The sequence below is a fragment of the Alnus glutinosa genome, chromosome 5, assembly GCF_958979055.1.
Source record: "Alnus glutinosa chromosome 5, dhAlnGlut1.1, whole genome shotgun sequence".
Taxonomy (NCBI): domain Eukaryota; kingdom Viridiplantae; phylum Streptophyta; class Magnoliopsida; order Fagales; family Betulaceae; genus Alnus; species Alnus glutinosa.
This window is the reverse complement of record NC_084890.1, coordinates 28238881-28310969: the sequence shown is the minus strand read 5'-3', so window position 1 is coordinate 28310969 and position 72089 is coordinate 28238881. Positions and strand designations below refer to the sequence as shown.

The following is a 72089-nucleotide window of genomic DNA, read 5'->3' as shown; positions in this document are numbered from 1 at the left end:
ACCTAGCATCATTTTATGCATTCATGAGACATATAATGATAATTCAAGTAGGTAGAATTTTCATTCTCCTAATAGGAAAATACTGCAATAAAGCACTCTTAAAAATAAAATAAACTGATAATGGTTTAATTAAAATTTGAATATGATAACATGACACAATAAATTAAGCATATATTATTAATTCGGATCATATCAAATCAAATAGAATAAGCATTTGATATAAGCGAAAATAATAACAAATCGAAATAAACTTGCTATCATGAAACTTATTTCAAATTAAAAATATCCCTGACATTCAACTATTAAACTATGAAGAATAAAAATGGCCTCATGAATACATAATACGAATACTATGCTTCACCTCTAGCCTGGCTAGAGGTTTAGCCACTCATATTTATGAAAATAAATTTCATAATCAAAGTACTAAACATAAAATAAATTGAGAACAAAAAAAAAAAAAAAAAAAAAAGCTCCACTGCCTCCTTGCGCCGCTCTGCTTCCTTTTCTTACACAAAAGAAGATGGAATATTTATAGGCTACACATTGTAGGTAAATTTAGTCAAGCCCTTTAACTTATATATGTTAATTTCTTAACATTGTTATTTGTTTGATTTTGTGTTGTTTTATTGTTTACAGGTTTTAAATAAAGATGCAATTAATTCCATTTATTTTGGGCTTAAAGCACACTTTGAGAAGACCTAGAAGTTGTGGTTAAGTTTAATCAAATAAAAGGAAATGATTAAATCAAAAATTCTCCAATAAGAGTCAAAATCGGATTGGATTCAAATTTAGATTCTGCACACGTCTTAGTGTTTTGATCAAAACTTTCTACTCAGATGTTGGATTGCGATGAAATTTGTGGACTTGGAAAGCTAATAAAAAAAAGAAACAAATATGTCAGAAATAGCTTTTGCGTAATTCGGACGTTTACTATGTCAAAATCGCCCCGCAATAAAAGACCGTAAATATGAACGAATTTGGAATCATTTTCCTACTTGGATTGAATTTTCAATCTCCTACTTGAACTAAGAGAATAAGTTCAAATTTTTCTTGGATTCCTAGCACTTTTAGGCATTTTCTAGTCTCTATAAATAGACCCCTAAGCTTCAAGAGAAGGTGTGCTTAGCTTTAGACAAAAAATTCTTCTTGAAGGCTTGATAAGTTGAAGGGGAGAAGAACATGGCAGGAGGCCATCCCAGCACCACGATGAGCTGCTAAATTCATAATAGGGTGTTGATGTAGCCATTTCCAAGTAACAATGATTTGATTGTATTTTAGTTTGAGATTTTTTATATTCATGATGGTTGTATAACTGTGAGAATTGATCTTAATGTTTATATTCAATCATTGTGAATTTCTTATCTTGTCTTAGAAAGTCTTTTATATTGATTGAAATCAATCCTTCATATTTTCTATGATTATGTGAATGATTGTCATACAATGGTTTTAATTGACATATGATTAAGAGGGTTAGAAAGGCTATGCCTAGGAAAAACGGATTGTACTACACCCTAGTTTAGTGTAATTTAGGTAGACAGTTCGTACCAACCGAAGATGAGTTATACTATTCCATTGATTGTGTGTATCCTATTAAAGACGTAGCTAATCCATACCTAGGGAAGACGGGTCGTAACGCATCTTAGTGGTTAAGTGGACGGTTCATGCCAACTGAAGATAGATTATACTTATTCTTTAGAAGTAATTTCTTGACTACTCGAGGGAGACGAGCCTTATATCATGCATAGTATGATTTTTCCTTGTTAATTTATGATTGACCATTGTTATGCGGTGAGTGGTGAAATCAATTCTCTATTCTTTCTCTCATCACTATAATCTTTATTCTTATGTCTTTAGTTTTATGCATTTAACTTAGTTATAAACAAAGTCAAATCAATCTTCTTTCAATTAAGTTATATTTAATCTTGAAAAACTTGATAGCAACACCTACGTAGTCCTTGAGGTTCGACACTCTCAATATAGCCCTATCCTATAAGGATTCGTACTATTGCGAGTGATAATTTTATTATTGATATTTTTGTACATAAAACGACCACATCAGAACCCACTAGGGAATCTCAAAATAATATCTCATTCAACATTTGAGAAGAACAATAATGAAGATCAAGATGTAAAAATAGTAAACGATTGGAGGAACAAGTTTGTTGGAACGACACAAGATGAAGAAGATCGATGTTTTCATGCATTATTATTGCCATAAATGTGTAACTTAAATATCAATTCTAGTATATATGTACAGGTGTGCACCATTCTTTTGTAGTTATAATCTAGAATTTGATGAGTTCGACTCATTTAATTAAACGGATCAGATTAGGGTTGACCAATATATATATAGTCTTACTCATGTATCGAGCGAACCTGACAGTTTCAAATTTTCTATCATAAAACCTACATGAATTATCACCCCTAGTATTCATGCTTCTATTAGATTTTATTCAAAAGTTTCTTTCACAAAACCTTGTATTATAAACTATTAATGACATTCTCCAAAATGATAACCAATATCGCTACAAAAAAAAAAGACTTTTTGAGTTGTTTTTGTTGGAGCTATTTTGTTAAAACGGCTCAAATTAATTTTGAGCCATTTTAGTAAAAGCGGTTCGAAATGGAGCCGTTTTGATCAAAATGGCTCTAATTGCAGCCGTTTAAACAAAAAAAAAAGGTCTCAAATTAAAGCCGTTTAAAAAAAAAAAAAAAAAAAAAAAGGTCTCACATAGATCGTACCACGATCGATCACATAGATCGTACCACTATCGAACACATGATTGTACCACGATCAATCACACAGATCGTACCACGTTCATCACATAGATCGTACTATGATTGATAACAAAGATCGTACCACGATCGACCAACATAATTTTAGACAAAAAATAAAAAATTAATGAAATACGAACTAGTTCAAAAGAAGTTGAACTAATTTCTTACTTAAAGATAAACAGTTTTTTTCTAAAAATAATTTTATTGCAACAAAGTACGTTAACAAGCTCTAGGAGACTGCCCCATGTGCCTCTAAGCACTTAAGAAATAAACATGTAAGAAGAGAAGAGAATAAACTCCAACCACTTAATGATGTGTTTGGATTCAGAATAGAATCTTTATTTTATTTAGGTTTTTTCTAAAACTAGCTCATTGGTAAAAAAATTTGAATTTCACCCAAATCTTGTCTCAATTCAAGACTGATATTTTGATGAGTCTGATTTGATGACCAGGACCCACGCGCAGAGTAAGTTATCTCAAAAAACGCATGAGTCCCACAATTAATGAAAAATTAAATCAACAAATAAAAATTAAAAAAAGCAGAGGGATTGGCAGCCACCCCTTTGGAGGTGGCCGGGGGTGGCTGCGCGGCAACCCCCTACCCTTCGGGGTGGCCGTGCACCACCCCCAGAGGTTGCCGGGGGTGGCCGCACGCCACCCCCGACCCTTGGAGGTGGTTGCGCAGCCACCCCCAACCCTTGGGGGTTGCTGTGCAGCCTCCCCCGACCACAAGGGGTGGCCGCGCAGCCACCCCTTCACTTTTTATTTTATTTTATTTTTTTATTTTTAATTTTAATTTTAATTATTCTTTTTTTTTAAAAAAAAATATTTATTTATTTTTAATTAAACAATCAATATATAATAAATCATTATTATTTAAATTATTGTTCCACACAACTTTTCACAATACTAATTATTATACATAACTTTTCAAACCTCCAATCATTTTCTATTATTAAAAAATAATATTTTTCAATCTAAAAATTCAACACTGAAACACATTTTTTTGCCTTGAAATTTTTGCAAAGAGAATAAAAATTCAATTCTGATCTGAAAAATTCAATACCCAAACACACCATTAAAGTCTCAAAAGGGTAAAATAGAATAAAAAAAAATTAAAAAAATAAAATAAAATTCTCATAAGGATAATAGGAAATTAATGAAACTAGACTCACCACTAGTCAGTAAATACATTGGAATTTATTGGTAGCTCGAATCTAATACTGAAGATTTTCGTTTACCAGATTCCGGCTCCAGCGCTGTCTGGCCACCGTCCCCGTATTCCGGCACCAATCAGAATCCAACCAATCCTGATTCCAACCAATCTGACCAGTACGACCGAAATTCAGCACTAATGGCAAGATTCCTATCACATTCGCTAGAATCCAATACTAATGGCTAGATTCCAGCCACATTCATCAAAATCCGGCCAACCAAGATTCTGGCGAATCTGGCCGGAATCCAACACTAATGGCCAGATTTCGGCCGCATTTGCCGGAATCCTGCCAACCCAAATTCCGACCACATTCGCCGGAATCCAGTTATACTGTGACAGAATCCAGCCAAACTGGCTGTTGGTATTTTTTGCCATTGTGTTTTTTTCGTACAAGCCAAACACCAAAAAATATTTTCAATTTCAAGAAAATCATTTTTTTCTGAAAAAGAATTTTGTCAAAAATATTTTAGAACGGAAAACATTTTACGGATCATAAGAAAAAGTAAGCCAAGTGATTCCTGAAATGAAGGAGTAGAGTTAGTTGACAATGTCAAAAGACCATGAGAGCCAATGAGATTCAAATCATTCCTTAAATAGGGATAGCTTGTTTCCATATAAAGGGTAATGGGAATGAGAGAATCAGACAGAGAACCAGCTTTGAGGATTGAAGAAGAAGAAGAAGATGGAAATAAGTCGTCAAAAGATATTGCTTGTGGTGGCCCTGGTGCTTGTAGTCGCGACTTTTCCTGCCGAGGCCAGTAACGGCGCCGCAACAACAAATGGGCAGCATGAGAAAGAAGTTTCCTTCCACCCCAAGCCTGATCTGAACGTAAAAGAACAGGACGTGCATTATGGGATGCTAAGAGAGTCTTCCAATCCACCACCTGCTCCTGAACGCAACAGACCATGATCCTCCTCCTCGTCTCTATCTCTTGAGAATTTCTCTCATTCACCATCTGACAAGAACAATAATGAAGAAATTTCTTCAGGTTGCAAATAAATAATAAACCATTGGAGAAGATGTTTTCTTTTTTGTATTATTATTGCTGTAAGAGTCTGGAACCTATGTATCAATTATACTCTCTACAAGTGTACCATTCTCTTATAATAATGTGGTAATTGATTAAGCTTTCTCTTTATATTTGTTGTATTTAGTATGGATCGGATGACAATTTTTTGCACATTTCGCGAGCCCGACATGAATCCCAACACAAAAGAGTAATGTTATACATTACCTCTATTATTTTCCTCCCATACCCAGTCCTGATATGGCGTGGTCTCCATGGCATTTGGTGTATGGAAATTGTTTTTTTTTTTTGTTCGAGGAGACCACGTCACATCAGCTTTGGGAGGTGATGAATAGAATTACTCATAATCTTATACCTATGTTTCGATACTACTCGAACCAGACACACTACATGAATTGTCGCAAAAAAAAAAATTAAAAATCTAAAAAAAATAATTAATTTTTACCCATATTTTTTTAAAAATTTATAGTTTTGGCCCCCCAAATTAAATAAAGATGTAATTAATTCCATTTATTTTGGGGTTAAAGCACACTTTGAGAATACCTAGAAGACGTGGTTAAGTTTAATCAAATAAAAGGAAATGATTAAATCGAAATTTCTCCAATAATAGTCAAAATTGGATTTGATTCAAATTTGGATTCTGCGCATGTCTAAATGTTTTGATCATAACTTTCTACTCACATATTGGATTGCAATGAAATTTGTGGAGTTGGAAAGCTAATAAAAAAAATGCAACAAATATGTCAGAAATAGCTTTTGCGTAATTCGGACGTTTACTATGTTAAAATCACCCCGCAATAAAAGACCGCAAATCTGAACGAATTTAGAATCTTTTTCCTACTTGAATTGAATTTTCAATCTCCTACTTGAACTAAGAGAATAAGCTTAGATTTTTCTTGGATTCCTATGGCTTTTAGACCTCTTCTAGTCTTAATAAATATACCCATAAGCTTCAAGAGAAGGTGTGCTTTGCTTTAGACAAAGAATTCTTCTTAGAGACTTGATAAGTTGAAAAGGAGAAGAACATGGCAAGAGGCTATCTCAGCATCACAATGAGCGATTAAGTTCATAATAGGGTGTTGATGTGGCCCCTTCCAAGTAATAATGGTTTGATTGTATTTTAGTTTGAGATTTTCTATATGCATGATGGTTGTATAATTGTGAGAATTGATCTTAATGTTTATATTTAATCATTATGAATTTCTTATCTTGTCTTAGAAAGTCCTTTATATTGATTGAAATCAATCCTTCATATTTTTTATGATTATGTGAATGATTGTTATACAACAGTTTTAATTGACATATGATCAAGAGGGTTAGATAGGCCATGCTTAGGGAAAACGGATTGTACTACACCTTAGTTTAGTGTAATTTAGGTAGATAGTTCGTACCAACCGAAGATGAGTTATACTATTCCATTGATTGTGTGTGTCCTATTAAAGACGTAGCTAATCCATACCTAGGGAAGACGGGTCGTAACGCATCTTAGTGGTTAGGTGGACGGTCCGTGCCAACCGATGATGAATTATACTTATTCTTTAGAGATAATTTCTTGACTACTCGAGTGAGACGAACCCTATATCATGCATAGTATGAATTTCCCTTGTTAATTTATGATTAACCATTGTTATGCGGTGAGTGGTAAAATCAATCCTCTATTCTTTCTCTCATCACTACAATCTTTATTTTTATGTCTTTAGTTTTATGCATTTAACTTAGTTATAAACAAAATCAAATCAATATCTTTAATTAAGTTATATTTAATCTTGAAAAACTTGATAGTAACACCTACACAGTCCTTGAGGTTCGACACCCTCAATATAGCCCTATCCTACAAGGATTCGTACTATTACGAGTGATAATTTTATTATTGATATTTTTGTACACAAAACGACCACGTCAGAACCCACTAGGGAATCTCAAAATAATATCTCAGTCAACATTTGAGAAGAACAATAATGAAGAAAAAGATATAAATATAGTAAACGATTGGAGGAAAAAGTTTGTTTGGACGACACAAGATGAAGAAGATCGATGTTTTCATGCATAGTTATTGCAATAAATGTGTAACCTAAATATCAATTCTAGTATATATGTACACAGGTGTGCACCATTCTTTTGTAATTATAATCTTGTAATTGATGAGTTTGACTCATTTAATTAAATGGATCAGATTATGGTTGACCAATATATATATAGTCATAAACTCATGTATCGATCAGAACCTGACAATTTCAAATTTTCTATCATAAACCCTACATGAATTATCACCCCTAGTATTCATGCTTCTGTTAGATTTTATTCAAAATTTTCTTTCATAAAACCTTGTATTATAAACTATTAATGACATTCTCCAAAATGATAACCAATATCACTACAAAAAAAAAAAAAAAAAAGGCTTTTTGAGCTGTTTTTGTTGGAGCTGTTTTAACAAAACAGCTATAATTTGAGCCGTTTTAATTAAAAGGGTTCGAAATGGAGCCGTTTTGATCAAAACGGCTCTAATTGCAGTCGTTTAAACCAAAAAAGAAAAAAAAAAGGTCTTAAATTAGAGCCGTTTAAACAAAAAAAAAAAAAAAAAGGTTTCACATAGATCGTACCATGATCGATCACATTGATCGTACTACGATCCATCACAAGATCGTACCACGATCGATGAAAAAAAAATGAACTTATTTGATTTTGGAAAACCATGATTTTAGACAAAAAAAAAAAATAATAATAAATAAATAATCTTTATTATTTTAATGAAATACTTTCAAAAGAAGTTGAACTAATTTCTTACTTAAAGATAAACAGCTTTTTTCTAAAAATAATTTTATTGCAACAAAGAACGTTAACAAGCTCTAGGAGACTGCCCCATGTGCCTCTAAGCACTTAAGAAATAAACATGTAAGAAGAGAAGAGAAGAGAATCAACTCCAAGCACTCAAAGTCTCAAAAGGGTAAAATAGAATAAAAAATAAAAATAAAAAAAGTCTCATAAGGATAATACGAAATTGATGAAACTAGACTCACTACTAGTCAGTAAATATATTGGAGTTTGTTAGTAGCCCGAATCTAATGTTGAAGATTCTCGCTTACCGGATTCCGGCGCCAGCGATGTTTGGCCACCGTCGCCGTATTCCGGCACCAGCCCGAATCCGGCCAATCTGGCCATTACGATCGGAATCCGACACTAATAGGCCAGATTCCTGTCATATTCGCCTAAATCCGGCCAACCCAGATTCAGTGAATTTGGTCAGAATCCGGTACTAATGGCCAGATTCCGGCCACATTTGCTGGAATCCGGCCAACCAAGATTCTGGCAAATCTGGCCAGGTGGCCAGATTCTAGCCACATTCGCCGGAATTCTACCAACCTAGATTCCAACCACATTCGCCGGAATCCAGTTGTATTGTAACAGAATCCGGCCAAACTGGTCGTTGGTATTTTTTGCCGTTGTGTTTTTTTCGTACGAGCTAAACACCGGAAAATATTTTCAATTTCAAAAAAATCATTTTTTCCAAAAAATAATTTTGTCAAAAATATTTTACAATAAAAAACATTTTACGTCGAAAGAAACATAGCATAAGAAAAGGAAAGCCAAGTGATTCCTGAAATGAAGGAGAAGAGTTAGATGACAATGTCAAAAGACCATGAGAGCCAATGAGATTCAAATCATTCCTTAAATAGGGATAGCTTTTTTCCATATAAAGGGTAATGGGAATGAGAGAATCAGACAGAGAACCAGCTTTGAGGATTGAAGAAGAAGAAGAAGATGGAAATAAGTCGTCAAAAGATATTGCTTGTGGTGGCCCTGGTGCTTGTAGTCGCGACTTTTCCTGCCGAGGCCAGTAACGGCGCCGCAACAACAAATGGGCAGCATGAGAAAGAAGTTTCCTTCCACCCCACGCCTGATCTGAACGTAAAAGAACAGGACGTGCATTATGGGATGCTAAGAGAGTCTTCCAATCCTCCACCTGCTCCTGAACGCAACAGACCATGATCCTCCTCCTCGTCTCTATCTCTTGAGAATTTCTCTCATTCACCATCGATCTGACAAGAACAATAATGAAGAAATTTCTTCAGATTGCAAATAAATAATAAACCATTGGAGAAGATGTTTTCTTTTTTCTTTTTTGTATTATTATTGCTGTAAGAGTCTGGAACCTATGTATCAATTCTACTCTCTACAAGTGTACCATTCTCTTATAATAATGTGGTAATTGATTAAGCTTTCTCTTTATATTTGTTGTATTTAGTATGGATCGGATGACAATTTTTTGCACATTTCGCGAGCCCGACATGAATCCTAACACAAAAGAGTAATGTTATACATCACCTCTATTATTTTCCTCCCATACCCAGTCCTGATATGGCGTGGTCTCCATGGCATTTGGTGTATGGAGATTGTTTTTTTTGTTCGAGAAGACCACGTCACATCAGCTTTGGGGGGTGATGAATAGAATTACTCATAATTTTATACCTATGTTTCGATACAACTCAAACCAGACACACTACATGAATTGTTGCAACAAAAAAAAAAAAATTAATTAATTAATTAATTTTTACCCATATTTTTTTAAAAATTTATAGTTTTAGTCCCCCCAAATTATTATTTTTTTCAATTTGGCCCCCCCAAAACCTAAAAGCTGGCTCCACCCCTGCCCCTAGTATCTATCTAGTACGAGCAGCATCAAAGCAAATTTGCAAGCAGTCTTTACATTCCAAATCAGCTTCTGCATTTGAGATTTTCCTATTCAAAAATAAACGGTAAAGATTACGTACATCTATTTAAAAAAAAAAAAAAAAAAAAAAAGCCTGAAATGAGTTAAAAGTGGGTGGACAACCTCTCACCGAAGAGCAAGGGTTTTGAAGCAAATTTTTTGGACAGTTCGGTCTAGAGTTTCTGGAATGAGCAAATTCTCAAAAACTATGAAGAATGTTATTCTTTGTCACAAATGGATCATTGATGCTTGTATTTTGAGTTAGTTGTTTCATTGTGGGCAGAGCTGTTTTTTATGGGTATTTTGGTTTAGGTCCTTGAGTATAGCGTGGATATTCTTAGAATGTTTTCTCTGATTGTTCTGTTTTCTGTTGTTTGGGTTGTAAGCCTTTTGTTGTACAGTTGATTCTTTCTGTCGATATATAGTTTTACTCATTCTTTCAAAAAAGAAAAAAGAAACAAAAAAAAAGAAAACTGAAACTATCTCCTATCTTGCAATATCAACGATTTAATTTATGCACAGAAGGATCTCCCGTAGATAATGAGGACTTTTATTTGAAATTAATTGTTTATCTATTTTATTTTTGAAATGAAAGTGATTCGTCACTAAGAGCTATTTATCAAAACTTCAAACCACATGGACCAAAAATACATTTATCCTATAATCTTAATGTCTCCACAGATACCATTAGTTATACTTTATCTAAAGCCTCAAACTTATGGCTTAAGCAGCAGTATTTTGAGGGTCTACAGGAGGAGCAACAAGCATCTGATATAATCTTGGACTCTAAGCATGGGGTTTCTTTTTTCAATATTTAAATCCTAAAATTAAGAGGTGAACAGACGACGGTAAATCCAGCTTCCATCTTCTCTTATATATATATATTAATTAAAAAAAAATGGGAGAAAGGAAAGAGGAATAAAGAAAAGAGAGAGGAAAAGAGAGGCATTCTCACTCCTCCCGAAAGTAACCCTAACCCTAAAGAGGATGGGGAGAGGCTATACGAAAGCGGTGGGATCGGATTATTTATTTTGTTTTGTTTTTCTATTCAAATATATATGGGGTTTGTTATTTGCACTTCAAGTGCACAACAGGGGCACAACACTCCCTCACATGGGGAGTGTTGTACCCCTGTTGTGCATGTACCTGAAGTGCAAATAGCATTTTCCAATATATATTCCATAATAAAAGTCCCTAATGTTCTCATGCTTTATTCGGTTATATCTTTTTCCTTTCAACTTTCAGGCAATTTTACATTTAGTGTTAGGAGGAAAAAAAAAAGGGGGGGGGGGGCGGGGGGAATCATATGTAGCTTTTAGATTTTTATCTGATTTGAATTTAGCCTTTGAGTTTCTAAATTTAAAAATATGGCCCTTAAATTTTGCTCAAATTTAAATATATAGGTCTCTCTATCACTTTTTTCTTCAAAATGAATGGTTTGTCATACATTACGTGTGTCTCAATTGACACGCTAGCATTCATATTAACACCTAATATCAATGTCATATCATTAAGCGCCAAATCGTCCGTTAAAAAAAAAAACAAGGACCCCAACTCCAAAATCAAAAATCTTTTTTATTTTTAATATTATAGATTTGTAGCTTTAAAGGAAAAATTATTAACTTTGACGTTGAGATAGACCTTGGCATGTCAAATGAGACACATGTGATGACAAAGAAAAAAAAAATTGTTAACTTTGACAGTAAAATGATAGAGAAACCAATTTGAAACTGGAGTAAAACTTAAGGACATTATTCTTAAAATTGAAAACCTAATAACTAAATTCAATAAGATGAAAACTTATGGGTTAAATATGATTTTTTTCTAAAATAATAATAATAATAATAATTTAGATTCATGATAGTCAGGATAAAATCTCCTATATCATTTTATTATGCACCTCTAATTAGTCCATGTCTAATGATGGTGATTATTTAAGTATTTAAGAAAAAATTAATTAATTGTATGATGTTTAAACAACTTTTTTTTTTTGGGGGGTGGGGTGGGGATGAATTGAGAATTTCATTAAACAACCAAACAAAACAAACACCCACTAGCTAAACAACTTATTTTAGGGTTGGAACACCGCCAACTTATTTTAGGGTTGGAACACGCCGAGACTTGCCAGTAATTCACCAGGCCACCACTAAGACCCACCAAGACTTCACTGGGACACCGTCCGGACCCGGTCGGGACGTCGTTGGAACTCATATTTTTAGGTTAATTTTGTTTAAATATTTTTATGTTGTGACAAAAAATTGATTTTTATAGGTTAACATGATTGAATGAAAATATATATATATATATATATATATATATATATATATATATATATTTTTTATTTATGATTTTCCTAAAATTATTTTTCAGCGAAAAATATTATACGTTGAAACAAATAAAGCCTTATATTTTTGTTAGCCTTGAGGAGGACATTGACATTGTTTTGGTAGTTTATAGGAGAGATTGATTCCTGAAATGAAGGAGTGGCTAGTTGACAATGTCAAAAGAACATGATCACCACCGATGAAATGCAAAGCATTCCTTAAATAGGAATAGCTGGTTTTGATATAAAGGGTTATGGGAATGAGGAAATCAGACAGAGAACCAGCTCTGAAGATTAAAGAAGAAGAAAAAATGGAAATAGGTCATCAAAAATTGCTTTGGGTGGCCCTGGTGCTTGTACTGGCGACTTTTCCTGCAGAGGCCAATATAAACCTTGCTGCAACAACATATGGGCATGGGGATGTGAACGTAAAACAAGAGGATGTGCATTATGGGATGCTAAGAGAGTCTTCCAGTCCTCCGCCTCCTCCTGTACGCAACCGTGTTCCCTCTCCTCCTCCTCCTCCTCCCCATCGTCATCGTCATCGTCATCTTCCTCCTCCTCCTCTCTCTTGAGAACCCACTGGCTAGGGAATCTCAAAATAATCTCTCATTCAACATTTGAGAAGAACAATAATGAAGATCAAGATGTAAAAATAGTAAATGATTAGAGGAACAAGTTTGTTGGAACGACACAAGATGAAGAAGATGATGTTTTCATGCATTATTATTGCAATAAATGTGTAACCTATATATCAATTCTAGTATATATGTACAGGTGTGCACCATTCTTTTGTAGTTATAATCTGGTAATTGATAAGTTCGACTCATTCAATTAAATAGATCATATTAGATTAGGGTTGACCTACCTCTATATATATATATATATATATATACTCCTATATCGATCCAAACCTGACAATGTCAAAATTTTCTTTCATAAAACCTTATATTATAAACTATTAATGACATTCTCCAAAATGATAACCAATATACTAGAAAATGAACTTATTTTATTTTGGAAAACCATGATTTTAGGAAAAAAAAAAATCTTTATCTTTTAATGAAATACGAACCAGTTCAAAAGAAGTTGAACTAATTTCTTACTTAAAGATAATCAGCTTTTTTTCAAGTAATTATAGAAGTCATTATTGTGTCCTTCTTTTGTCCCTCCAAGAATAATGTGGCGTTTAAAATCACCACTTAATCAAAATTCAATAACGATAAATCACAAGTTCAATGGTGATTTTAAAAATCACGTTATTTTTGTAGGGATAAAAGAGTGACTACTAGCATTACTCGTCCATCACATCACCTTATGCCTTTATTTAATAAAATAATATATTACATAAGATGGTGACACATAATTTTGAAATCAAATTTTTAAGAAAATTTTTGAGAAACCTAACATTTTTGTTTGATGATAAACTTCAGATTGTGAAAGAAAAATGAAGTTTATCAGGAAAGAAGAATTAAAGAAAATTTGGGCCCGATCATTAAAAAGGGCTCGGCCAATTTTTCCAATTTTTGGAGGGCCCAGAGGCCCAAAATAAAATAAAAGCGGATAAATGTACACTACATCCTAGAAATATAGGTTATATTCAATCAGCCAAGCCCTCAACCCCACAAGTGCGCCAAGTGGACTGATCTCAGCCATCGATTCCTAAGTCTCTCTCCTTGAAGATCTTGATCACAATGGCAATTATTATTGTAAAAAATGCAGTAATTAAGTCGGTTTTGAGGAAATTAGAAAGATTTTGGCCGAATTTTTTTTTTTTTTTTTTTGAATAGTAATAAAATGTGATTGATGCAATATAATAAAATATGATCCTTTCAAATTATTTGTTTGAATTTAAGAGAATTCGATCAGGTGATTGTAAGAGACCACTTATGGAACTCACCTAACCGGATAAGTGGTTGGGGCGTCAAATTTTTATTTGGTCAGGTGAGTCCCATAAGTGGTATTTCACAATCACATGTCGAAGTCTCTCGAATTCAAATAAATAATTTGAGAGGATCCTGATCCAGTAGAAAGGTTTAAAATTTTTTTATAGAAAAGTAAAAAAGTTTTGTTTTGTAGTGACTTCTTTACTTGAATAGTATTAAAAAAATATTAATGAGATATAAAAAGTTAAAAAATAATAATGCCTTTGCCTTTGCCTTTGTATATATATATATATATATATATATATATATATATAACACAACATTCTCTGGCACCAAATTAATGTGAATTTGAATTTCAACTATGGCGGGCGGCAGAGATCAAACTGCTTCCGCATACCCTAAAATCGCTATCCGCATTCACATATGTGGATAGTGATTTTTTGTTCGACAATGTACCTACGTTCACAAGAATACGGCTATATTCAATAATAATTTAGGGTTACAGCATAACATATTTATAACGAAACCCTACTGTACTGATAGATATGGAAAATGATACTCCGTCAACTGGCCACTATATTAGTACACTCGTATTACTCTCTATGCCCAAGAAAATAGAGTAATTCTACTCGTCCAACACAAGTCCGTCAAATGTCCATCTTTTGCTGACATGGCACCACGCCATCACGCCAAGTCAGCCCTTATTTAAAAAAGGTAAGTATAATGTGAATGGTAGGAGAGGATAAATAAATTAAAAAAGGATGGCCAGAGTAGAGCAGTTCCAAGAATAGAATAATTCTCCTCGTCCAATACAAGTCCATCAAATATCCATCTTTTGCTGACATGGCACCACGCCATCACGCCACGTCATCCCTTATTTAAAAAATGTAGGTATAATATGAATGGAAGGAGAGGATAAATAAATTAAAAAAGGATGGCCAGAGCAGTGCAGTTCCAAGAGTTCAAAATTAGAATTTTGTTATCAATTTATATATCAGAGTTGTTTGTAATTAATCCATTGAATCTTTTTTCTAGTTTAAATTTTGATGTACATGAGTTGTATTATATCTCAAACACTTCAGCTGTACAGATATACATGAGTATATGCTGATGCTTTGCTTTCTTATATTTTAGGAAACCCCAAGCACCAAAATGTAACATCCTATGCACGACCATTGATGAATACTTTTATTACAAACTGACATAGCAGTCGTTGCATGACCATTGAGAGAGATAATTTGACAGACTTGAATTTTTTTTCTTTTTTCTTTAGAAGTTTACTCCATACCCCATTGACAAAGAATACATGAAGACTAGTTTTAAAATACAATAACTTTTACTACAAGTCTTTTACAAACTAACGCGGTAGTTCATCTAACACTTATCACGTCGTACATTAAACAATTAAATTCACGTGATTGATCTTGATGCTTAATTTTTCACCATTAAGATGCTGTCATGTAAGTTTGAAAGAAAATTGTAGTAAATACTATAGAACCCCAATTATTTTTCAAACCTGTAATGTTTAACTAAGAGTAATGCCATATGCAAGACTTTTATTCCCTTAAATGTGATATAATTTTTAAAATTATCATTGAATCAAAGTTGAAAATGCAAGACTTTTATTCCCTTAGTTGGAAAGGTTCAAATTGTAAGAGAATGCACTCACTGGTTCTCTTCTTTTTTTTTTGAGATAGAAAAGGGGAAGGTAAGAGTTAGAGACTAGCTAGAATGAGTGGCAACATTAAGCCCAAAAATTTGTAAAAGTTCCATGAGCCAAAGAATTTTGAATCATACCTAGTTTGTGAATCATATATGGTAAGAGTGTACAAGCGGTTGTGGTTAGCGGTTATTGCCTCTAATCACCAACCGCAACCGTCTTAGGCGGTTATCAAATTTTTATAATTGCAACCGCTCCTCTTTATGCGATTAGCGATTTTATAAATAATTGACTGTTAGTTAATGGTTATTAAAACTTATAACAGCACGGTCCGCACCATATAACTTTTTAGAAATTGACCTTTTCGAACCTATTTTGGTATTTTGAATCTTCCTTCAGCATATTTCTATGGTCCATTTTAGATGGCTTTGAACTTTTTTAAATAATTACAAGGCTTAAAAATGTATTAAAGCTCAATGATAATAATAATTATTATTATTATATGAAAAAAGATCAGATCAATTAAACTCAATGAAACCATTTATTAGACACTCCAAAACGATGTTATTTTGTATATTATCATTATTATTTATATAGGGTATGAGATTAACGGTTATTAACCACCTATGCCTATCTCTAAAATCGCTAACCGGCCCACCGTAAACGATTAGCTATTTTTTCTAGCCGCCTACAAAAGCGGGTATACCTTCAGCAATTAATAATCGTCCGCTTGTATGCTAAAAGGATAAGGCCTTGAATCGGAGGGAGAAACGTTACAAGAAACGGGCAAACGGTTAGTAATCCATAGGGACAACAAAGTTAGCAAGGACTCTCCAACCAAACGGAAAACAAGTTTCAAGTACAACAAGAGAGACAAGAAAAAAACAGTGAAAGAGAGAATCGGCATAGTCCACTAACTCAAAATTAGCACACGTGTTCCTAGGTTAAACATAACAAGACATAAATATGTAGAATACAACCTCGGTGGCACAGGGCAGCAGCCAGTCAAGGTCTCTTCAGACCAATCAATGAAACGTGAGAGATTATTAGAGCGCAGAATGCCTATGAATGACCACTTTCACACTCACTACAAGACCCTGAAAAACCAGGAGGGGACTGAGATTAGTAGTTGTTTTGCCATATCTGTTGAGACTGCTTCGGTGGTTGGCCTTGAGATCCCCCAAGGGATCCATCCCTAGAATTTTGCTGCTGATGTTCAATTGATAACCCAGTTTGAGAATGATAGAAATTTGGGTAACCAAGAGCACCAAAATGCTGCGATTGCTGCTGACCCTGCCGATACCCGCTAGACTGTTGGTTCTGCCCCTGGAAGCTGTAATATGTGTTCGGAAGTGCAGAAACTGTTCGCGAACCAGCAGGCCCATGAACCCACATGGCTGGATTCTCATTCTGATCAAAAGACACGGGCAAAAGGCCAAATTCAGAAGACGAAACATTGAGAAAAGAAAATCATTGTAAGCCACAATTTAGTGGGCATTTCACGACATCATGCAAATGATCTCTCTCTAGATTGCTTCCCACGACTCTGAAAGCAATGCAGTTTTACTTGAATAAAGCAATGAAGTACCTTTGCTAGTTAATTTCAGTTGACTTTGCAAAATCATTTTAATGAGGTTTCATTTTCACATAAGGGAACCGAACCAGCGTGCTTGACAAAGAACTACGCTATTTCATTTTCATTATGTTTCCAGAGCCCAGTAGTAGAGAAATTACCTGCTGAAGCGAGATCATATGATTACTGTCCTTGTACTGAGAACTTATAAGATCATCATAGCCAACAGTTGTGCCTGTAGGTGCGGCGGGTGCATTCAGAGGAAAGTTTCCGCCAGGAATGCTGGTTGAACTCCCAAATGCATATCCAGAGGCAATAGCAGCAGATTGAGGCAAACTACTGACAGAAACACTGTTTTTATATTGTGGTAGCACAGCTGCCAGAGACTGATGGTATGTGCTGTTACCAGCAAATGCTTGCTGGAAAGCCGAGGGCATGTATGTGTAGCTCTGCGGCATATATGGATAGCCGATCATGTTGGCAAAATGTCCCAAAGGAAGAGTAGGTTGGGTATAAGGGTGCACAGCAAGGTGTTGCGGAATAGCAGGTCCTGTGGCAACGCTGGCACCAGGCAGGGTCTGTGGAGTAGGCTGAGGTGTAGAAATACTACCAGCGCCCAAAGACTGCATATAAACAAGATGATCAGAAGAAGAATTGCACCCCTAACATTTTGGGTTGTTTTTCTTCTACAAAGAAAAAACAAAAGGGAGAAGGAAAATGTGTTATCAAACAAAGCCACTATTTCCGAGCAAATATTAGCTTCTCAAAACATTCCAAGCAAAGTAATTATGATAATAGTCATGATTATCTGCCGTAACATTTTTTTTCGTTGACTCACTAATGGAGGATTCACATAATATCATTTCCAGATCACTTGGTGAAAATAATTTAACAAAATTTACTATTACTTATGAAAAATAAATAAAATAAAAATAAAATTGAATTTGATGTCTAGCTTTTCTACTAGAAGGCTTATGCACTATGTTTTGTGATGCATAGATCCGAAGCCAAAAATGCAGGGCCTAACACAAGAATGCAGATAACCAGTTTTATCCCTCTTCTCCTAAGACGTGGAGAGCAGGGGACAAGGTGAATCCTTTATAAATTGCCGGTGCTGAAAGGTTCTAATACAGCTTGAGTGCTTGAATTATTGATTTTCATCTTGGTGTAGAACCTGAATCAAAGCAAGAGAATGACACTAGTACTGATTGAGTTAAAGAAAGCAGACCAACAGCCATCTCTCGTATCACCAGTACTTTTTATACAGTGACAAAATGCACTGTAGCTTTACCTCGTCTGTACAGTGACATTTTTATCCCACATCAGTACACCACAATGAACATGAGCTTGCATAAGGAAAGCTTAAATCTATTATTCCTATTCTTTAAAGGTTATGGAAGCAGAGATCGTCATGGCAGATGGTTGAGATGAAAGTTGCACAATAAGAGACTTCTTCTGACAAGGAATCTTGAATGAGCATCATTTTCTAAATTTTCATTTTAGATGGTCAGTTAAATATAATCTTTAAAAATCTAATTTCTACTCCCTTAAAACATGGTCTTTGCTGTCAGAACTTTGGTAAGGATCTTTCAAAAAACTGGTTTTAGGATAAGACAAGATGCACCTTAATTAATTTTAACGAGAACTATCAGTAGAAAAGTGGAATGAGCAAAATATGAAGTCAAAGACGTACTCAAAGCTGATCAATTTTATTATCTTGATTGATCATCCATGATATTGCAGGAGTTGAAGATGATTTCCCCATCAAATTAGGTGAAATTTCACTCACAACTCTTTTACAAAGCTGAAAGATAAACCGCATGGTCCGAGGAAAAGGCATTTGGGAGAGAAGACTTAAGAGTCAGAAACAAATGTTTCCTTGGGAAGCAAAATAATACTTATAATAAAGTGGAAGTTGAGGAAATTTGTTTAAGACTTATCAACCATGGGCAGTAAAGACCAATGCTGTACCAGCAAATCACCATTTGGTTTAATGCAACATTAAGGCAAGGAAATTTTTTTTTTTTAAAAAAAAAAAAAAAAAAAAAGAACGAAAAAAAGAAAAGAAAATAAAAGAAAGAAAATAGACGGCCTTCATAAAACAGAAACATATTTTTTCTAGATGGCTAAGTTAGCTGTAGCTAAGTCGATGTGATTAGATTAGGATTTGTTTTAAGCAAACTTCTTTTTCTTTTCTTTTTTTCTTTGAAAAGTATTTTAAGCAAACTTCTTAGATGCAGCTGATGATCAAAGAAGCTCCAATACAAGTTGTAAAATATCTTTAAACAAATATTGGGTAACATAACTTTAAAAACTTAATGAGTTCAATAAGCTAGAGCAGAGGGGCACCTCTGGCATGGAAATGGTAGGACCACTGATAGAAGAAGCCACATTGCTGTATTTTGTGGGCATTGACTGTGTCACAGGAAAGGGTGAGTATGAAAGATCCTCCCTTGCATTCTGGACAGTTGAAGCCAACAAAGTGCTGGGTAACGAATTTGTATATGCCTGCTGTGGAAGCAATATGAAAAGTGAGCTCTTAACTGCAACAATTTCTAGTTCACCAAAGATTAATACAAACAATGAATAAATATTATAAATGTTATATATATATTAAGATCACAAAGCAACCATAGAAGGCACAGCAAGAGCAGCGTGAACAGCAACATCATAGAGGAACAACTGACAACACCAACTCCATAGGAAGATGGTGATAAAAGTTAAGCTTCATTGCATGCCCCTTCTATTCCCCTCATTATATTTTTCTGATACAGTCGTTATCTTGAGCACTTTAGCCTTCCAAGCCCCTAATAGAAATTGCTGTATACTCTCTTTCTATTACCAGATTCTCACCGTGACTCCATACCCTCTGATTTCCTATTTAATTTATTTTTGCAAGCATACACCTACATTTTCTGATTCCAACAATTGATTAACATATTTAATTAGAAAGATATCAGGCACTTAGTTAAGTTTCTCAGGAGTGATTTTATGATTATCACTACTACCTTCACCACTATGGCTCAAATAACACCACAGGTTCTGCATTAGCTTCATGTAGCAGGATTGCTTTATAACCAGAAGCAAGCACTTGCCAGCACCTGATTGACAGTACAGGTGCAAGAGCAATACTATGAGGAGATGATGCAGGGCCAACAAAAAAAGTGACTTACTCCTGTCCTTAGAGACTGAGTGACTCCCTGTCACAGTGACAGCTATTCCTTGCCGCCAAGCTTATCATTCTCGACAAGAAAATGCAAAGTTTGAACTAAGGAGATAAACTTACTTCGGACTGTCAGAATAGCAAATCTTGAGTGACCCCCATCCCAGCCACTATCATAACCAGGTCAACAATGTCATTGCATGAGGCCTAAATTTCATAATAGATTTCTATCAGGGACATGTTCCAATGCATCGAAAAGCCAAGCTGTGGCCATGTCTACCATGTCTATTGCAAACCCAGGATCTCTACGAAAGGGATTGTGATATAGGACACTCATTTATTAATTATTAAGTCACTCTTCATTCTCTCAAACACTATATGCAAGAACATCTCTAGCATGCCTGATTTTTTTTTTTTTGATAAGTAAGAAAACTTTATTAAAATAAGCGAAAAGCGCTCCTAAGTACACAGGAAGTATACACAGGAACACCCAGCTAGCCCACAGAAGAAAACCCACAAGAACCTACGCACACACAAATCCCGAAGGCCCCAAAAACCCAAAATTCAGAAGAAACTCCCATAAAGCCCAAACTACAAAATACATCCCAGAAGCTACCCCCACCCAATAGCAGGCCTGATTTTGCTGAGCAAACCACTCTAAAAGTAATTTTCTCCTCAAATATCAGTCAAGATACTCAAAAACAAATCTAATATCACCTGTAACTCAACACGAGCAATCCATCAAGAATACTCGCTATTTATCACAGACATGACTTATGACTCTAATGACCACACACATGACCATGTTCCAGCATCGAAGAGCAACCACTCATGTATCAAAGAGTGGCTCAAGCTGCTGTTCACAAGCCTCGGGTTTATTTCCTAAAATTTCATCCTCTTCACAGGAATTTCTTTGTAACATATAAAAAACTTAGTGCATTATAAGATCTGCTTGCATCTCGAATCTTCCCCAAATTTTTATGATTTCTGGAAATATTTATATCTCATGTCTTATCCCCTCAACAATATTATCTAGATATTATAGGATCTCCAAAAAATGTTTCTTCAGTATCAACTCAACAAGTACTTCAGAGAAAAAATTATACTATACCAACTACAAAGTTTATATTAAACCACCATCCCCCGAAACGATTAATATTGCATATCAAAGACAAAACTGAGTGTTTTATCACCGTACCATCACACTTGAGAAAGAAGCAAGATTCTGCATCTGTGAGCTTGTCTGTGGATGAGTAAATGCAGTATTGAATTGTTGGGTGCTTCCATATGCAAAATCAGGTGCAGATGAAGGGAATGCATATTGATTCCCATGAGCAACTTCAGGGGTTTCCTGCTTCAATGCCTCTGGTTGTGAAGCTGAAGGAGAATCATAATTTGCAGTGCTCCCAACAGTTCTATGAACTAGATTTCCATCTGTGGTACTTCCGAGATGCTCATCCCCATAATATTCAGGTTTTCTGCAAGATTTTTTTTAACACAATTAAGATAAACAACTGAGTAAATTTGCAGGTACTACAATAATGTAGGCATACCTAGAATCTGAGTGCCCAATTGATGAAACATCTGCTGCTGTAGATGTCTCCTCCAAGTCAGATTTCATGGGCCTATTAGCAAATGAACCAGACGCAGAAAAGGCAGCACCAGTGCCAGATCCAAAACTCCCAAAGCTCAAGTTCAAGCAGTCAGAGGTATGGAGTTGGAGGTGATTTGGAATTATTACAGGAGGGTTATCCTCTTCAGATGGTGCTGCCTGATCATCTTTCCGTAAATTCAGTTGCTGCAAATTTGCAGCCACTAATGAAAGACCATCTTCCGCTGATAGAAGAAAATTTGAAACAGGAAACTGTAAGCTGACATGAATTTCTTCAAAAAGGTAGAGTGTATTCAGGAATTTATAAAGACTAGTCTTGTTCACTTCAAAGGTAAAAAACATTTAACATTAAAGGATAAACAAGTTAGCCTTCCAATCAATTAATACTGTAGAATTACATGCATATCTTACGATTGAATTGATTCATCAAAAAATAATATATCTTATAATTGAACATACTATGAATAACAAACTTGGTATATTAGTACTACAAAAAAAATAAAAAATAAAAAATAAAAATGCGTCTGGTATGCAGATATTAAAGTTCATATTCACAAGTGGAGAATCTCCAAAAAAAGCTAGACTATAGTTTTCAAATTGAAATAATCATCCATATGCTTATGCAAAGAAATATGCGATATCATTTTAAATACTGCAAAAAAAATCTATGAGGAAAGTATATATCAATGAAAATATATTAGGGAAGATGAAGTGCAATCCAGAGCAATATTGATATTATTGTAGTCACCTTCATTATGCTCCAAATCATGATTGTGAGGTTGGTAGGAATCCATGTCCTCATATATGCTATTATCAAAGACAGATGCATCTCCAGAATTGTCCTCTAGCATATTTCTACTGGACACAGAAGTAGGTCCAACATGGTTTGCATTAAGCATCTCAACAGCCAAATCATCAGCTACCCGAACCTCATCTAATTGGGACTTTGTATGTTGATTACCTCTATCCGAGGATATGTTAGATGGATCTGCGTATGGCTCAGAATCTAAAGATTCCTCTACAACAGAGGACAGAATAGCAGCTGGTTGCTCAATTGCAGGCCAGTCATCATCGGAAGGAAGGTGCTGGCTTGTGGCAAATCCTGGCTCAGCATTTATGTCTGACACATTGGAAGCATGATCTTGCAATGGATGCAAATTATGATGTGTTGCTGCAGAAGTTGTCAAAACGTTTTGATGGCTGACACCGTAGATCGGTGGGTTTGGCACAGTGGAAGCATTGCCATGTGGCCTACCCATCTTAACAATGTCAGCCATTGATACATGACCAGGGACGCCCAGCCAGGCAGATGGAAATCCAGAAGGCTGTGTTGATGACGATATTCCATTACTTGTGCCCACTATCGACACTTTATTTTCCATGGCTACAGATTCACTGCAATAAAAAAAATTATACATGAGGAACAATGAACTCCACGTCACAAACATAAATATTTGGAGAACATATCATCCCCATGGAAGCAATAGATACCATCAAGGATAAAGACATTCCAGGTGTGGCACACTCAATTTAATTTCCACCATGTTTCATAAGAGTGCAGGAATAACTTTCCAGATAACTTTCTTGGAATAACTTATACTATAAGAACAACATATATGGTAGTAACACCACAAAACTTAAATATATAGCGTAGTGTGTGCGTGTGTGTGCGTGCACCAAAAAAGAACCACCATTTAAACACTATAAATGGAGTAAAGTGACAATATACAGAATTCCAACAAACTTAGAAGGAAGTTTGAAAATGTAGAACTGAAAAAACTTAAATCTATCAAGACGTCAATCATAATTGTCTTGAATAAGATGTGGGGATTTCTAATGGTAGTCTTAGAGTACAACTAACCCCTAGTAATTTTAGGGAACAAATTAGGAGAAGATTTGTTCCCCACTTCAGTTAGGTGGATTGGTTGTCTTAAACCAAGCTGTTTTAGGCGTTGGAGATATACCAGAATGAAGGATCTTCTCTAGTAAGTTTACTCTTCTTACTTATCAAAAAAAAAGGATCTTCTCTAGTAAGTTTAAAGGACAAAATAGGGTGATTGATGGGGTTCTACAGACAAGGGGCTTCCACATTGTTAGTTTACGAAAAACATTAGCAGAGGGAATAATATTCTATGGTAGAGTGAATCACATACGTTTTTAGCATGACATATGGGGTGGAGATATACCATTGAAGCTCTCGTTCACTAATGTTCAATATTGTACTAGACAAGGAAGCTATGGTGCCGGATTCCTTACATCGCAATAATGACACGCTTCACAGCATTACATGATTAGGATTTTTAACATATTTATTCTCAATAAGTTATATTTGATGGGTATGGATAGAATTGTATAGTCTCTTTGAAAGAATAAAAAATTTTAGGTGAAATCTTATGATAAAGTTTTACAAGGAGAGGCATAGGGGTTGAATTCCCTTGGAGATCAAATTGGGAGATGAAACATCCAACAAAGTATCCTTCTTTGTTTGCATGGCTAAACAAGGAAAATCTCAACAGTAGATAATGGTTGAAGGCATAATATGATAATACTTGACTGGTGTTGCATGTGCAAAGGAACCCTTTTGATTCTTTTCTAATGAAAACTTTAATCACTTATCTACAAAAGTCTGAACATTCCAACTTTTAGTATTTAGTTGCATTGACGCCCCTCAACTGTGAAAAGTAAAAGAGACACATCATCTTATGGTTTTAACGAGAAGAACCTGTATGATGGAGGTCGTCGACTCATGTTATTTCCTGCCATGCTGGATCCAGAAGATGAAGAGCCTGCATAAGCATGTGTTCCATTTTCCTTCTTGTAGGCAGGTTTACCATATAAACTACCAGACTCTGACAAAAAAAAATAGTAAGAGATGTTTAACAAGATTTCACACTAATTTCCAACAAATAAATACTGGAAGCTGCTCTACGACGTCCACATACCAGTAGAGGTAAACTGGTTTGATCCGCCACGTCCAACATAACGGTCTGCGCCACCCTTACCGCCACGGTTTGAAGCGTTATTAGCACCACGAGACCTGGAATCCGTTGTGTCCTTATTCTGAAGCAACAAGAGAAAGCCTAGTAAGGGAGAATAACAACAACCACGCAAACTATCATAGTGACAACTAAAGGAAAGATTAGAATTGCCTTAATCAGCCAAGGCAAGCTCCTAATCAGTGTATGAAAAAACAAGCTAATTGAGCATACGTTAAATCAAATATTGAAAGCTCAAGCAACACAAGCACAAACATTACTGCGCACAAAGTAATCTGAAAAGAAAAGGACATCACATATTTCAGAAATATGAATGCACGCACCTCTTTTTTCTTTTCTCGTTTGCTTTTCACCTCATGAAAGGGATCTACACAATTAATAAACTTAACATAAGCAATGAATATGATTATCGATAACAATAAGTGCAAATAATCCCCAAAATCTCCCCAATCCCATTGCATGATATAAGTTGGTGGGCCTGGCAGCCCCACTGGGCCTAACAACCAACATACCCAGCCCACTCAGCATAGGGCCCAAGTTTAAAGCCCATTTAATATAAAAGACCCACTAAAACAGCCCACTATATGGCAATAATCAAAGGGACTTAGGACAGTCAGGTGGCAAGCATCCAAGTGTCACTACAAAAGAGACACTCACCCAAACATAAAATACAGAGGCATTCCTCCCTCCCTCCCTCTCTCTCTCTCTCTCTGAAACTCTCCATTTGGTCTCTCTATCAAGCAAAAGACTATATTCACCATCAGAGTGTCCCTGGTCCCTTGAGGGACCGATGGACTTCGGAGACTTCTTTCTTTGTTCTGCAGGAGCTCCACTGCCAGTCCAGCCATCCGAAAACTGTTCTAACATAAGCCATTTCAAATCCAATGTCTATTATGGATGAGGATAAACCCTAATGGGAAACACATCAACATGATTCAAGAAAAGTTCAAAGTTAATTTAATATAGTGCTTTAAACCCTCCATTGTTGCAATAATAAATTTTACTGAGTACTTCGAAATTGAGTATAAAATTCAAATGTAATCTGGTAACCAAACAAGACCCTTGGAAAACAGAGCAGGATGAGTAATTATAGCCAACGAGTGCTTGGATAGCAGGATGAGATCGGGAATTCCTGGTGTTTTGTGCAAACTAGACCTAGAACAGGCTTATGACCATGTCAACTGGGATTTCCCCTCTTATCTATTGAGGCTTGGTGGGTTTGGTACTAAATGGAGGTAGTGGATTTCTGCTTGTATTTCCACAACCTGCTTTTGTGTCCTGTTCAACGGTAGCCCACGTGGCTTCTTGGGAAGTACTCGGGGCCTTTGCCAAGGGGACCCTCTCTCACCCCTTCTCTTTGTGATAGTCATGGATGCTCTCCGCAGGATGCTCTCTAAAGCGATGATTGGAGGTTTTTTTATCGGGATTCCGAGTAGACAGCCTCAAAAACAATACCCCTTTGGAAATATCTCATCTTCTGTTCACAAATGATACACTTATTATGTGTGATGCAAACAATGATCAAATTCTTAATTTGGATCACATGTTCCTGTGTTTTGAGGCCATTTCAGGATTGAAGATCAACTTCCAAAAATTTGAGTTAGCTGTCGTAGGGGAGGTTCTGCATACTGAGGAGCTGGCCAGTATTCTCTTTTGTAATATCTCTTCTCTCTCTAAGATACTTGGGTCTCTCTCTAGTTTCTCCTTTCAAATCTAGAGCCATTTGGGATCAGGTAGTCAAGAAAATGGAAGAAAAAAAAAGGTTGGTTAGTTGGAAGAAGATATACATGTCTAAGGGCCACGTCTTACTCCCATCAAGAGTACACTATCTAGTATTCCTACATACTTCTTAACCTTCTTCCCTTTACCAGTAGGCATAACTAAAAGATTGGAGCGCCTTCAGAGAGATTTTCTTTGGAATGGTCTAGGCGGGGAACCCAAAATGCACCTAGTGAATTGGAAGACTGCTTGTTCCCCAGTTGCTAGAGGGGCGTTGGGTATAAAAATATCATGTTGTTCAACAAAGCTCTCCTCAGTAAATGGCTTTGGAGATTCGGGCATGAGGAAAATTCATTATGGAGACAGGTTATTGTTATGAAGTATGGGATCCAAAAAGGGGGTTAGTGTTCAAAGGAAGTACGAGGACCTTACAGAATGAGTCTTTAGAGGAATATAAGAAATGGTTGGGGATTTTTTTCCAACTTTGTTTCCTACACTATTGGGTATGGTTCCTGCATTCGCTTCAAGCATGACACGTGGTGCGGAGACGAGGCTCTAAAGTATCCATTTTCACAATTCTATTCCATAGCCCGTAACAAGGAGGCCTTAGCGTCAGACTACTTGGAACTCTCCAATTTCCCAATCCTTTGGAATCCAAGCTTCATTAGGGCAGCCCATCATTTGGAACTGGAATCTCTTGACTACTTTCTCAATCTACTATACTCCTCGAAAACTCATCATGGAGAAGTGGATAGCATGTTGTGAACACCTTCTAGCAGCCACGGCTTTGCAGTGAAGAGCTATTATAATATGTTACAGTCAGCGAAGCATAGTTCATTCCCTTTGAAGAGTATGTGGTAGGTTAAGGCCCCTCCTTGCATTGCTTTCTTCTTATGGACAGCAGCATTGAGTAGAATCCTCACAGTGGATAACCTTCAAAGGTGGGGTTTCCATCTAGCTAACTGGTGTTGCCTTTGTAAAAAGAATGAGGAAATGAGGAAACTATTAAATCATCTTTTTGTGAGTATATTGCTGATCTCTGGCACTTAGTTCTTAACATTTTCGGGGTTTCTTGGGCCATGCCTAGTAACATCCTAGAGCTTCTTCATTGCTGGAAACTTCAAGGGTGAGGACACCCCCAAAGAGGCAATCTGGACAGTTATTACTTTCTTAATGTGGAGCATTTGGAGAGAAAGAAATCGGTGTGTTTTTAAGAAAGCAAATCCAATGTGCTTTTTCAAAAATCATCCTTTTTTAGATCTCTTTTGGATTCGGTTATTGTAAATATTCCTAATTTTGACTACAAGAATTTTGTAGATTTGATTTGTTTTTTAGATTGTAGTAGTCTTTAGGGTATTCAGCCTTATTGTATACTTTTCGTGTTCCAGGGCTTGGTACTTTTATTTCAATAAAATTATTATTATTCATTAATAAAAAAAGTACAATGTAGAAAAACCATAAGTTTACTCACAAACAAATGAGAAAAGAGATATAGACTTGAATAGTAGATGAAATTCCTTTGACCAAATTGAGAGAGGGTACTAATTTCTAATCAGGATATTTTTGACCCTCACTGACGCAACAGTTTGGCAACCATAACAGCATAAAACACAAAGCTGTCGTTTCCCTTCCCTTCCCTTCACTCGTTTTCCCAGCAATTAAACAAAAGCAAACAAAAAAAAAAATGACTACCCAGAGAAAATTAGAGGAAAAAAAAAACTGTTAAGCATAGAGGTAGATTAACCAAAAAATAAAAAATAAAGGACCTTGAGAGAGGAGGCGATTAACGGCCTCGTTGGGGTCCATGTTACAGTCCTTAAGAGCAGCATAGATCTCCTGCTCGGTGCAGTTATGCACAATCTCCTTCAAGCTCTGCACCATCTTCCTCGACGCCGCTGGGATTGCCGATATCCCATTACTTCCCTTCCCACTACTACCTCCTCCTCTCCCACTCATTCTCTCCCCCCCCTCTCTCTCTCTCTCTCTCTGTGGGAGACTCAGATCTGGGAAGGCTGATAGGGTTCGTCACTCGCTGGGGTTTCCTTTCGCCGATGGCAAGAAGAAGAAGAGCAAAGAAACAAAGATATCTAATAAAGCGTTCTCTATATCGCCGGCTCTCGCTCTCGCTTTGCACCGAAAACCCTTTCTCGCTCTAAACTCTCTCCCAGCCTATCTCTCTTGCTTTTCTCTCTCTCTCTCTCTCTCTCTCTGCGCAATTTTTTTTTCTTATTCTTTTGGGTGTTTTGGGAAGAAACGATTTCTTTTTTCTTTCTTTCTTGGACTCTTTAGCGTTATCCGCTTACTTTCTCTCTTTTAAAAATTTTTTTTTAAAAAATATGGACATCAATTTAATTTAATTCAGTTTATAAAATTAGAATGCGACTGCCTGTGATAATCATATATTTTTAAAATATATATATATTTTTAAAAAAATTCTATCCAGAAGCCAATGAGAACAAACTTTTTGAAGAAATTCAGTTCAATGTAGAAAAATTTATATAAATATTTTTTTTATTGATGAAAAATTTATAAAAATCAATTGCTAGCAATTAATACTTTCAAATCAATAATTATATTGGAACGACTGAGGTGAATTTTTTTTCATTTATTTTTCATGCATGCACCATGTTTAATACATGGTGCATACGCATGCTTGCAAAACATGGGGGATGTGTTTAAAATGTTAATGAGAAGAAAACAAAAAAATTAAAAAAAAGTTCAAGTAAATCCAAAACACCTTCCTCCTTTACCACTCAACAACCTCTCTCAGAGGAAAAAAGAATGTATATTTTATTATTTTATTTCTTTTTTTTTTAATATTTTAATGTATAATAATATATAATATAAATATCGTTTTAACAATTTAAAAAGAATTACAACAGAATTTTAAGGTATGCTTATTTTGGTGGAAAACTTCTTTTTAAAATAATTTTTTTCACATAAAGTTTTGTGTAACCAACAGGAAAAAAAAAAATTAGTTTTCCTCTAAATTAAATTGAAACCCAGTCTACGAAAATGTCGTGCGTCTTTTAAGCATGTAAAAAAACACGTATTTTTATAACAGTGACAAAATTGAAAGAAATTATATTAAAAAAACATATAAGAAGTATATGCTATTTAAAGGGTATGTGTTTCTCACACGCAAATGAACACATGATATTTTTAAAGGCCGTGTTGGAATAAGTTGTTTCAACTTAATTTGGACAAAATATTTATAAAAAATAAAAAATGCAAGTCAACAACAAGCAAGGACTCTTCTTTCTCTCATTATAACTCTAACTTGCCGTTCTCTTTAATTAATATTAGGATTATGCTGAATTCTCTGCTCGAATTTTAGAAAGTTTGAGTAGGAATGAGATAGGGGACCCGTGTCCCAAGTGCCTAGGTAGGTGGGCTCTGCCTCAAGGGCTACTCAATGACATACTTGATACCTCAGGACAAGGATAGAGGAATTCAGGTAGGGAATTCTAAGGGATTCTTGTGACACCTTATAAAGTTTACTCCTACATTGGGGGATAGATTGCTTACGCTTAGTTGATGGATTATAAAGGCATTCATGAGTATTAAGTCTCACATTAATTTTTGTGTATGTGTAATTAAGTTTTATAAGTGATTTTATGGAGCTCAAATTGTAACTTGACTAGTAATTTTGAAATCATATAGTATATATAAATGAGTAATGATTCACTACCACCTAAATATACAACTTTTCACCACCTTATCTATGTGGCGAGGTGGTCCCCTACCTTATTTTATTTTTAAAAAATAAAAAAAACTCAAAAAATAGTGGGGGACCACCTTGCCACATAGGCAAGGTGATGAAAAGTTGTATATTTAAGTGGCATTTAATCATTATTCATATATAAATAGTGTTGTCCTCCAGTCATTATAAATGCTATCAGAACAATCTAATGACACCATGTAGCATTGAGGCAGCATGACATAGACCTAATAAGGATATTAGGAATTTGAGTCGAGGAGATTATGACACTCAAAAAAGTTAGTCTCGCATTAAGAAGATTGATTGTTAAATGTATTCATAGGTGCATACGCATGCTTGCAAAACATGGGGGATGTGTTTAAAATGTTAATGAGAGGAAAACAAAAAAATTAAAAAAAAGTTCAAGTAAATCCAAAACACCTTCCTCCTTTACCACTCAACAACCTCTCTCAGAGGAAAAAAGAATGTATATTTTATTATTTTATTTCTTTTTTTTTTAATATTTTAATGTATAATAATATATAATATAAATATCGTTTTAACAATTTAAAAAGAATTACAACAGAATTTTAAGGTATGCTTATTTTGGTGGAAAACTTCTTTTTAAAATAATTTTTTTCACATAAAGTTTTGTGTAACCAACAGGAAAAAAAAAATTAGTTTTCCTCTAAATTAAATTGAAACCCAGTCTACGAAAATGTCGTGCGTCTTTTAAGCATGTAAAAAAACACGTATTTTTATAACAGTGACAAAATTGAAAGAAATTATATTAAAAAAACATATAAGAAGTATATCCTATTTAAAAGGTATGTGTTTCTCATACGTAAATGGACACATGATATTTTTAAAGACCGTGTTGGAATAAGTTCCTTCAACCCAATTTGGACAAAATATTTATAAAAAATAAAAAATGCTAGTCAACAACAAGCAAGGACTCTTCTTTCTCTCATTATAACTCTAACTTGCCGTTCTCTTTAATTAATATTAGGATTATGTTGAATTCTCTGCTCGAATTTTAGAAAGTTTGAGTAGCAATGAGATAGGGACCCGTGTCCCAAGTGCCTAGGTAGGTGAGCTGCATCAAGGGCTACTCAATGACATACTTGATACCTCAGCACTAGGGTAGAAGAATTCGAGTAGGAAATTCTAATGGTGTGTTTGGGTATTGAATTTTGAGAATTAGAATTGACTATTTACAAATATCGAGGTAAAAAATTGTGTTTGGGTGTTGAATTTGGAGATTGAAAAATATTATATTTTAATGGTAAGAAATGATTGGAAGTTTAAAAAGTTGTGTATAATGATTGGTATTTTGAAAAGTTGTGTGAAATAATAATTTATTATATATTGATTATTTAATTAAAAAAAATAAATATTTTTTTTAAAAAAAATAATTGAAATCAAAATTAAAAATTAAAAAAATAAAAATAAAAAATGAAGGAAGGGGGTGGCTGCCAACCTTTGGGGGTGGCCGCGCGCCACCCCCAGAGGAGGTCAGGGGTGGCTGCGCGGCCACCCCCAAGGGTCGGGGGAGGCTGCGCGGCCCGGCCTCCCCCAAGGGTCGGGGGTGGCCGCGCGGCCACCCCCAGTACTCGGGGGAGGCCGCTCGGCCTCCCCCAAGGGTTGGCAGTCACTCCTCTGTTTTTTTTTTTAATTTTTTTTTTATTTAAATTATTAATATTTTATTATTTAAATGTGGAACCCATGCATTTTTTTAGTCAACTTTTCCTGCGCCTGGGTCCCACCATTAATCTGAAAGACAGCCTTGAGTGGACTCAAAATTTGGGTTTTTATGCGAATGGGTGGGTTTTAGAAAAAACCCGAGTGGAATAATTATTCCACTCGGTTGCCAAACATACCATAAGGGATTCTTGTGACACCTTATAAAGTTTACTCCTACATTGGGGGGGATAGATTGCCTACGCTTAGTCGATGGATTATAAAGGCGTTTATGAGTATTAAGTCTCACATTAATTTTTGTGTCTGTAAAATTAAGTTTTATAAGTGATTTTATGGAGCTCAAATTGTAACTTGACTAGTAATTTTGAAATCATATAGTATATATAGATAGTGTTGTCATCGAGTCATTATAAATGCTACCAGAGCAATCTAGTGACACCATGTAGCGTGAGGCAGCCTGACATAAACCTAATAAGGATATTAGGAATTTGAGTGGGGGAGATTGTGATACTCTTAGTCACACATTAAGAATATTAATTATTAAAGTTATTCATAGGTGATAAGTCTCATATTACCAAATTTGTTACATACTAAGTGTGATTAAGCTTTTATAGTTCTTTTACCACTTCAGTCTCTTTTGGGTGGTTGTTGTTGATCCCAATTGGATGTATAGATAGACTTGTCTTATTCTGTACCTCTTTTTGCTTATGAAACCACCTTGTGAGGCCTCTTGAAATGACCATGTCATTTATTTGTCTCATTTCTTACTTTTTGTAAATATTTTAGCATTGTTTTTGTTTGTTCTATATTTACTATTGGGAGCCCACCCTTTTTTCTTTTATAGAATCAGCCACTACTTCTTCCTTTTGAATCAGGAGTAGTAAATATCCCCCCATATAACTATTTCCTTAAATCAATTAAAAAAAAAAGATCAAAAAAGTGTAATTAAGTTTTATAAGTGATTTTAAAGAACTCTAATTATAACTTTACTAATCATTTTGGAGTGATAAGACATATATAACTAGTGTTTTTCCTAAACCAAGAATCATAGTCCCTCCCATCAACACCCCATTCTTGTTGCCAACATCAATTTTTTCAAGAACAAATAGTAATATGATATTGGTACCATTTTCATCTACCTTTGCAGTTACATTACACTTTTAAGGTTCTCAAAATAATATATGTTAATGGTAACTTTTAAAGTTCTCAAAATGATATAGGTTGTTAATGGTGAGATTGAAGGTGCAAAATTGGGTTTGGAGAGGTGGCATAGAGAATTAAAGCATAGTTCCTCAAGGTTTTTACATATTTTCTTTGTGGGATACGACTATGGAGCTCTTAGAGAAATATCGGGTCTAAAAGGCTCGAATGTTTTTTTTTTTTTTTTTTTTTTTAAGGAAAGTTGAACTTTCATTAATACAAACAACATTACAACATTCGACCATTACAGCAATCAGCCACATTGAAGGTGAACATACAACTTGGTCAAAGACTCAAATAAATACAGACAGTAGCAACTAATAAAATCCAGCCAACAGCATGGTGTCTCTGCGATGACATACACCTTTACTTGATCAGGGAGTCGGTCATACACACTGGGCAAAAGCCAATGACTGAATTAATACACGCACATAGCACACTGTCAGATTAAATTCCAATCAAAACAAACAGGATAAGCACTTTGAAAATGGAGACTGTCTTCCGGGAGGGCCGCCATCAGTGACGGCGCGTGTGCTACACGCGCTGCCACAAAAAACCCTACACCACCAAACACCGTAAGACCTCCAAACACCATCAGCCCCACCAAACACGGCAGAAACAACCAGATTGTAGCCTTCACACGCTGCCCAAAACAGAAATAACGCACAGGCGCGTGAAGACCACGCTCCGACCACCGACAGACCACAAGGTCGAGAGGAGTGGCTGAAGCACCAGAAGCTGACGGAGAATGAGGCTAGAGGGCGCGTGTCTCACAGAAGACGGCAGAAACTCGTAGATCTAACCTCATAAAACTGACAGAAAGAAGCTCGGCCACAAATTCCACCGGCAACACGCCATGGACGACCAGACCCCTCCGACATCTCCACCAGAGAACACACTTGCCACCACAAACTAAACAAACTAAAAAAACCAACAACAAACTCCACCGGATCCACCGAGGAGACAAAACTACCACAACCCAAAGGGTTGGGAGACTAACCAACACCCAAACAACAAAAAACCCTGGGAGGAGGGAGGCACGAAGCCTCCCTCTCCCAAAACCAAAGCCAAACGACGACTCTCTCTCTCTAGAAACACCAGGAGCTTCTCTCTCTAGAAACATAGGGTCGTCCTTTCTCTCCAGCTATGATGTAATCCTCGAATGTTTTGATGGTGATTGTTGTCTATTAAAACAAAAAAAAAAAAAAAAAAAAAGAAAAAGAAAAAGAAGAAGCTTGAAATAGCTTTTTAGAGAAAGCCTTATTTTAAAGTTTCTCTTAAAACGCAATTTTTTGCATTTCTTTTTAGAACAAAGCAATAAAAAAATTGTGTTAGGGTTTATTTTTTTTTTGTTAGTTTTCAATTTTAGGTTGTCTTGGATACAGATTTGGTTTAAATGATGTATATATATATACAGCATATATGTTGTATTTTTTCAATGGTCCACATATAATTCTAAGTTTTACATGAAAAAGAGAGATAGTAAAATTAAATATTGACGTTTGAAAAAAATACAACATATATGCCTTATATATAAGTGATATGTAACAATTTGTGGTACAAGCCAAATAATTATTTTATCCATCTTTTTAGCATTTATAAACGGCGAAAATTTCATTATTCATTTAAAAATATTTTATATCAAACCAACTTAACCTTAATTTTTATGTTACAAATTGAAGATTTTTCAAACTCATGCCTTGATATATACATTTAACCATTAATTGAGGTTTAGTGAAAAAAATCGTTTAATTCCATTATTCATTTAAGTCAAAGGTTTTAAATGTAAAAAAAAAATTGTTTTATATCATTTAGGCCAACAATTTTTGAGATATCAGTCCATATTTTTCACTATAACACATATATTTTACTATTTCATTAATACAAGTTGATTGTTTTCAACATTTTGTACTTGCAATATATTGACTAATTAAAAAAGATAACCTTTAAATTAAATAGAATAAAGAGGGCGGTGGAGCATCTCAACAAACACCCCAAACTAGTCATTAGAGTACAAAATATTAAGACAAAGAAAATGGAAAAAGGATCTAAATAGATTTGGTCCCATAATTTCTTAACCAAAAGGCATAGAAGATGGTGTCCTTGAAGGTGGTTTGTGATCTTGTCTGATGATTAGACATTTGCAAAAATGGTGCATTGCTGATGGTTTTGATGAGGTGGTAGGTGAATTTAGATAAAGGAGCCAAAAAATTAAAAAAATTAAAAATGAGAAGACGAAAAAAAGAACAAGTCATGGTTTTATGGGATGTGTTATTCTTATATTACATTATCCTTCATCAATGCTACACAAAGATATATTGAGTGTGTGACTCATATATATGGAACCCACATGTATGGATCTCGCAATTTATGTGTTTTGGTGTAAGATTAATGTAGGATAATGTGATGTAGAAAAAAAATCATTTTTTCGATTTTATTAAAGAATGAGGTAGGTGGATTCTTAGAGGGAAGAGTTGGAACTAAACACTAGAGGGGTGGCCCATGGGCACCAAACGCCGATGGGGAGGTTGGCTAGCAATGACTTGTAGTGGATTTAAAGGCGGAGAAGAAGCCAATGAAAAGGTGTGTGCATGGTGGAGACAAAGAGGCAGCAGAAGATCTACATATAAAAGATGAAGACGGGGGGGGGGGGTAGATGGCGTTCGAGAGAAGGATTTTTACAAAGCCAGTCGAAGGCTTTGAGCGTTTAGCTGGTAAATCAAATATTCTAATTTCCCCTTAAACTCAATATGAAAGATTTTGAAAGCTTTAGTTTGAAAAATGGATAATTGCACCATTGGTTGGTGGAGTTGGCCTAAATTACAAATCTCCTTGTAGTTTAAAAAGTTTCGAGAGGGTATTTGTGGTAAACTATAATTACAAATCAATCATTGAACACGTTTTCCATCTACAAAGTTAACAAATTCTGTTAGTTAACCATATCACACCCAATAAAAAGTCGACACATGTTCATTACAATAAAAATATAAAAAAATAAAACAAAAATATTTGTGTTTTTTTTTTTAAAAAAAAAAAAAAAATTACTAAAGGGGTAGCTGTTTACCGGGTATGTATCACTAATTAATCGAGCGAGTTTTAACAGTAACAAGCGGGTTTGTATAGTGCCGAGCTTGAATTCAGATCGAGCTTAATTGAGCGGGACCTCGAGCCCGACAGGTTCGTTTATAGCCCTATTTGTATGACACTAATATAGAAATATAAGTTTTTATTTATTTATTTTTTAATTTTAAATATAAAATGCCATTCAAACCACCCTCGGCCTCACCACCACCAAACCAACCAGCGCCAAAGATGAGGGTCTTGGCCCTCTCAAACTCCTTACCCACACTCCCACCATCCCCATCCACATCCGAGACTCCAAAGCCTCCAATCCTCTGCAATTTCATCACCACCCACAACAATATCACCAATTGTGCTAAGAAATCCCTTAGTTTAGCTCTCTCGGGAGCTCTCTCCTTCGGCCTTCTCTTCTCGTCCCCCTGCTCCATTGCATTGGAGTCTCCAACAATTCAGTCACCTTCTTCTTCTTCTGAGCTCTGCCGCGAGGACGAGCGAATAGAGAAGGCTGAGACTCGCCCCAGAGTGGTGACGAACGAAGGGATAGTAGAGGAAGCTTGGGAAATCGTCAATGACAGCTTTCTCAACACCGGTCGCCATCGCTGGTCTCCCCAAACGTGGCAGGTAATACATGCATGCGTGTGCCAGTTATTAGAGACAAACAAGTAGATTTCTTGCTGTGATGAAAGTACCTAAAACGGGGCCGTTTGACGTATATAGCGCCTTTGAATGCTTTCAGAAAAAGAAGGAAGATATTCTGAACACTTCCATTCCGACGAGGTCAAAGGCTCATGATATCATCAGACGAATGTTGGCAAGCCTGGGTGATCCGTATACGCGTTTTCTTTCCCCCGAAGAGGTAATTTTTTATACATCTTGTATATAAGTTTGAAATGGTACCGGGAATTGGGACATCGATCAATGTGCATGAACGTAAAGTGAACATTAGAGAAATTCCCAACTGTTGCCTTTTCGTTTATGACAGTTTGACAATCTGTTCTCATAGACGCTAATATACTCGTGGGTATCAAGCACACCATAAGCGAGGAATGGTCCTTGTATTGGAAGTTAGAACAATACCGATACTCATTTTTGGTTTTTATTTAGGATTGCAATCTTTCTGCAATGCAAATGATATGTGGATAAGACCTTTTTGGGGAATTTGATAGAATGATTCGTTTGACTTCATAAAAAAAAATTGTTTAATGCGTATCAAAATTCCAAGCAGTTAATTATGTTACTTATTACATTTTAACAATAAGGTGGCTGGAGGGTTAGGTCCTTAGTGGGAGGGCATCCTGTCTTTTATTTTGAAGATGAGAAAGAAATTTCTTGGTTCTTGCCAAATCAAGTGACAAAAAGGTAGCTCTAGCTTTGGTGTGGGATTTGCAATGAGATCAGGTCATAGGGGGGAAGTGGGAATTATGGCTCTGTCTCTGGAATTTATATGCGCAGTTTCTCATTCTTTACATTCCCCCTTTTATTGCGCTGTATGCTCTCTCTCTCTCTCCTTCCTTACACGGTTGCTACATGACTTGCTATGACGTTACAATACTTGATGCTTATGTTTGATAATTGTTTTCGCTCGTGATGTGTACCTCTCCTTATGTACATAATGGTCTTTACATACAAAATTTTCAGTTTTCTTATTCCATGGCATATGCTGCTTTTGTCATTGTTGAAAGTTCTCCAAGATGGCAAGGTATGACATGAGTGGTATTGGACTAAACCTTAGGGAAGTTCTGGAAGATGATGGTGATTTAAAACTGAAGGTGATAGGACTCCTGTTGGATGGCCCTGCGCATTCTGTTGGTGTTAGACAGGTAGGTAAACCAAAATTGCAGATGCAATATGCGAATATTTGTTTTAGTATGTGCTGCTCTTTGTACTACAACTCTTGATTCAACGTTGATTCTTGAAGTTGATGCATTACTACAACTTTTTCTTTGTGCGACAATGCTTGTCAAGGTATGAGTTGAGTAATTCATTAAGTTGTGAACTGCTGAGTTCTCTCAAACAATTCTTTCGATCACCTGCTTTACATCTGTGTTTCTGTGCTCTCTGGTCTCAAGGTTTTGGTTTTTATTTTTTCAAAATTTATTTGTTGGAAGTGGTTCATGTAATGTTTCACCAACTGCTCGTCCTACTTATGTGTAGTTAGTGTATCTATCTCTTCCCAATGCATAATGTTGAATTATCCGCTTGAAGATGGAAGTACAGCTGGGAAAGGCAGAAATAAAGATGGTCCCCAAGATTGCTACTGAATAACAGTAGAAAGGAAATGATAAAAAAAGAAAAAGAAAAATTTATGGATTTTCTTTTTGGAAAAAAGTCCACTAGCTTTCTCACTGACCTAGAGACAAATGGAAGGGACAATGCTAGTGGTCAGGTCACAGATATTTAACTAGTGAGGATGGACTCTACTGCTATTTTCTCTTTTGAAACACAACTATTTGTTCAGCTAGTGTCTACTTCTTGTATGCATTTCAAGATGTAGTAGCACACTGAGTTACTTTTTTTTTGATAAGTAGGTTTTCTTTTTTCTTCTGTTTTGTTTAATTAGAAACAGAATATGGCCTTAGATAGGGATGGAAGGTGGAAAAGGATTTGTGTGTAGCTCTTATCAAAAAAAAAAAAAAAGGATTTGTGTAGCTAGCTCAACACAAATATGCTGAAGGTTCCAATATTTATCTGCATCTAACTTTCATGGGTGTTTGTCTCTACATACTTATATACTGTTTCCTTGGTTTTATTTAGTTATCTGGAATTTCTGATATTATATATTGTCGGGACTGATAGAGGTTTTACAAGTCTGCTAGTATCTAATAGGTTTCCTTACATTTATTTTCTTTGTTCCTTCTACTTTGTTAGGGGGATGAAGTGTTAGCTGTCAATGGAGTAGATGTGAAAGGCAAATCAGCCTTTGAAGTATCATCTTTGTTACAAGGCCCGAATGAAACATTTGTGACTATTAAGGTTGTGATTTTAATAGTCTATTATAAAGTAACACCGCGTTAATTCTTTTTGTTGTGTTGTCTTCTTAATGATTATTCAGATATGTGTTTTTAATTTTAGGTCAAGCATGGCAATTGTGGGCCTATTCAATCCATTGAAGTCCAGAGACAACTTGTTGCTCGAACCCCAGTGTCATATCGTTTGGAGCAAATTGACAATGGAACTACTTCTGTTGGCTACATGCGCTTAAAAGAGTTCAATGCATTGGCTAGAAAAGACTTGGTGATTGGTAGTTGTTCATCTAATCAAGCTATATTAATTCAACAACATATAACATGCTGCATAGACCTTCTGAGCCTCAAAAACAGGAAATTGCTAAGGAATTAGCTTTGGTCATTTTATCTCATGCTGCTATTTGCATATAGAAACTCAAGACAGAAGCCCAAAAATGAATAAAATCTAATTTGCTTTTCCTCTTTGAATGCACGCCTTTGTAATATACCATTAGGTACATTCTATTCTTTAAATTGTTGAGGCCGATATCATAGGCCTATTTGGCTATCTTGGATCCTTATCCTTTTGTGAAAAGCACTAGCGCCCCTATAGAGTAAGGCTCTTATGGCACTAGTTATGTCCACAGTAGGACCTTTTTTTTTTTTTTTTTTTTTTTGTGTACTTGAATTATATAGTTTCAGTTGATCTTATCATTAGACTAAATAAAATAAAGATTGTTGCAGCAATGAGGCGACTTCAGGATATGGGAGCCTCATATTTCATTCTCGATCTAAGAGACAACCTTGGTGGACTCGTACAGGTTTGTTTGCTAAATTGATCTTTATGTTTAAGTTAATCAATGAAAAACAAAAACAATATCAACTGTTCAAAATCACCTAAATAAAAGAACTAAAAGAGACACCTTTGATTATAAAACTGCTACAGTAACTTTAGTATTACTCATTTTACAGTGGCTTGGACTGTATCTGCTACATTATTATTTTTGGGAAATTTTGGGAAATCAGGTTAAGACCCCCTTTTGCTTTTTGCCATTTTGACTTTAAAACCCCAGTTTTCAATTTGATAGATTTGATACCTGAGTCTAGACCCATTCTAAATTCGATATCTTTGTCAGCCTTTCCGTCAAATAGGTAGCAAAAACGGAATGAAAATACAATTATATCCTCTAATAAAAATTTAAAAGACAAGAAAAAAAAAGAAAAAGAAGAACCAGCACCTAATTGAGGGGTGGCTTTCGGTCACTCCCCAGCTGAGGGGGTGGCCACTAGCCACCCCTGAGTTAAGGGTGGTTGTGAGCCACCGATTCTGAGGTAGGGCCCATGAGCCACTCCCTCGGAAGTGGTGGTCATGAGCCACCCTTCTAAGGTTGTGGCCGTCAGTCACCTCTCCTTTAGGCACTTTTTTTTTTTTTTCATATTTTTTTTTTAGAGTGACATAATTGTATTTCCACATATATTTTTGCTACCTATTTGATGAAAGGGTTGACAAATGTCTCAAATTTAGAATGTGCCTAAATTGGGTCTCAAATCTATCAAATTGAGAACTAGGGCAAGTCAAAATGACAAAAAATTCGGGGGTCCTGACCTGATCTTCTTTTTGTTTTTTTCCAGCTTGCTTGCTCTGTACCATTTTCTCTCTCCTATATTAGAATGTGTTCTGTGCATGTCTCTGATCATTTTTTACCAATGTTGTTTCATTTAATGTAAGGCACTAGCAAAATCATGTTTGTTGTTAATTCATGCACATTGTTGTGATGGGATTTTGTAACATTGTGAGCTTCATCCTATTCTTTTGCTTATTTCAGGCTGGAATTGAGATCGCCAAACTCTTTCTAAATGAGGGGAAGACGGTATAGCAATTTATTGAGATTACGTTCATGAACTACTATTTCTTTGTAACCAAGTGTATTTATATGTTTATGTTTTCCATTTCTCCTGTGCAGACTGTAATTTCTACAGTTATTTGCATCTTCCCTTCTTTCCCCTTATCATCTAGACTCATAAAAATAGTTAGCTACTTTGTTATTTGGTTATGATGGACAATGGAAACACTTATGATCAATAATGGTCCAAAATGTTCACAAACTTGTATTTTGATTTTTCAGAAGTTTATCAATGATTCGGGGTTGCTCTTGAAAATATATTCCTAAAACTAAAGGAAAAAGTTTCTTGTCATTGCAGATTAATTATTGATTCAAGTGGGTTTGTGTTTAATTTCTTTTTAGTAGATTTTGGCATCCATATTTATAATTGCCCTCATCATGGTTCAATATCTTCATTATTTGCTGGCTTAGTAGTTTTTTGCTTCTCAATGTCCTGTTTTTGGTAGTGTGTTTCCTAACTCTTTTTGTTTTGGATGAGCACAAAGGATCGAGATCCTCGAATCTTGATTTTGAAGTATCCTAGTTGGAAGGCTAGCATGAATAATTGCTCTTTTATTTTGGTAGATGGATATTTAGCTCAACTTAACGAGGGATACATGAATCTCTTAGGCATTCTATACTATCAAGATTAATATCTCACATCTGGTATTTGGCAACAATGTTTATTCTCACTGTCACCATATACCTATGTTAGGGCCTTCTTCATGTCCTTTTGGCACCTTCTACTTGAATCAAGTTGCTCCTCCATATTGCTGCACGAATAGGCTTTCTTGAACATGGCCAAACCATCTCAAATAATTTCTTTTCTATTATTCATCACACCCATATGCTGATAGAGCAGCCTCACTCACTCCAACTGAAATCAGGCAGTACAATCCATCAGTTTCAGGAATTCTAGCATTTAATCACAAATTTCTAGGATTAATGTTAATGGGATCAACAAAAGGTTTTATGCTGGCTATCTATTAAGCCCTGTGTCATCCAGGGTCAGGACTGGCCGAGTCTGTAGGCAAGGAATCTAGGATAAAAGAGGCAGAGTTGGTTGATGCATGTTGCTTTCAATAATGTTAAGAGAGTCAAAATAGCTAAAGCCTAAAGGTACTAGTGTTCTATGCTGTCAGGCAGAAGATATTATTTAACTGTAATGTGGAGAGCTTTGGCATTATGGTCCTTTTATATATGCCGTAGACAGAAATATCTCATCCGTGTTTTGTGCAGAGAATTTTTGTCCTCAATAGATATTTATTAAAATAAGAGCTTCATGTTATTGATGGATCTATTAATAATTAGTAATGCTTCTCTGTGTTGCTTTGGACCTTTCCCTCTCAAAAGTGATAGCAGTGCATTTTAAGCATTGCTTTATCACTTGGGCAATCTTTTCCTCATCACTAATACCTCTTTCTTTTTTTTTTCCTCCTTGAATGTGCAATAAAGTATCTGTGTTAGTACCTGTTAGCTCTGTTCAGTCCGCTCCACTGAGCTTATCAATGTGGCGTTTTCTTCTGATGCATTTATGTACAGGTGATATATACCGCTGGAAGGGATTCACAGTACCAAAACACCATTGTTGCAGATGCTGCACCATTGATTACAGCTCCTGTTATTGTATGCACTTTTACATTTGAGATTTTTACACCGAATATTCTGTATTTGTTCTCATTTATCACTTTTTTTTTTTTAATGGTTGAACGCTCTGAATCTATCTTAGTCTGAAAGAAAATGAAAATAAAACTAGATTTCTCATTTTAGTAGAGCTATTGTCAATTTTGAATCAACGTGTTGCCTGTGTAACAAGGGGTTGGACATGACAATTTTGACCGTGACATGAGCTACCATATTTGGGGACTAAAATATTACTGAGTCTATCATTCAGGAGCATTAGATTCATTTTTGAATCAATTTGTTGTCCATTCAATAAGGATCTGGACACTAATGACAATGCTTAACACAGACATGAGCTGGCAACAGCAACAAAAATAAATTGAATTGCATCATAAGTATGAACAAAGCATGTAGCCGTAGTTATTATTATTATTATTTGAGAGGTGCAAATTAGCTGTGCTGGGTAGAGAGCTGCTTGAGCTTTGAGCTGAATATGTGGGTTGTAAATCTATTCTTGTCAATTAGTAAACATTCTTGAACTTTATTACCTTGTTTGATTAGATAAGCATGGTTCTAGCCTTCTAGGTCAACTTGAGTCTAATTGATATTTTATTTTATTTTTTTATTTGTATTGATCAATTTTGATAACAAAAACACATAATTGATTGGAGTAGCTCAATAATAAGTTAAATGGGTGATGATGAATTAGTGTCCCAGTTGCTGTAAATCCAGTCATCACATCATAAATAGAATTGGTAACATACTTTTCTCCGACTCCTTGTAGTTATGCTTTTTAGTGTTCAGGGGCCTAACTGACCTGAGCTTGGCTCTTTGGAAAAACAAGCTTTAGATTGAAGTTTGATCTTCCCGTAGCTTGGTGGATTTGTTTGTACCCCCAAAATTAGATTCCAACCCAATTGAGTCTCTTTTATTATTTTATTTGTGATTTTAAAACATTGACTTGTATTATTATAGTATTTTTTGTTCTTGATTCGATCTTATAAGCTTATCTTCTTCATTACAAAGTTTTTGACTCTCATCTAATGCAGGTTTTGGTGAACAACAAAACTGCTAGTGCTAGTGAAATTGTAAGCGGCTCCATCAAATTATCTGAAGTTGCTTTTGATACTTCACATTTGTAGTATTGTAAAAGGTGGTCTCATTGCAGGTTGCTTCTTCGCTGCATGATAATTGTAGAGCTGTCCTTGTGGGGGAAAGGACTTATGGCAAGGTTCAGATATTCACTTAATAATTTTTAGTGATTCAGAATTGTCTTTATATGATCATGTACTGTAATAGACCTGAGTCCACCCAGAACCCACAGCTCGTTTTAAACTTCGATATGGTGGGTTTTGTTGTGGATTTTGGACAGTTGCTGAATATGCTTTTTCTTTTTGTGGCTGGGGATAAGAATCAAAATTTTATCTTTTTGTTAGTTTCATTCTATCTCTCGATCCAAATTATAGAGTGTAGTTTTTAAATTTTGGTATTTACTAATAGATATCTGATTGACATACCATAAACTATATATCTGATTGTCGAAAATTGTTTTAAAATGTGATTCGAAGGGCAATATATCTTGTCTATAATATTCCACATCTAAAGTAATTATCTATTTTGTAATTCTGATTCCAGTCAGCCCTATATGTTGAACAGGGTTTGATTCAATCTGTATTTGAACTTCGTGATGGATCTGGTGTGGTTGTTACTGTTGGGAAGTATGTAACTCCAAATCACAGGGACATAAATGGCAATGGAATAGAGCCCGATTATCGAAATTTCCCAGGTAGAACTCTTCATACTTCTATGATATAGTGATAGTAATACCCCAGTTAATCTTAACATAACCCTCTACATACAGCTTGGGGTGATGTCAAGCAGCATCTTATTAAGTGCGGTAAGCTTCAGCAAGGATGAAACAAAGGTTACAGTCTTCTTATTTAAGCTTCAGCAGCATCTCTTTCTAGATTTAGGTGGGTAATCTAACGTAAAGACATCTTCATGTGAACCCTGCCTTATTTTTCTTGAAATTTGTCTGTGAAAGTGTGATAGAATAAGTTGCTGACTTGCCATATGGCTCGTGCTTTTTGAGCATACGCATATGGTGCTCTATACTTCTGTTTGCTTTGCTATAAAGTGCACAAGTTCTGAGAGATGGCAAAAATTTTTTATGGATTAAGTGTTATTGTATTAGACACCAATTTTATTCTTATAGGTACACGTCTATAATGCGAAATCAGCACAGAAGAAACGACCCGATTACCATTTTGTATTGAAGAACTCCCTGGGTATGGGTTTTTAATGCAATTCATTACCGCGAGAAGATTTCTTGGTCATTGCATCGACACATGATTCACACTTGAATATTTGCTGGAAGACTTGTAACTTTGTCACTAATGGGCTAGGCCCCCATTGTTGTAAGAAACTCATGTTTCGTAGTAATAAGAAAAGCGAGATTCTTGTTGATGTTATCTTCATTATTACTGATTTTTTTTTTTTAATTTTTTTTAATTTTTAAACTATTTACTTCATCTACTTTATAGTTTAACAATGGTAATAGCTTGTACTGAGAGAGAGAGAGAGAGAGAGAGAGAGAGAGAGAGAGAGAGAGAGAGAGAGAGAGATTCCATAAAATTGGAAATGTGCAGTGAATGTTGAGAGTAATTAGCATGATGTAAAAATTTGTCATTGGTGAGTTGCAGCAAAAGTTTTCTGAATGTGTTGGGAATTGGGATACCTAATCAGCTTGGCAGCCCCAAGAAGAGAACTCAATGCTCAAAGCAGAACCTGTGGAAAATGGCGGTGAATTGGGAGGGTCAAGTAAAGCCTTGGTTTTGTGTCTGGCGCAAGGCGATCAATTTTCACATGGAGGCCAAATGAAAGTGGAAATGGGGATGCGTGAAAGAGAGGGGAGGGAGACGAAACTTTTTTATGGTTATGGTTATACCCAATGTTGGTAGCACCGTAGCTACCGAGGGTTTTAGGAAACATATAAGGAAACTGATGTGGGTGGCTTTTTATGACATTTTTTTTTTAAAATTTTTTTTCTTTATTTAGGAAAGGGAATGGACTATAGGATGTTTGCTGCTAGTGCTTTAAGGTACAATACGCGGATTGAGATCTCATGCAATACAATAACCAGGTGCAATTGCAATAGCTTTTTTGTGGATAGATCGTGAAATCAATGCAAAAAAAAAAAAAAAAAAAGAAAAAAAAAAAAGAAAAAAAAAGAAAACCTTTTTGGGTGACTGTTTGGTGGTGGGTGGTTTGGGGGTGGCTGCACTACCCCATAGCCTTAGAATTCTAGCTTCATAGTCAGTACCTTCAGAAAATCTTGAATGAGTAGCTCTTCACAAATTTTGGTTTTGGTCTTCTTCTTCTTCTTCCTTTTTTTTCTTATTATTATTATTTTTTTAATTTTAATTTTAATTTTAATTTATTATTATTTAAGTTGTCAATAATTCACAAGTCAAATTGTTAAGTGGGTGGAAAATTTTTTGACAGTTCTTATTGGAGTAATTCTAAGAGTAAATTAAGTGTCCATCAAGCGTCCATAAAAAAATGCGGTAGCTTTTAAAATCACTATTGGACGTGTGGTTGTTCAAATGGTGATTTTAAAAACCACTTCATTTGTTGATGGATACTTAATATACTCTTAGAATTACTCTTCTTATTGTGATTGTACAAGCTATAAGACTTGGCAGAGTTGTTTTGAACCCAAACCCAGACCCTAAGTGAACCTTTTTCTTATGGCCTCAATGGTGCATTTTTAGATTCCCGAAAGAATGGAACCAAAAAATAAATAAATAATGTTACATATTATACCCTATCTCATTAAGTTGATGTGACAATGGTCATTAATTTTTAGATCAGCTCTTATTAAAAAAAAATAAAAAAATAAAAGGCTAATAAACACTGTCACATCAGCCCAGTGAGATGAGATGAGATAAGATAAAGGTAGATTACTCAAAAAGAAAAAAGGATTCCATAAACAATCGAAATCACATAGAAGGCACCCCTCATTCTGTCCTTGCTCCAAATCCATGGGCAACAGAAGAAAGAAAGAATCAATATTGAGGCAAAAGATGGTAAGGGAGTTGGCAATGTGTACAGTTCTTCTCTAGCACGGCAAATTATATGAAAACCATTGGCTGTTCCTCAGAGAGTTTGCTTTTGGAGACACCTGAATAAACAAAGCAATCGAATGGGGAATGAAATTCTTGATTCAGTCGATGAGAAGTGTTAAAAAAAAAAAAAAAAAATACGATCTCCTTCTTTCTCTCACCACCTTTAGCTTCTGATTTGTACCATAAAAACAGTAGAAAGTGAACCAGAAAAGTACAAAAGGAAAATGCCACAAAATCACTGCGGCATCAATAAATCCCAAACATCAGATTTAAATTCCAACAGATCACTCTTTTGCCTTTTCCCTCTTCATAAACTTTTGTACTCTTTTTGCACCTTCTCTTGCTTGCAGTTTCCAACTACCCAATACCTCCATCCTTAAGTCTTCTTATATTCTTTCTTCTCTCTTTTTGTCTCTCTACCATCCAAGAAAGCTATGATTCTTCTAATTTTATATATATAATTAATGCTTTGAAAAAAAGATGAACTCTTCTTTGAATTAACACCATTGGTGCTTCTCTCTTCTTCTTTTTTTAAATATCTTAGCTTCTCTGTCATTGTTCCAAATCAAGAAGGACTCTCAGAACCATATTGTAGAAGCAGTTTGGGGAGATGGGTGCTATCAGTCTTTGGTGTTTCACATTCTTTTCCTTTAGTCTTTTCCTCACTTCAGGTGATTTGCACTGCCCTAGAGGATTTACTTCCCACCTTGTTATTTTGTTCTCTTGTTCTTTCTAATTGTTTGATTGATTGCTCATTTTCCATATTAATATTGCCTCCCTCCCTTGGCTCCTCCTCCTCTTTTCTTTTTCTTTTTCATTATTTATTTATTTATTTGCATAAGAAAACAAAAATGGAATTGTCTGTTTCAAGTGAATGGTAAGATCAGGCAACAACGTTGGTTAAGAGGAGTTTTTTTATTAAAATATTGCACAATTTGTTTGTATTTTGAAAAAAAAAAAATAAATAATAATAAGAATAAAAAATCTACTAATGAAAGTGTTATGAATGTCAATTTTTTTTCTTCTTCTTCTTCTTTTGAACTTTTTATGTCTTAAAGTTTATCTCTTTAGTCATTTTTCATTTTTCAATATTTTTAATACAAGGTTATTGATGCTTTGCAGTAGATGATAAGGTAGCTTTAGGTAGCTCTTGTTGATTTGAAGTTGAGCCTATAATCTTATATCAAATCGTATCTCTGCATTCATCCAAATAGAAAGCAATCTGTTTTTACTAAGAAAGTATCTCTACGGCCGATAATTTTTAACACGACCTGCAAGTTCGACACCAACCAACACAAAATTAGCAGATTAGAGTAGAGGGATCTAACATGTTTAATTAAATTGGTCGAATTATAATTAACCTATATAATCTTATACTCATGACTCGACAAACAAGTACAAATTGAAAACCCTAGTTATCTCTGCATTCAACCAGATCCTGCTCATCTCTGTTTTCTACCTATTTGTTCGCCAGAATATTACTTATTTTATGCTCTTGTTGCAAATCCAATTTCTCAAACAGCATGGTATTTGGCGTAGACTCAAAGTCAGCAGTTTTCTGTTTTTTTAATCATGTCACTGAAATGAAAAGGAAAAGAACTTAACCTGCCTTTGATTTCTTCAGGTTCAAGCGTTGCAGAGAAGCCTCCTTCAGAAGCAATCCAGCAAAACAAATTACTGCACAATCAAGAAAACCAGATGCTCTTCTCATCTTCTGTGTTCGCTACACAAGTTGATACGGTTCCCATTGTCAACCCTACAACTCCAGGCACAGCAAACCCAAGTCCTATAGTATATCCTCCATCCCCGCCAGCACCGACCGCGACACAGCCGACCATAACCCCTCCCTCCCCGACCTCAACAACTCCGACGGCCCCGACCACCACAACTCCGACGACCCCGACAACCACAACTCCGATGCCCCCAACCACCACAACTCCATCAACGTCAGGCGGCTCTTGGTGTATTGCAAACCCGACAGCTTCGGAAACAGCTTTACAGGTGGCTATTGACTATGCTTGTGGCTATGGAGGTGCTGACTGTTCTGCAATTCAACCAGGAGCAAGTTGTTACAACCCAACCACTCTGCGGGACCACGCTTCTTATGCCTTCAATGACTATTACCAGAAAAATCCAGCGCCTACTAGCTGTGTATTTGGAGGAACTGCACAACTCACCAACACTGACCCAAGTAAGACACCATATTTTCCAAATATCTGCTCAAAAGAGTCAAAAGACTTCAGCCATTGAAATTTATTCAAGCTTTCACACTAGTCTTGAGCAAGTTTTAAATGGCTACTTATGCCTTACCACATAAATAATTATCCCACATCCAAATTCTTTTCTGACTGCTGATAATTGGTCTGACCACAATCAGATTAATTCCCATGCTTTTAATTATCTTATATGATTTACATTAAACTTATACTGCTGTATCTGCATCATCACAGGTACTGGAAACTGTCACTTTGCATCATCCAAGACAACACCCAGGTAATCTTTCACAATCATCTCCAATTTCAGCTCTCCTGTCAAAGCTTAAGGCAAAGGAAATCAATCTTATCCATTTTTTTTTTCATCAACAGCACAACCTCGCCGGTTATCCCAACGCCGCCAAGCATGATGACCCCACCGACAACCACGATGACCCCAACCACACCGTCCATAACTATACCCAGTGGCGGATCAACGGTATTTGGTGCAGAACCAACAGGGAGCCCCAACTCAGCTATCTCAGTCTCCTACTCTCCGCTGATGCTCTTCACCACAACTGCTCTCTTGGGGGCACTTGCAACAAATTATCTTTAACTGAAGGAAATCAAGCTCAGTTATTCTCTCCAAGACAAGCTGGCAAATCACTCAGTCTGCCAGCGCACTTCATGAATTTCAAAGGAGGCACTTAGAATCGACATTGGGAAATTGTAGTATCTCAAAGCCTGGTTCTCAGCATTAAATTTAAGTTACCTATGTATACGTGATAGTGGAGGAAGAAGCACAGGAGAAAACGCAGAAGAGCAAAGAAGTCTATAGGTTCTAGTACTTGTAAGACTCATAGTTACTTTCTCTGCAGTGTTAGCATAATAAACTATTTAGACAAGCCCATCCAGCTTTAGGACTGCTTTTCCAGTGAAGAGACCTGTACTCGAAATCAGCTAGGGCATCAATTTAATTTATAGACCTACAAGAGTAATAAGAACTAGATTTCTTTTAGAATATCAAACATTTTTGGTCAGTATATTTACAATCTCAAATATAGTTGGTTTATCTGGTTATCTAATAAAAATCAGGGTATTTGAGTAGTTGGTGTTAGAATATTAATTAAATGATTAAATTCACAACTTCTTATCAATTTAAGCTTTTAAGATAAATAGTTATTTAACACGGTATCAGACAAACAAAATGAAACTAGCTATATCAGGCGGTGTCCGCAGGCAACAGAATGCTCATAGACTTCACCAATCCAAGACCTCCAAATGGCATTGCATTACAGACACAAAGGTGGTAACATTATTTTTATTCCAAGTAAATAAAAGTAGCTCATGGACACATACCATATCCTTACTAGATAATTTATAAGCTTTCATTTCATTGTTCAAACCTACCAGTAGTCCAATACAAAGTCTCTCCCTCAAACACCCTCCTTAAGAAAGGGATCAACTTGATTTCAACCTTAACAAGCGCGACAACAAGAAAACATCTATTCTAAGATCAAAGTGCTTGTTTGATTGGTAAACTGCTAAAAAACTCTTCTCAACCAAAAGAATTTTGAGTTGTGGTACCACCACTAAAACACTTTTCAAAACGAACTACAAAATTCTTCTCAAAACCAAAAACATTTTTCAAAAATATAAAACACAACATATATATATATTAAAAAAAAAAAGAAAAATAAAGGGTTGTGTGGTGGCCACCACACAGCAGCCACCGGATCACCACCATGTGCCACCATTGCGATGCAACAATTTTTGAATTATTCTGAATTTTGTTAATTTTTTTTTTTATTTTTTTTATAAAAATATTTCTCAATTTTTAATCTTCACAAAAGACTTCCAAAATTTTACCAAATCAATTTTTAACTTTTCTCAAATGTGACCCTACCGAATCAATTCTCAACTTTTTATCTTTTTCAAAACCGAAAAAACTTCTCAAAATTTTACCAAAGGGGCTCTTTGGCACTAAAGGCTTAATCTAAAGCATTTGATGATCCCCAGGTTATAAACCTACGGAAGTTTAAGAACATGTCTTAGTTTGAAATATCTCCGACACAATGGCTACCAGTTAGATGGTCAAATATGACAAATAAAGCTGAGCAAGTAACATCAATCATTTGAAGCCCTGATAGATGCCATCTCTTTCAACTGTTCTTTCAACTGTTGGAGGAAGCATGACAATAACCAGCACCCAAACTATCAACAAGATGAATAAATTTTTTGTCCAGGAACGGGGCAAAGTAGAGTATATCTTGAGAATTTACAATCAAATTTAGGACTAAAAATATAAAATGATCAGGTCTGACCAGAAAACAATCGATACCCCAATCCTTCCACCATGAAAATTAAGAAGTTGATTGCGAAATAAACCTCCAGAAATCTATCCCTAAGAGAGGTTTATAAAATACTAGCAAGGTTGCATCGACTTAGTACACTTCTTGCACATAATTTATACGTCAGAAGGGAAGCAATTTTCCCAACTTCTGGAAGAAATGGAAGGGCTGATTCGATCCAAACTGCATAACTAATCACCTACGAGAAAGAAAATCTTTGTATATTTTTTACAACGGTTTTCCATTCTCTAAGAAAACCATATGTTTTTGTAAATTACTCAAGAGCAGCTAAGATGAGAGAGAGAGACAGGGAGAGAGGTTTAGGAGTTTGTTCGTAGATAATAAATTAAGCTTGATATTGTATAGTGCAAGAAGTAATCCAGTACAGAGCAACTGGCTTATGAGAGAGAGCTTAGGAATTTGTCTACTGATAATAAACGAAGTTTGATACAGTATTGTGCAAGAAGTGATCTGGGCCAGACTAATATATAAGAAAACAAATAAAAAAAAATCAGAGGCAAGACCACACTATAAAACAATACTTTCATCACTCGAAGAATGCTAGTACACATTCAGCATATTTATTGTGCTTATTACAGATAAATATATATAATAAGAGAAAGAAAGGTCCTTCTGTTATTCTAAACACACATCCACCTCAAAAAAAAAAAAAAAAAAAAAAAGAAAAGAAAAAAGGTAAAAAATTTACAGATGATTAAAAGGCCACATCCATTTATGATTTCAAGCGAAATTCAAATCAGAAGTAAGCCTGATGCAGCAGTGATTAAAATGATGGCTAAGGTGGCAACAATTGAACCTTGGTCAAATGCTTTCTGCAAGCTGCCTGTTCGTGAGAAATGCTGGAAAGCCAAATATCCAGCAATCAACAAGGAAACAATAGCACCTGCCTGAGTTCCCCTGCCAATAAAATATACCACGAAACATAAAAACTATGGAAAAACAAATAATGATCTCATTTGGCCTCAAACATGCTTTTACTTACCGTAGGTTCATGACTTGATGAGGAGCTACAAGCACCAACAGTAATGCCACAAATGGCAACTCAAGTTCACCTAGAAACAAGGAAGACATTCATAAGACCGGTTGGAAATTTCTCTCTGATCAGTCAATAAAAGAGAGTAAAGCACAGTGCAAGACATTGAGAAGCGCAAACACAACCAAGCATTTCGTTTCTTTTCATTCTTTACTTTTATTCCTCACATTTTTTTCAGCAAGCACACTCCTCACTATTGAAAATATAGGTACCCGTTTTCTTTTCTTTTTCTTCAATAGAGGGATAAAACCTCAACTCTCTGCCCCATAATTTTTTGGGGGAGGGAGTGCCAGTTGGCCAAAGGACCACTGGCATTAGAAAATCAGGGACCTATCCTGAGGTTTCTGAAAAGAACTACTGATTTTTTTTATTAAGTTTCACTGATTTCATTCTTCCCTCCAGGCTCCAGTTATCCTATTGGCAGAGTCATCTACTTTTAATGCTCTTGAACCAAATGTTTTGGCCCAAAACCCAGATCACCAGTAAAAAAATTTGTAGGAGAAAAAGTATATATAAATGCTCTTATACATAACCCGAGGGAGGTCAATTGAGATCAAAACCACTAAAGAAAAGAGAATTAGTTAACATTCTCCATGCTTATATACAAAAATAGAGTAAAAAGTTAATTTTGTTGCCCATAAACAAATCACATAAGCCTTTTAAATACCAAACCATCAAGTTCCAAGAAATAAGCCTTGCCTAAGCTCGCACTCAAATTAAATAATTAACAAGACCTACCAGGAATGAAGAAGAAGAGACGGACGAGAAGTGCCAAGAATGCAGTCCAAGCACCATATTCGCCCCTGCAAATCAATTTTATATGAGTTCAACAAGGTACCGCATGTTTGAAACTTGAAAGGCTTGCTTGATCCATAAGATTATGATTCAGGTTGGTCCATAAGATAAATGCTTCTAGGTGCTTGGAGAGTCAACTTGGGCATGAACCCAATTAACTTTCATTGAATCAATCGAACGTCATGATGTCTTTCTATTCGACAAGATAAAGCCAGTAAAGATGTTTTGGAAGGCTTACTTAATGAACGAGATGACACTTGCTGGAGCTTGTAGAGCAAATAGGGGAACAAGAAAGGATTTCTGAGCAGCAGTGCCTTTGGCAAGCATTAGCACCCTAAAAAGTAGTTTGAATATCCATCAGAACGTAACAGAGAAGTACTCGATGCTCATATTTTTCCAAGAAATGCTCAAGCTATAAAACTCTTTACCATTTAGTGACACATAAGAGCTTATTGATAACCAACTCAGTTTAAGAAAATAACAACAGGACCACAATTTAGTTGTAATGCTTTCCACAAACAAAGAGAAGTAGCCAACATAGAGTATTTGCTTACAGGTCTAAAAAAGATTTAACTCCAAATATAATCAAGTAATCCATATTCATAACCAAAGAACCAATTCCCAGTCATCACCATATTCATAACCAGACCTTGTGCTTGACCATCCACAAGCTTCTAGAATTTAACTTCTTTTTTTTCGATGAATGGGCTTTTTGCTAACAAAACAACCAGTACAATACCCTCCAGTTTAACCAAACTGGAACGATTCTGCAGAACTCAATATACAATCAACACAAACCTGCAGAAACACTCCACCGCCAACTCTGATGTCTCTATACCATTCTAACCCCTCACAACCAAAATGAATACTATATACAAACTAGAATTTAACTTCAGATTAAAATTTATTCACTTTATTAAAAAGAAAAAGAAAAAGAAAAAGGAATTGATCTTTGGAAATTTCAAGAAACCATCTTGCAGATAAATATAAAGCAACTTTCAAAATACACACACATAAATGCATTTATACTTGGAATGAATGCGTATGAATCTACGGATACGAGTATGAGATTACGTGTAGAGACTTACGCGGAAGAAACGGTGGCGATCCACTGGAGGTTACGAGCAGTGATAGGCGAAGCGTAGCAAACCGCACCGAATCCCCTACTCTTCTTCTCCTTCGTCGTCACCAGCCCCTTACGATCGACACAAAATCTGTAACAATATGAAAACGAAAATTACAATTATCTAAAAAAGGAAAAAGAAAAAGCCTCACAATCAAATTCTTCAAAATCCGATTTCTCTAGTCTCTGCCTGAGGGGATTCGAGCGTTGAGCGACATGGAAGAGGAGCAAGGGCTGGTGACGCGGAGCTCCCGCAAAGAGAGAGCTCTTGGTGCTGTTGTTGTAGAGAGAGAAAGTTCCGAGCGCAGATGAGGACAGAGAAAGAGACGCCATTTCCTTTTCGTCAGAATCGCACTGAGTGAGTGAGAGAGCAGAGAGACTGTAATAAATGATAGTTGGACGAAACTCTGATTTAAAAAGAATAACATTTCTCTTTCTAGAATGAGCCTCTCCACGATTTGACCGCCAAGAAGGCGAAAAACTTGCACGTGGCTACACGTTTTTAGTATAAACAGTGGCAACATTCAGATCCGTATAAAGGGTTTCAGATCCGAAGATTACGATTTAGGGCTACCCGAATTTCAGAAAACTTCGGGGAGCCTAAAAGCATTCTCAATAGATTATTTATTTCTCACTTTTACCTAAATAATTAAACCAAATCATAAAAAACTCTTCTATTTTATTATTTATTAAAAATACAAAATAAATTTGTTTTGAATTTGTGAATAGTATAACTCTATATATAGAGTTTTTTTTTTTTTTTTTTTTTTTTTTTTTCTAAAAAAAAAAAATATTTTGGATCTCTCGCCTTCTTTCTCTTTCATTTTTTTTTTTCTCTTCTTTTCTCAATGTTATGATTATAATTAATTAGTAGCTATTTTTTTACTTGTTCACAAAAAGAAAAAAAAATCTCATTCCGACATCTACAACTTTTTTTTTTTTTTTTTTTTTAATTTCATTGATTATATTAGTTTTAATCAAATTCAGTCACTACAGTATAAACAGTTTAAAGATTGTAATTCTTTCTATAACAGGGTGCAAGTTAATAGTGAAATTCAATGACAGTAAAAAAAAATTTTACATTAGAAAAATGACCGTTTTAATGAAATGAGTCAAACGACTATTGTAAAATATGACTATAAGAAAAATGTCCGTATTAAAAAAAAAGAAAGAATAATTGCACTATTAATCCTATGGTATATATGCCATAATTATTTTATAAAATACTATATTAAATCGCTACTACTTGTTTCATGACCTCGTGGAGGGCCATTGAAGCAACTTCTGCAAGTGATTTGTGTTGACTTCACCCTTCGTGGAGAAGCAGGTCTTTGACTTTCAATGGAAGGCGATCATGGGAGGAAGATCGCAGTTTTTATTTATTTATTTATTTTTCAACAAAAGGGCGTAATTGTGCCACCGTGGTTGTTTCAGTTATATATATATTGGATAAAAAAAATAACAAAAGTCTCTATTTACAAATGTTGATAAGAGAAATTGGAGTTTTAACAGGTAAAAAAAGAGGGAATGATCAAAAAACTTACGTAGATTTTATTATTTTAATATTTACATATGTAAATGCAAGAAACTAACAAAAATTAATAAATGTTTTTTTTAAAAAAAAAAAAAATTTAAATCATTTAATATAAAAATTAGGGAACTTTACCAACACCCAGTGCCGGTTTTTTTATCGTTTAGCAAGGAAATATCTAAGTTGTCCCGATCAAGTCTATTTCACGCATAAAAATAATGCCACTTGTAAAGATTAGTAAGATGTATTACCTACTTAACTTATTTTAAAGAACTTTCCTTATAAACTCATGAGAAATGATCCCTACACTCATTTCTCATAACAGCCCCACAACAAGCTGACGTGGCTGGTAATCTTTTATTATTTTGTTTTGTTTTTGTTTTGATTGAAAGTCGGTTGGAGGGAGAAATGAAATTGTTATGGGGCAGTTGTGAGAAATGAGTGTAGGGATCATTTCACTAAACTTATAGCTTTCGTACATTTTAAAAGAAGATACTTAAATTATAAAACGTCTCAATTTAAGGTATTTATTTTTCACAAAGTTTCAATCTCAGTTATCCACTAGAATTTTTCGTTAAATCTTATCAAAATTTCTAAAATACTATTTTGTTTATTTTTTAAAAAATATAAAAAAAAAATAAATTTTTTGAAAGATTCTGGCATGGGTATTTTTACAAATTTCGTTAAATTCTAACTAATACTTAAATCCTAATAATTATTTATTTATTTCTAAAAAAAATAAGAGGTATATATTTTGAAAATTTTGACAGAATTTAACGAAAAATTCTAACGGAGGAATGGGATTAAAACTTTTTGAAAAATTGATTCTCTAAATTTATACGTTTTAAAGTTTAGATACCTTATTTCAAAAATGATAAAAGTTCGAGACTTATAATTGAAATTATTCCGAAGAATAATCAATAATTTGTTTGTTACCTATAAAATAATAATAATAATAATAATAATAATAATAATAATTTGCTTATTTCATAGAGTAAAGGCATGGAAATTATTAAAGCATGCAGTTAAACAAAAGATTTAAGAGAAACTAGCTTAGAACTTTAAAAGTTTCCTGCCATTTTGATCATGAACATTATTTTCTTGTGTAATATATATGTTTACCCCTTAGGCCATTTTCGCATTTCTTGAACCATAAACAGCACTCGTTAAGGCTTGTCCTAAAAGACCGTCATGAGCTCAACCTGTTGCCGAAGTGGGAGCTTCCTTAAGTGAAGGCCATTTGGTTGATATCCCACATGTACTATCATATGGGTCATGTGATTTGGTGTCGGTCGTCATAATCATGTCATAATGGTGCCGCAAGGTGTAACATAGTGCACATAACATACATGACATATAATCATGGCACATGCAATTTCCTGGAAAACATAACTTTAGACATCATGATCAATGGCATGTGCAATTTCACGAAAATCATGCTTTTATACATTAACTAAAGAAGATGGTGTTCATCAAAAGCCATGCCACGTGAATAATATATATATGGAAGAAAAGAGCGTTAACTTTTAAAGGATTATCAAAAACTCATAAAAATTCCCCAACCTCGCTTTGAAAATAAGTAGTGAGTAATAAAAAAGATTATTGTGTCAGGGTTTTAAAAATGTGTTTACTCAATTATCTGAGCTCTTGATTGGTTGGTGAATGGAAGCTCTCTAGCTCCTTACAATTAATCACATAAGTTTGATTAGAAAGATGTCCTTCCATTAAGGAATTTTCCTAATGTAACTTCCATATTGAATATATAACAACTCTCAGTTTGAGTATTTAAGTAGACTAATTAACTACCATTTAACATCTATTACCTCCTGCATAAGCATCAATTTTCACCCATTAGCAAGGCTAGCTGTCCAGATTACATACAGGCATTCAATTCAATTCAAAACACAGCAACCTTTGTAGTTAGTATCCCAATGAGCATCTTTAAACCTCAATAAATCATTTCCAACACTTAGAGGAGTACTACATAAAAGAGTTCATAGCCCTTTCAAACTTTAACAAATCCCTGTGTAAACACTGCTACCAGTTTCATTCCATCCAAATATGTATTTAACTTAATCCAAGACATATTGTTAGCAACCAAATCAGGAGCACCTTAATTACTTGTGTATATTCTCTCTTGCATGTGGGAATTCCTTAAATAAGAAGTGTTATACGTGCTGTCATTAATTTGCTTTATACAAAACCAGTCTTATTTATTTCATGCATGCATCTAAAAGCTCATCCAATAGTGCCCACACAGCAGATTATGTATCTCAATAGAAATCTTGGAGCAACACCAAAGAAAACATCCAAAACAGTATTTCCGGATAAGGAACATCTCTCGCATTGAGAAAATCACAATCAACTACTTTGTTTCCATCAATTTAATCAAGAGAATTAAGGTATTCCAGGGTCAACAAAAACAAACAGATCGAGATGATCATGAGCCAATCTACAGTTCACTAAGTTTGCAGAAATTTCTTTCAGCCCCACATGTAGCTCATTTATTAATGACATGAATATTCCTAAATTAACATATATATGTTCAGTGTCAACAAGAAGTCCAAGGGAAATTAACATATGCAGAAAAAGATAGGAAACCTTATTGCCATCTTGATCTTCCACAGCTTTAACAAAAACTCTGCAGACAAGGTAAATGGACTCCACCTCTACAATAGACAAAGATACAGTCTGGAGACATTCGTACCCTAGCACTCCACACAGGATGCAAAATAAGTTGTTACATCTATTGGAGCTCTTACACAGCACAGCTTAGTGGACAGTTGTATTTTTCTGTTTTTGCAAACTTGTACAGCACGTTTACTTGATTAGCTAGACAGTCGGTTAGTTAGATTATTATACACGTGGTTATTAGTTGTATATAAGCATTTTTGCTTTCATGTAATTCAGTTAACTCAATTCAAATCTTCTCCAATTCCTTTTTCCGCACGTCTCTGTTTTGTTCTTCATGTTCTTCACCTACTTTACATTTCTGTAAAGTATGTCATGGTATCAGAGCATTTCACAAATCAGTGGAAGTTCTTTCGATTCATCTCAATTCTGTTCTTCAATTTTTCATTCCGCAACATTTTTTTTCTCAATTCTGTTTCATCAAATGGCTGTATCATCTTCATCTTCGTTGACCGAAAACTCATCAAGCCCTTTTTACTTGAGCAATGGTGAGATCATCCAGGATCATTGTTAGTTTCTCAACCTCTCACCGGTGATGATTACAATACATGGAGTAGATTCATGATTGTCTCTCTCACGGCAAAGAACAAGATGGCATATTGGCATTCATCGATGGTTCTCTGCCTCAACCATCTCCTGTGGATGAGGCAGTGTTTCATGCGTGGATTCGATGCAACAACATGATCATTGCCTAGATTCTGAACTGAATTTTCGAAAGAGATTGCTTCAAGTGTGATTTACATCACCACCTGCGCAAGCACTGTACATATATAGGAAGAATCCTGTGAAAGTAACCAAGTAAAAACATGCACTAATTTTTCCTCGATCGTAAGCTGTCAAGAGGCTCAATAAATATTGAAACAAATGTATGTCCTTTAGAGTACTCACTCGGTCACATGCACTCAAACACAACGAGGATAGATAATTAATATGGAATCCATGCAGAATCTTATCATAAATAATATTATCTTATGATTCTTTATACGATTTAATATACTGTAAGTATGTAACAATGATTAAGCATCTAGATTAAATATGTAAGTATCTAGATTATGAATTATTATTTTATTTTTAATTTTTTTTTGACATGTCTACACAAGAGAGGGAGGGGGGATTTGAACTAGTGACCTCCGCTTAATGAGGCGTGGTTCTAGCCGATTGAGCTACCTCTTGGGGACTAGATTATGAATTATTGATTCATAATTCATATATTATTACAAAAATATATATAGAGAAAAGAATAAGATGATTAAATCTCCACCATAACAAGACATATTGTATTAGACAGAAACTCACATTTTATAATTATATAATATTGGTTGAAAACTTTTATAAGCACATGTGATGTAAATTACTTGATTGTCTTAAATTTTGACAATGGGATTTTTATTTTTTTATTTTTTGGGGGGGTGGGGGGCAAGTAAGGAAGATTTGATAAAATCTTTAAAAGATCTTATAATTAGTATGCTTATTATTAAGAGATACGATCTTTTGCCACCTCAAAACACAATTCTTGACCATCTAGTTTGTCCATGTGGCAATGCATGGTCCCCTAACTAACTTTATGGTTTTTTTCTCTCAAAAAATAAAATAAAAATAAAAGTAAAAGTTTCCTGAAAATCAATTTTTTTATCTTTTAAAATAGATTTATGGTACTCAGTAACTTCTACAATTTGCCTGAAAATCAGAAAAAAATAAAATAAAATTTATATGTACCCACCATTATTTTTCATGTGTCCACCACAATCACCTTCATAAACCACCTCACTACTACCACGCACTTTAGCACGAAGCAGTTAGGTTGCGTTTTATATTACGATTTTGTAGACAAAAAATAATATTTTTAAATTAAATCGCCAAAATAAATCGTTTAAAATTACGTATTTAAAAAAATTGCGTTTGAAAACGCAGAAAATATGTTTTTTCAAATCTCAAGTAATTTTAAAAACGCATAATTTTAAAGCTTAAATTACAATTTTACAAGCCAAACTACAATTTTATCCGATACTTAACTCATTTTATACATTTTTAAATTGCATTTTTTATATCGCAAATCTAAAGGAATCTTTCCGCAGCAAAACCTTACTTAAGCACTTAACGGCACGCAGATCACACGTGTTGGGTGTACGGGAAGCAGCTAGTCTCCTGTTCTTCCATTGGATGCTTGACCACGAAATTCAATTCAAAGCCTAGACCAAATATAGAACCGGCTACAGCTCGTTGCCTCTCTGAAATTGTGCCGAATTCAAGATTTTTTTTTTTTTTTTTACGAGCAGTGATACATGGGGGACAAACAACCGTCTCTCATCACTCCCTTTTTCATTTTTAAAGTAAAAAAAATCAAAATTTGTCCTTTGTTACATCAAAGGACGAATTTATATATATATTTTTTATTATTTAAATCAAAAGAGAGTGATGGGAGACGGTTGTTTGCCCCCCATCTATCATTTTCCTTTCTGTACTTTTCTGTTCAACCATCTATATTTCGAGTAATGATAGGCGGGGAGCCGTCCCCTGCCCGGCCCTTTCCTGCCTTCTCACTTTTAATATATATATATATATATATATATATATACATATATATATATATATATATATATATATATATTTTTTAAAAAAAGAAATTCGAATTTTGAAATTTGAAACCAGGTCTTCTTCTATGTAACCATTTTTTGTCCCCAAAACCATTCCCCCCCCCCCCCCCCCAAAAAAAAATCTTTTCCTCCCTTCCTCTCTCTCCATCTCCTCAACCCCACCGTGAACCTGCCACCGTCGACGACTCACGAGCCCGCCACTCCACTGTGCGTTCTCCATCTCCGGCCAAAACCCAACCACCGTGGTTCTCCATCTCCGGTTTGGCCCCGACGACCCAACCACCATACCGCCACGAGCAGCCCCAGCCGAACCACCACCACCGCTGACGAGCACATCCCCCGTAAGGTTTTCTTAGTTTTTTTTTTTTTAATCTTTCCTTTTGATTTTCTCTCCAGATCCAGTTTTTTTTAGTTTTTTATGGGTGAGATTTGGCTGAGAAAATGCAGGAATTGGAGGGACAAAGTTGGCTGAGATTTGGGCTCCCACAGTTCCTGCGACCATTTCCCTCCCCCATTTCCTGCACCGGTACAGATCTCCCCCATTTCTTGTTTTTTGAGTTGTTTTTGGATCTTGCTTTTTTAGTTGCTTGCTGTGATTTGTGGTTTCTTTGGAGCTTGAGACATCGAACAAAAATACCACATTCATCCAACTCTTCTTTTCTTTTTCTTTTTTCCTGTTTTTTGGTGGGATCCCAAAGTCTATCACTTCTGATCTAGACACCAAGTTCTTGTCTCACTTTTGGCTAACATTATGGAGGCGGTTCGACACAGCATTGAAGTTCAGTAGCATGAGCCATCCGTAGACGGACGGGCAGACAGAAGTTGTTAATCGAACTCTAGGTAATTTACTTCATTGTATTGCAAGCGACAAACCGAGGCAATGGGACCTGGCTTTAGCTCAGGCTGAGTTTGCCTACAACAACATGGTGAATCGATCTACTGGGAAGGCACCATTTGAAGTCGTCTATGGGAGAACTCCGAGACTTGCAGTAGATATGGCAGTTTTACCTAAGTTACCGGGAGCCAGTGTCGCAGCAGAGCATTTAGCATAACGGGTGAAAGCTACCCAAGAGGAAGTTCGTCAGCATTTAGAAAAATCCTATGCTAAGTACAAGGCAGCAGCAGACAAGGGTCGCTGATCAAAGATTTTTCAAGAAGGAGATCTTGTGATGGTATATCTACGCAAGGGACGATTACCGACTGGTGTTTCTGGAAAGTTGAGGAATAAGAAGTATGGTCCATGCAAAATACTTAAAAAGATTAACGATAATGCATATGTCGTTGATCTTCCCGAGGACTTGGCAGTATCTTCAACATTCAACGTGGCAGACATTTTTGAATACTTTCCACAAGAGGAGTCGGAACTTAACTCGAGGACGAGTTCTTTCCAAGAAGGGGAGACTGATGTAGCACATGAAGATCCCTAGAAGTTTCCTAGAAGGTCCCTAATAAATACTTTTTTTTATTATTATTATTTGATTTCCTTTTAGAATAAGTTTTACTTTTACTACTAGAATAAGGTTTACTATTACTATTAGGAAATGTTTACTTTTACTACTAGAATAATGTTTACTATTGCTATTAGGAAAGGTTTACTTTTTCTACGAGTATTTCTCTTCTATAAATAGACTTGCTTATTATGTAAAACTCAATCAATTGAATTGTTATAAAATCAGAGAATTCTTTCTCAAATACTGTGCGGAGTTTTATCTTTCTTTTAGCCTGCGAGCTTGTTTTATCTTTTGGGGTAGAAGACAAAGACGCTTCTCCTTGCAGAATCGAAGATGATGTTCTTTGATTAGTTACCTTAGTCTTCCGCTATGTCACAACAACTTCAAATCCTATCACAATACCCATTTTCTGCAAAACAAAGAACCAACAATCGAAAATCACAAGAAAAACCCATAACAATTTGAACCCAGAAAAGGGTTGGGGAGGGGAGGGGAGGTTTCTGTCTTTTCGGCTTTGTTCGTAGGGCCTTTTGCAGCGTCAGAAAGAAAACTAACGAAACGTCTTCTTCTACAATATTTGGTAAAAAGAAACGACAACGTTTGAGTTAGATTAAGTTTAGTTAAATCTAAGCTCTTAAATTGTTTAACAACAGATGTGCTTTAACTACAGCACACAAGTCGGATTCGACTTTTAATAGCTTATCAAGAAGAAAAGGTGGATCGTGTCATATTTTGAGCTTAGTAGTGTCAGTGTCACGTGTTGTAGGTGAGTTTATGTCTAGTGAGCTAGTTGTGGTGGGGGCATACGTACTATGAAAAATACTTGCATGGTATAAAATGTTGTAAAAAAAAAAAATGGTAGTATAAAATGTAGAAAAGAAGTTCCTTTCCATTCCTAATCCAAAAGGAAGAGGGAATGGATGGTCTAAAATCGAAAATGGGATGGGCTCCCCAACAACAAACCCAACATAAACTAAATAGAGCCCTTTCTATAAAGCCGGCGCCACCCTCAACCACCGGATCGACTCCCATGACTGCTCACCCTTGCATCGACCTTCACAGCTACTGGAGAGAACATGCCACTCAGCCCACCACAGGAACAGTGCTACAAGGAGAAAAAATGCTCAACTCGTTGCCAACACCCATTGGAGGAGCACTGCCACACCGGAACAGCACCACTCAACCATTGGGACAACACCGGCCACCACTGCCGCCACTTCAACCATTGAAGCCATTGTTGTATCCAATTACGGAGAATAGTGCGCTCCAAGATCTCCATTTCCGATTCAGAGAGCAATCCTTATCTGCTGCATCTAAATATGTTGTTTCATCCGTTGAGACAAAAGCATATGAATCAACTCTTTCAAATGAAGAAGATGCCACCACTAAAAAAGAAAAGACGTCCATTTGGGAGGGTGGTGAATAAGGCTTTTATGCTTGAATAATAAGATTCTTTCAAATATACAGAAGTAGTTGATGACTAAAAGGCAAGTCCGACATAGATTTTGTCGACAGCATCGAAACTAGATTTGGCCAGATTGATTTTGTTGACAGCACCAAAACCAGATCTGGTTGGACCTGAGCTCTCTCTCTCTCTCTTTGTTCTCATATACCTGAAACTGGGCAGATTCCGGCTTTTGACTTCGGCGTTTTCCAGTAGTGACTCTGTGGTTTCCGACAACGGCGTTCGACTGGGAGATGTGGGGTGGTTTGCAAGTTCGTTCATCTTCACTAGGGTGAGAAGGAAATAAGAAGAAAAGTGATGATCCAGTGTTTTAGGCTCTAGTGTATTTAATGTCTTTTAAATGATGTGTCAAATTTTTATTGAAGGCTATGAAAGTAGTATTTTACAGCCCATCCTTATGAAATGTATTCTCTAAACTAAAACAGGAGAGAAGACTTGCATCACCATCAATGGACCTCTCCAACTATCACAAGTCAAATGTGCCATCAATAATTTCATACAAATATAATGGATTTACCAAATATAATGGGTTAGGCAATAGTATATTTAGTTACTACTTACTAGAGGTAACCACATTGGAGAGCCAAGTTAAAATGAAATTAAACATTAATTCTCTCTCTCTCTCTCTCTCTCTCTCTCTCTCTCTCTATTTTAGTTAAAAAATTTTTTTCTTTTTTAATTATTTCTTTGTTCTTGGTAGATGACAAAAAAAGAAAAAAAGAAAAAAAAAATATAAGTTTAAAAAACTAATATATATATATATATATATAGCAATTCATTTTAAAAGTGGTTCTACAAATATTCTTTTTCTTTTCTTTTTTTTTTTCTTTTTTTTTTTTTTAAAAAAAAGGAATTCTTCTACTCAATTTTTTTGTTTGAAGTGCACCATAATTAAATAGGGGTGTAAACCCGGAACGGATTCCGTGTTATTGGAAATCAGCAATCGGCTCCGAAACCGGATACCCGGTTAACCGGAGGTTACCCGGTTATCCCGGGTAAAACTGGTTGTCCAGACTGATTACTTGAATAAAAGTTAATTAAAAAAAAAAAAATTCTCAAAGAAAGAAAATCATAAAAACAACACATTCAGAGACGGTGCAACAATTAAACGAATCAGCTCCAAATTTGCCAAAAACAGCACAATAATTCAAAATCCCAAAAGAAAAAAAAAATGACAATAAATAACTCACGAATCGGATCAATTGTCCATGGAGCGAAATAGAAACCGGCTGTTCAGTGCTCTCTCTCTCTCTCTTAGACTCGCAAACATGGCTGCGCCGCTGCAGTACCTGGAGACGCTGCGCACCGCACACCCGGAGCTCGCAGAATGGTACGCCTCGCTTGCAGATTTGTACCAGCGCAAGCTCTGGCACCAGCTCACTGCCAAGCTCGAGCAGTTCTTCGCCCTCAGCGTCTTTCAGGTTCGCTTTCCTTCGATTTTCCCACTTTCTTAGTTTTTTTACAGAACCTTAGCTCCTTAGAGCATCCCCAGCAGGTTATGTAAACTCAACTCTTAGCTAAAGTAGATGGCAAAAACACACAAAACTCTCTTCCAACAGATTATGCAACCCCACGCCAGAATACATCCATCGTCCATTTGTGAACAGTGTCACGCCTCATGTGGCGTGACACTGTTCACAGATGCATCTTATATTTTATTATTTTTTCTTACTTTTTCTCACTCTCTCGAAGCTTCTTGTTCTTTCTTTATTGCTTGCTCTTCGGCGTTCTCTCTCTGTCGGTCATGCTTGGAGGATGGGTATGGTGGCGACCGTGAAAAGGACCACCAACGTCGAATCGCTCTGCGTCAATGAAGCTTTGCTTCCCTAACCCAGCCCCATCGGCGGTGACGATAAAGGCCCAGCAAGCGAAGAAATCCGTGGCCAACACCACCAACGCGGCACTTCACTGTGCTCACAAGCCCCTCCCGTACAAGCTTGAGCAGAACCCATGGGTCACTGTGTTCATCTTCGCCAAGAACTTCGTCCTCCTTGTGGTCCTCGTTGGCCTGATCCAATTGATCCGTAGACTCGCCGTGAAACCCAGCGACGCCGTTTCAGATTGGGATTTGGGAGGATGGGTACGAGTTGCCAATTTTCTGGAAGTTTCTGAGTTGGGGTGTATGGGTTTGGGTTGCTGATCTTCTAGAGGTTTTTGGTGGTCTGGCGCGGTGGTGGTGCGGTGGTGATGCCGTGATGGTTGCCGGTTGTGTGTAGTCTGTATGGTGTGCCTATCGGTCTGTGATAATTCTGGTTGATTCCGGTTGGTTGATAATGGTGTGTTGAGTTACAGTGGGTTGATTTTGATCTTGAAAGTGCAGGTAGTTTGGTTGATGAAATACTTGTGAGACGATTTCGGTTTGCGGAAAGGAGTAGACATGAGGTTTTAACAAAAATAATAATAAAAAAAATTAAAATGATTATTTTAATAAATAGATATAAATTTAGATTATCTGATGGAAGATAGTTTTAAAAGTTGTTATGTAAACTAGCAAAAAGTAAGTTTGATCATGTAAAATAGATTGAAATTTACATAATCTGCTGGGAATGGTCTTAGAGCACTCAGAACTTCTATTTGCTTACTAATTGACAAGAATGTTTTGGTTACCAATGGATTATCTATTTGCAACTTTAAGTTAGAATAGATAATAAAAGTGTTAAAAAGAGACTCTATCAGCTTATGTATTCCAACTCTATAATAGATTTTCCTTAATTCAATAAATAGTGGAACTCTACATGTAGAGTTATACTATTCACTTATCTATTTTTTTTATTCTTTATCTCCACTATTTTAGCTTTGTTTTTTTCCTTTTTCCCTCCACCACTCCACGTTCTTTTTTTTTTTTTTTTTTTCTTCCTTTATAGTGGAGATTTAAGAGAAAGTGTGTAAAGTAGTGGAGTTATAAAGCGGGACCCACATGAAAAAAATACTATAATGAAAATAAATAAATTAAAAAAAATAAAAAAAAAATAATATAGAGTTAAAAATAGATAATCGGATGTATAGTGCATTTAAAATTCATTAGCTAAAGTAGATAAAATAAATTTTGATTAGCTATTTTAGATTGAAAAATAGATAAACCATTAGAAATGCTCTAAGATAGCAAAATGAGGTTTTGGTTATCTATTTTGGCTCAAAATTTCCATAAGCTGGTGTGAGTGCTCTTAGAACTTCTTCCGTAACGATGTGTGGAAGGCTCTCGGCTCCAGGCGTGCCACCTTGGCGACGTGTGTGTGTGGCAGAAGGATATGCAAAGTGAAGGAGAAGGAAGAGCTAAGGAATGCGCTCAGGGGTGGACTGCATGGGGCCAGGGGTGCCCTGCCCCAAGCCCCAAAATTTTTTCAAAAAAAAAAATAAAATTAAAATTAAAATTTTACCCTCCCAATTTTATTTTATTTTATATTTTTTCAATTTGGCCCTCATTTTTACTGGGTTCGCCGCCGAATGCGCTAGAATGAAAGAAGAGTCTGGAAGGCTTCAAGTGGAAGCTATTTTATATTATTTAAAATATAATTATATATATTCGCAAGACTCCAAAGCAGGGAAAGCACTTGACTAAAAAAATAAAAAAAGTGAAAGGCTAAAAGCACTTTCTAGATATTGGACTTGAGAAACCAATCCTCCAGACCGGTCCTTTGCCTAGCCTAAACAAAATGCCCATGTACAATATATATATATATATATATATACCCGGAGTCCGTTACCTGGTTATAAATAACCGAATATCAAACTGATTTTTTAATTACTTGAAGCCGATTATAACCGGTCCGAAATTATACCCCAAGAATTGAAGTGCTTTAAAGACTTTCGTTTCAAAGCATGCTAGGCTGCTAATCTTCTTAAAAAAAAGAAAAAGAAAAGGAAAAAGTACGACCAATAGAGAATCCTCCGCAAAGGCACACGAGATCAAAATGAACGAACATGGGAAAAGTTCGCAATAAATCAAAGCAAGAACAGCAAAAAGGGCAATGGGTATCCGTATCACACTCAAAAGCAAACAAATTTGATCAAGGGAAAAGTGGTATATGACCCCGTTTGTCCTATTTGTCGAGTAGTTGGGGAAATCACGGGGCACATCCTATGGAGTTGTCCGTTAGCCAAAGATGCTTTGGAGTATATATGTGTGGAAGAAGACTACAAAAAAGTAGTGTAGAGAATGAGGAATTTATTCATATTGCAATAGAGCTATAAGATAAGTTGTATGGAGGAGGGTTTTCTACTTTGACAGTAGTGGCTAGAAATTTATAGCTTAGGAGAAACACTTTAATTCTTTGGATGATCTTTAGCTATCCCGATCATATTGTTAGGAATTCCAAACTGCTAATGCTTGGCAGCAAGTTGAAAGTGAAAGTACTTTGTCTATTCAAAAGTGGATAGCGCCCTGTTAGGATGCAACGGTAGATAAGGTCGGAGCAAATATTCTTTAAATTTGACATCTATGACAGCTTTGCGTGATTAAATTATTTAAAAAAAAAAAAAAAAAAACACCTAAATATACTAGAAAAACTTGGGGAAAATGCTTAATTTTTTTAAAAAAAATAACTTTTATTGTTTTTGAAAAATCATCTCCTAAAGTTGTGAAATTTTTAAGGAAAAAATACATTTTACCCCCCAAAGTTTGACCAATTTTTCAGTCTTGCGTTCGATGTTTAAAAAGTGGCATGTTTCAACAAAGTTTCTGAAATTTTCAATGTAAACACTTTGCTAACTATTTATGTCTTCTTTAACGGAAATTATTGAAAAGACCTAAGTATTTATCCAACTATGTTTTCACTTTTTTTATTTAAAAAAAATTATATTTATAATTTAAAAGTAATTTTTTAATTTCATAAAGTTTACTGGCGGGGCCATGGCCCCCCAAAAAAATTTGCAAGCTTTTAATTTTTAATTTTTTTTTTTAGGGTTAACCATGTATGCCCCCCCCGCAAAAAAAAATAAAATTCAGCCCCCCAAAAAATGGAATTCAAGCTCCCCCCAAAAAATAAAGATATTAAAAACTCAGCAACAAGCAACAAATTTTTATTTTTATTTTTTAAGTCATAAAGAAGAAAGAAAAAAAAATCCCACATAGATGCTGTCGGTATATCTTCTCCAACACGCAAAGCCAATGTCAATCAAAGAATCACACTGCACAAGAAAAAAAAAGAAAAAAAATGCAAAATTTACTTTACAATTACTCTCACATTTCTTTTGCGTCTGTTGCGTCTCACGTCTTCAATTATTGGGGTATAATATAATCATTTCACACTTAAACAGTCTAATTTAACCCTAACCCTAATGAGAAGTGTGAGATTATAAATTTTTAAAATTTGATACACTAAATCGAGAGATTTAAAACTCTTAAAAAATTGCAGAAAATGGAAAAAAGTTGAAAGAAAATTAAGGAAAGATTCACCAAAATTTAATTTATATTATACAAATCGTGGAGTACAGGGTGATTATATAATAGCTAGGAATACGTACTCAACATAAAAGAAACAAACTTGTGAAAGATAACATAGTAGACAGCTAAAGGAAACAAGAGGTGAAACTTTTGAATATGACTTTGATTTGATTTGGTGTCGAGGCCAAGTGATGTGGAATCATTGGCCCGTTTGGAAACCCAACCCTACCCGGCTACCCCTCTTATTTTCACATTTGTTTTTTTTATTAATATCAAATTCAAAACATTTTAAGTTTTTTCAACCAGGGGCGAGGGCATAAGGGAAGAAAGATAGACATCAGGAGGGATTCCATGGTTACTTGGCTCTTTACACCAAATCAAATCAAATTCAGATTCAAAAGTTTCTCTAGAGAAGACTACACGCTCTTGGCTTTCATGAATCATCTCGCGCATTTGAACTATCGCAGAAAAATAGTCTTTAATGTCTTTCCCAGTTAACAGACTGTCAGGGGTCGCAAGCACTCGTAACACTTGGACCAATTGCCCAAACAACTGCGGTTTGTCGACACAGACGTACTTACCATTTTCAGGGAACCGGATTTCTGATGAAGGGATGTCTGATGACAAAGCTTGAATTAGATCCTTGCGAGCTGCTTTCAATGTCTGCTTCTCATCAAAATCCACGATACATAAATCGCGTAATACTGTACAGAATGAGGTCAAGCTAATCCACCGAAAGATCGACAGACAAAACTCTATCTGCGAATCAGGGGTATAGTAACCCATATCCTTCACAAGTAGGAGAATATGAGTGGGATCGGAGAAAATGAAGAGGTCAGAAGCAAATGAAGATGGTGGAAGTGGTAGCTGAGGCGTCGCTATTTATAAAGCTGCAGGCGGGGTGTGGGTTGCTACTTGCTTGGCAAAAAGGAAAACAGAAAATGATTCATTTACTTCTTTTTGGTCTCTCAAATTGTTTACTTTTAAAAGTTACTTTTGAATTTGCGTAGTCCATCTTATCTCACGTATAAACCTTCAGATTTAATAGTAATTTTAAAAAGTTAAAAAAGACAATAAATAAATAACAAATGAAAAATGTGTAGCATGTCTCAATTGGATCGTTTCTAATTCAAATGATTGGGAGAGCCGGATACTTCAGAAAAATTGTTAAAACAAAAGTGAAATGGAATTTTCTTTTTTCAAGGAACTGGCCGGTAGGGGTGTACAAGCAATTGCGGTAGCGGTTATTTGCTCATAACCGCTACCGCAACCGGAGTCCCCGATTATGCCTATTTCAACAACCGCAACCGCAACCGGCTACCGGTTGCGGTTTTTACCAACCGCCGGTTATCCTATTATTTTAAACCGGTTATTAACCGGATAACCGGTTTTCTTTTATTGTTGCAATTTTTAATTTTTTTTAACAAAAAACCAATATTTGGCTACTTTCTAGCTACTCAAATTTCCAATTTTCATAACAAATTAACAATATAACATAAACTGCCATTCTCAGCGTCTCACAAATCACAATAATTAAAAAAAAAAATTAAAAAAAAAAAAAAAAATTGTAATCTGTAAGTGCACATACAGTGATAAAACTTAAACACTAGGTCCACTGTAATCATATCCGGCTATCCACTGTAATCTGTATCTTGAAAGGCAAAACTTACAAGTCACAATTCACTAATTTCACTTTAAGTCTGTGACTCTGCAATGCAATAAGCCAATACTGTTTTAGAATTTAGACTATTAGTTAATAGTTACTACTTACTAGTTAGTGACTTACAGACTTAGTGTATTATAAATTATATATAAAATAAAAATCGATTGCGGTTACCCGGTTATTAACCGGTTTTTTAAAAAGTAATAACCGGTAACCGCAATCGGGTACCCGGTTATCCGGTTGCGGTTATTTTCGATTTTCTGGTTTCCCGATTTTTCCGGTTAATGGTTATTGCCGATTACCGGTTATTTGAAGTTATTAACCGTATCGCTTGTACACCCCTACTGGCCGGATCCTTTTTGGTTCAAAATTTTTTTTCAGAGATAGGTGCGGAAATAATAATGTAGGTGCTAAAAATGTGACACGCCTAATAAAAAAGAATAATGTTATAAGTATTTAAATTTGGGATAATTGCACCGTTAGTCTCTGTAGTATGTCATAATTATTTTTCACTCCCTATAGTTTAAAAAGTGCATGGGAGGTTCCTGTGGTATGCAATAATTACGTTTTACTCTCTGGGTCGATTTTTCGTTTATCATTTTGACGGAATCTGTTAGCCCTACACGTTAGCGCCACGTGTCGCCAATAAGATGGCGACACGTGTTCATCTTAATAAAAAAAATATAAATTTATTAAAAAATAAATAAATAAACTTATTTAAAAACACAAAAAAAAAAAAACAAAAAAAAACAAAACAAAAATGAAAAATGGCAGGCAAAGGGGTGGCCACCCCAAAACCCCCAGCCAATGGGGGTGGCCCAGCAACCCCTTGCCTGCCATTTTTCTTTTCTTTTTTTTCTTCTTTTTTATTGTT

General features: G+C 35.5%; 4 protein-coding genes across 5 annotated transcripts; 2 read left to right on the top strand and 2 right to left on the bottom strand.

Moving 5' to 3' along the window:
* Positions 1–16418: 16418 nt before the first annotated feature.
* LOC133867987 (signaling mucin HKR1) lies at positions 16419–28902 on the bottom strand. The gene is made up of 10 exons (XM_062304774.1): positions 28429–28902; positions 25267–25310; positions 24890–25007; positions 24670–24796; positions 22696–23342; positions 21889–22171; positions 21534–21813; positions 19522–19683; positions 17334–17795; positions 16419–17009 (listed from the first exon to the last, which is right to left on the bottom strand). The coding sequence occupies exons 1-10, from the start codon at positions 28616–28618 to the stop codon at positions 16722–16724; spliced, it is 2601 nt and encodes an 866-aa protein (XP_062160758.1). The 5' UTR covers positions 28619–28902; the 3' UTR covers positions 16419–16721.
* Positions 28903–36575: 7673 nt separating this feature from the next.
* On the top strand, positions 36576–45059 carry LOC133867756 (carboxyl-terminal-processing peptidase 1, chloroplastic). Of its 2 annotated transcripts, XR_009900163.1 has the most exons (13): positions 36576–36965; positions 37081–37200; positions 38027–38164; positions 39213–39317; positions 39417–39585; positions 40034–40110; positions 41116–41160; positions 42715–42798; positions 43845–43883; positions 43964–44026; positions 44452–44581; positions 44657–44768; positions 45011–45059. XR_009900163.1 is itself a non-coding variant. In XM_062304520.1 (12 exons), exons 1-12 carry the CDS (start codon positions 36576–36578, stop codon positions 44710–44712), a joined length of 1416 nt encoding a protein of 471 aa, XP_062160504.1. In that variant the 3' UTR covers positions 44713–44948. The 2 variants fall into 2 exon arrangements, 1 of the variants encoding a protein (XP_062160504.1); XM_062304520.1 differs by lacking the exon at positions 45011–45059 and having other exon boundaries at positions 44657–44948.
* A 2260-nt stretch (positions 45060–47319) lies between these two features.
* On the top strand, positions 47320–50034 carry LOC133867911 (carbohydrate-binding X8 domain-containing protein-like). Its single transcript, XM_062304681.1, has 4 exons — positions 47320–47593; positions 48547–49113; positions 49373–49415; positions 49508–50034. The coding sequence occupies exons 1-4, from the start codon at positions 47533–47535 to the stop codon at positions 49728–49730; spliced, it is 894 nt and encodes a 297-aa protein (XP_062160665.1). The 5' UTR covers positions 47320–47532; the 3' UTR covers positions 49731–50034.
* A 1960-nt stretch (positions 50035–51994) lies between these two features.
* Positions 51995–54845, bottom strand: LOC133867701 (cold-regulated 413 inner membrane protein 1, chloroplastic-like). Its single transcript, XM_062304467.1, has 6 exons — positions 54628–54845; positions 54403–54528; positions 53553–53648; positions 53258–53322; positions 52469–52538; positions 51995–52383 (listed from the first exon to the last, which is right to left on the bottom strand). The coding sequence occupies exons 1-6, from the start codon at positions 54768–54770 to the stop codon at positions 52218–52220; spliced, it is 666 nt and encodes a 221-aa protein (XP_062160451.1). The 5' UTR covers positions 54771–54845; the 3' UTR covers positions 51995–52217.
* Between the last annotated feature and the right edge of the window lie 17244 nt (positions 54846–72089).

Bases quoted from the DNA above. Each gene is read 5' to 3' on its own strand.
- LOC133867987 (XM_062304774.1), bottom strand. From the start codon at position 28,618: ATGAGTGGGAGAGGAGGAGGTAGTAGTGGGAAGGGAAGTAATGGGATA. The intron at 25,311-28,428 runs GTCCTTTATTTT...TTAATTGTGTAG, and splicing joins TAATCGCCTCCTCTCTCAAG to ATCCCTTTCATGAGGTGAAA. The intron at 25,008-25,266 runs GTGCGTGCATTC...TTGTTGCTTCAG, and splicing joins AACGAGAAAAGAAAAAAGAG to AATAAGGACACAACGGATTC.
- LOC133867756 (XM_062304520.1), top strand. From the start codon at position 36,576: ATGAGGGTCTTGGCCCTCTCAAACTCCTTACCCACACTCCCACCATCC. The intron at 39,318-39,416 runs GTTGTGATTTTA...TTTTAATTTTAG, and splicing joins AAACATTTGTGACTATTAAG to GTCAAGCATGGCAATTGTGG. The intron at 41,161-42,714 runs GTATAGCAATTT...ATTTATGTACAG, and splicing joins TTCTAAATGAGGGGAAGACG to GTGATATATACCGCTGGAAG.
- LOC133867911 (XM_062304681.1), top strand. From the start codon at position 47,533: ATGGGTGCTATCAGTCTTTGGTGTTTCACATTCTTTTCCTTTAGTCTT. The intron at 49,114-49,372 runs GTAAGACACCAT...GCATCATCACAG, and splicing joins ACTCACCAACACTGACCCAA to GTACTGGAAACTGTCACTTT. The intron at 49,416-49,507 runs GTAATCTTTCAC...TTTCATCAACAG, and splicing joins TCATCCAAGACAACACCCAG to CACAACCTCGCCGGTTATCC.
- LOC133867701 (XM_062304467.1), bottom strand. From the start codon at position 54,770: ATGGCGTCTCTTTCTCTGTCCTCATCTGCGCTCGGAACTTTCTCTCTC. The intron at 54,529-54,627 runs GCAGAGACTAGA...ATATTGTTACAG, and splicing joins CAACGCTCGAATCCCCTCAG to ATTTTGTGTCGATCGTAAGG. The intron at 53,649-54,402 runs GTAAGTCTCTAC...ACTACTTTTTAG, and splicing joins ATCGCCACCGTTTCTTCCGC to GGTGCTAATGCTTGCCAAAG.